The 72089-nt window shown below is 35.5% G+C and overlaps 2 protein-coding genes across 2 annotated transcripts in view; one reads left to right on the top strand and one right to left on the bottom strand.

Annotated features, from left to right (window-relative positions):
• The window catches only part of si:ch211-11n16.2 (zinc finger FYVE domain-containing protein 1), a 15573-nt gene extending 5699 nt beyond the window's left edge, over positions 1-9874 (top strand). The window contains exons 3-11 of the mRNA XM_051130132.1: positions 267-484; positions 2511-2617; positions 3021-3129; positions 5025-5122; positions 5205-5322; positions 5404-5574; positions 5678-5867; positions 9080-9178; positions 9298-9874. Of these exons, the coding sequence (XP_050986089.1) occupies positions 267-484; positions 2511-2617; positions 3021-3129; positions 5025-5122; positions 5205-5322; positions 5404-5574; positions 5678-5867; positions 9080-9178; positions 9298-9530 (1343 nt within the window). The 3' untranslated portion in view covers positions 9531-9874. The remainder of the gene's footprint in view (positions 1-266; positions 485-2510; positions 2618-3020; positions 3130-5024; positions 5123-5204; positions 5323-5403; positions 5575-5677; positions 5868-9079; positions 9179-9297) is intronic.
• Positions 9875-21582: 11708 nt separating this feature from the next.
• numbl (NUMB like endocytic adaptor protein) lies at positions 21583-51472 on the bottom strand. The gene is given in 10 exon segments (XM_051129547.1): positions 21583-21921; positions 21923-22557; positions 24199-24375; positions 25018-25284; positions 25369-25573; positions 27131-27271; positions 31022-31096; positions 35287-35361; positions 38164-38314; positions 51066-51472. Coding segments are annotated over 10 exon segments (1938 nt in total). The 5' UTR covers positions 51107-51472; the 3' UTR covers positions 21583-21750.
• Positions 51473-72089: the final 20617 nt, after the last annotated feature.

Consider the following 72089-nt stretch of genomic DNA (forward strand, 5'->3'; position numbering starts at 1 on the left):
AGGTGTGGAGTGTAACAAAGATCACAATCCTGCTGTATGATAATTATACCCTTGGGTAAACCCTAGGTTTTCAGCATGCTGTAAATCATGCTACATGAAAAGTGTTGTATAGAGCACATAAAACTCTAAAGGCCTGTAAAAATTCTTTCATCTTTTTTTTTTTTTTTTTTATATTCATTTATTAAACGATTGAATTTGATTGAACGATTAAATTCCATTTAAGTGTGTCAGGCTAGAGAAATATGGGTTTGGTTTACTTTATGCAGATGGTTCTGTCCTGGGGCAAGGAGACACGCTGTTGCAAAAGCGCTTCCATGACTTGGGCCAGAGCACAGACGCCTTCAGCTCTGTTCAGTATGTGGGCACCCAAACCATCACTCCCCCCACAGACTACTCACAGTTACTGCAGATAGTCAATCAGCAGGTGAACAACACCTCCCAGCGAGCCCCGCGACAGCCTGCCATTGTGTTCAGTGCATTGCAGGTAACAAACGTTTTGTTGTGTATCTGTGTGTAAAGTGACCCCGAAAAGAATTTAGACACTAAAATCTTTAATATTTGGTTTAATATTGTGTATCTAATGCAGCTACACTAAATTCACTAAATGTATTTAAAGGAATAGTTCAACCAAAAAATTATTGTGTCATTCCTAACCTGTTTGAGTTTATTTCTCTAAGTTTAGCTGAATGTTCACAATGCTCTTTTCCATACATTGAAAATGAAGGGTGACAAGGGACTGTCAAGTTCCAAAAAGCACCATAAAATGGTTCATTTGACTCTGTCCCTTTAAATATACATTACATACACAACCATTCAAAAGTTTGGGGTAGGTATGATTTATGTTTTTTACATTTAAATTAGTGCTGTCAAATGATTAATCGCGATTAATCGCATCCAAAATAAAAGTTTTTGTTTACATAATATATGTGTGTGCACTGTGTATATTTATTATGTATATAGAAATACACACACACGCATGTATGTTTTTAAGAAAAATATGTTAATATATAAATTTTTTGTTAAATGTTTTGTTAAACAAAAACTTTTATTTTGGATGCGATTAATCACGATTAATCGTTTGACAGCACTAGTTTAAATTATTACATATTACATACATTTATTCAGCAAGATTGCAATAAATTGATCAACTTTTAATAGTAACAAAATACTGGCTTTTAAGTTGTTAAAAAAGATTTCTATTTTAAATAAATGCTATATTACATTCAGTTAATGAAAAAAAAATTATTACAGTTTCAACAAAAATATTAACCAGCATAATTGTTTTCATAATTGTTTAGCACCAGGGTTATTATAGTTAATTAAAACTAAAACCATAAAAAAAATAAATAAATAAATAAATTACTCCCCACTGTGTGTGTGTATATATATAAGTCCTTAAACGTATTTTATTTCAGTACGTTGGCAAGACAGCAATCCTCATTTTGATTTGGTTCTTGATGCACTAAAATAATTAAAAAAGGTAAAAAGTGAAACTTTATTTAAATTTGAGATATCAAATCAAATCAAATCAACATATTAGAATGATTTCTGAAGGCTCATGTGACACTAAAGCCTGGTGTTTTTCCATCACAGGAATAATTTATATTTTAAAATATATTAAAACAGAAAAACATTATTTTAAATTGCAAATAATGTTTCACAATATTACTGTTTCTACCATATTTTTTAAATCAAATTATTACACTGCTACATGGAATACTCAATTCTTATTGGTCAGTCAGCACATATGTTATTCCCTGATAACACCTGATTAAAAACTAATAATACAGGCTCATCCACTTGCTGAGAACATTTTTTCTTTGTAGAAGCTTTGTGTTTGGTTGGATAATAAAATATTAAACTCAACTCAGTATTCTGTGTACAATTACTTAATTGTCATCCTAGTATCGTGCTGCTTTCTCTTGTTTCATACAAACGCAGTTGCTGCCATTTTGCAAAGACTATAATGGATTGTAAGATAACTAACAAACTGGTAAGATTTTAAAATAGTTTAATCTTAAATCAATGTCTTTTATCACCATTATTATTCCTGTGGTGAATTGTCGTTTAGTTTAAACTTACTAGCAACTGCTTTCTTCACAGAAGCTTTGTGTTCAAATATTTCAACTCAAATCAATATTTTGTGTCTAATTATTTAGTTTTGTGGCAAGTAGTCGTAATAAGCGGGATAATGTACATCCAGCCGGTTGTTATCGCAGAATAATTCCCTTCAGTCTCATACAATAGTTAGAGTACAATACATCTGTTCATAAGTCCATCTGGCTTTATTCTGTGTTAACAACTGTACATTGTCCTTTACTAAATGCAGCCCTGGTGAACGTAAGTGAGTTCTTTCAAAGACATCTTTCCAGTCCCAAACTTTTAAATGGTAGAGAACTTTGTGTGACTGATGTGTCCTAAACTACTTCTCTGGGTCAGTGCATGCATGTATATGTTCACCTTTGTCCACCGAGCATGAATCTGCACTTCACTGCTCTGCTCTCTCTCAGGCATTGAGTGACAGGTTTTGTGGCGAGATCTCAGATGACAAAATCAGCATATGCTCCTTCTTTCCTGATGAATATTTCACTTGCCCATCAGTCTGTCTCAGTTGCAAGTAAGTCCACATAGGCATTATGCTCCAAGCTGTAGATTGAATGGGTGTTTCCTTTTTTTTTTTTAATAGAGGCTGTGTTGAATGCACAGATTTATTGTGTTTGATGCATGATAAATCAAGACAATTGCTGCATTGTCACACATCAGACTGTAATTTCAGCACATCAACACTGAGCTACTTCATAATTTGATGATTTGCCATTATAAAGATCTAGAATCTGTATTCAGCATGCAAAGCTAATATATGGAAATGAGTTGCACATGAATGTAATTAGATCTTAAGTTGTTTGTTATTGTTTTATCTTGTGTATGTGTGTGTGCGTGACTTAATAGAGGAGTGCTCTTAAATAGCACTTATGAATTAGCAAATCATAACTAACCTCTCCAAAATCTCATGGCTTTAGTGTTCGGTGTAAGAACGGCATGAACCACCAGAAAGACGGGGTCCCACACATGGCTGATGGATTATGCCAGTATGCCCACCAATACAACAATAAAGTTCTCATTTGTAAGGTAAGAACTCACTGGCATGGCCAGTTGTCAAGGTCAAGATTAAATTGTTTTTATTTTTGTGTTTATTTCGTTTTCATTTTGCTTCATTTTAAATAGATTGTTTTGTTTTGTTTTTATATATTTTTTAGTTTTATTTTGTTTGTTTTAGATTTAGTTTTAGTGTTTTTATTTAATTTGCAGTTTTTACTGTTTTTTTAGGGTTTTCTTGTTTTATTTTTGTTTAGGTGTTTTGTTTTTTTATGTGTTTTATTTTTATTTAGTTTAGTTTGTTTTTGTTTTATTTATTTATTTATTTATTTTGTTTTTAACATTTAGGTTTTTGTTTAATTTTGTTTTGCATTTTATTTTTAGTTTTTATTTGATTTTGTTTATTTTTTCGTTTTATTTTTTTTCCATTTTAAATAGATTTTTTTTATTTATTTTGTTTTAGGTTTTGAGTTTATTTTAGTGAGTTGTTTGTTTTATTTTGTTTTTTTTTTATTTTGTGTTTTTAGTTTTACTTATTTTATTTTAGTTTTGTTTTGTTTTTGTATTTGTTTTATTTTGAATTACGTTTAGTTTGTTTTTTATTTCATTTTTGTTTTGTGTTTTTAACATTTAGTTTTGTTTTGCATTTTATTTAGTTTAGTTTTTTGTTTGATTTCATTTACTTTTTGTTTTATTTTCGTTTGAAATAGATTGTGTTTTTTAGTTTTATTTTGTTTGTTTTAGTTTTGGATTTTGTTTTATATTTTATTTTATTTTATTTTTTAGTGTTTTTTTTATTTTCTGTTTTTAGTTTTGCTTGTTTTATTTTTGTTTAAGGTTTTTATTTTTATGTTTGTTTTATTTTGTATTTTCATTTTTAGTTTGTTTTTTGTTTTGTTTTTAACATTCAGTTTTTTGTTTAGTTTAGTTTTTGAATTTTACTTCTAGTTTTTTGTTTGATTTCATTTACTTTTTGTTTTATTTTCATTTGAAATAGATTGTGTTTTTTAGTTTTATTTTGTTTGTTTTAGTTTTGGATTTTGTTTTATATTTTATTTTATTTTAGTTTTTAGTGTTTTTTTTATTTTCTGTTTTTAGTTTTGCTTGTTTTATTTTTGTTTAAGGTTTTTATTTTTATGTTTGTTTTATTTTGTATTTTCATTTTTAGTTTGTTTTTTGTTTTGTTTTTAACATTCAGTTTTTTGTTTAGTTTAGTTTTTGAATTTTACTTCTAGTTTTTAGTTTGATTTCAATTTGTGTTTGTTTCATTTTGTTTTCATTTCAAATAGATTGTTTTTATGTTAGTTCTTTGTTTTATTTTCTGTTTTTACTTTTATTTTGTATTTCTTTTTTTATTTTGTGTTTTTAGTTTTTGTTTTCTAGTTATTTTTGTATTTGTTTATTTTTTGTATTTTTCTTTTTGTTTACAAGTTTTATTTTTTGTGTTTTTAACATTTTAATTTTTGTTTTGTTCGATTTCATTTATTTTTGTTTTGTTTCATTTTTATTTTTTGTTTAGATGTTTAGACTTCTTGTTTTTAGTTTTGCTTTAGTTTTATTTTGTATTTGTTTTATTATTATTATTATTATTATTATTATTATTATTATTATTATTATTCCATTTATTAGTTTGTTTTCTTCAATTTACCTTTTGTTGAACTATTAATATTCACTTCAGTGGTGTCAACATGCAGTTTTATTTTTTTGTGTTTGTTTTTTCATGTAAAAAATAAAAATCACACTAAAATTAAAATTGATTTAGACTTTGCCTTTGGATATAATGGGATTCACCACTTATTTTCTGCTTTAATTGAGGTTTAGATTAATCAGTTTGCAAAAACTCCTATATAGATTAGATTTCTTAATTTAAAACAAAGGTATAATGAATGGGTAGAAAGGATGATAAGCCATTTCTGTTACCCTCACAGAGGTGCTATGAGAGCGGAAGAGAAGTGATCGTCATACCCAAAACATCTGCCTCCTCAGATAACCCATGGCTTGGTCTGGCCAAGTATGCGTGGTCAGGGTGAGTAAGATGGTTTTCATACTAAAATTAGCCTCTCAAGCTGGTCCTCGTCCATGCTCTGAACCCTGGTCTTGTTCTGCAGCTATGTTTTAGAGTGTGCCAGCTGTGGCATCATCTACCGGAGTAGACAGTTTTGGATGGGCAACCAGGATCCAGAGAGCAGTGTGGTGCGGCCAGAGGTCAAGCATGTTTGGCAGGGGGTGAGCTGTTTTTCTCTGTTCCCATCCATGTGCTGACTCCATTGATGCTCACAGCGGTTAATGTTGTTTTTATGCTTGTAGACCGATGCCTTCCAGACAGACCATCAGAATGCAGCCCAGCGGGTTTTGGATGGAATGAATTATATAATCCAGTCAGTGACAGAATACAGCTCAGGCCCAACTAAAGCCGTCGCTGCCTGGCTCACAGACCAGGTGGCTCCACCCTACTGGAAGCCCAACTCTGAAATCATTGTGAGTTGATATGCCCCGTAGAAATATGTGAAAGATGTAAAAATGCATGAATTTCATAGCATAATTGTTTTATTATGTAAAAACTTAAGGTTTGTCTTCTCAGGAATGTCATGGTTGTAAGAGAGCGTTTGAGGAGGCAGAAAGGAAACACCACTGTCGGGCATGTGGGGAGGGTTTCTGCCAGGCCTGCTCCACTCACAGCATGCCAGTGCCTGAGAGGGGCTGGGGCGGCACCCCCGTACGAGTGTGTGATGCCTGCTATCGGCAGGGAGGACCCCAGCACACTGGACAGGGTGAGAACATTGTTCTCTTTTGAAAATCAATGAAAGTGCTGTGAATCGCCCTGTGTTATTCTATGTGTTGACATAATTTCAGCTGAAACTAGGCAGGGGCGGGGCATATCGTGCAGACACACCTTTTTTAAATATCCAATAGTGTTTTGTTCATATAATAGTCTGGGCCAGCTTGGGTACATTTTATTACGGCCACAGTCTAATAAATTACCCCTTTAGATTCAATATGAAACTTTTACTAACCGGTGTTATCGCTTCTACTCGTTAGTGCTGTTTGTCTAACCAATTCTCCTCCTAATCTCAAATATATTGCTATAAAATATAGCATTTTGTGTAGAATTCAAATGGCTCTGATAAATTTTGTGGTCTGCGCCGACTCACACGTGATCCGATCTGTGCTGTCGTGTCTGTGTGCAGACTGTGTGACAACGCGAGACCAGACTTGTTTTGCTCCATTTGAAAGCATATTTACATTGTCTGAATCATTCCCTGTCCGCTATATAGTGCACTACGTGCCATTCACCGTACAGTAAATACTAACTTTGTAAACAATCAGTTAACCAGGGTTCCCACGGGTCCTTGAAATCCTTGAAAGTTTGTAAATCTGAAAAAAAAAAAAAAAAAGTTCAAGGCCCTTGAAAGTTTTTGAAAATAAGCATGCGTAGATACAAAATGCTTGAATTTATTTTGTTTTCTGGAAAAAAATTCCCTATTATTTCCTTCGGTCAACTAATGTGTTATTTCGCCAACATTTGGTGCCCTATGCATACTAGCTTGCTTTATTTACGTTAGTTAGGGGGACCATATGTCCTCTTTTCCCCGGACATGTCCTCTTTTTGGACCTAAACAACCAAAAAAAAATCCTGCATACTACAGAAATATGCAAAACGTATCAAAGTTTATTACAATGTGCAGGCGGCCCCCAGGACTGGAATTAAGAACCACTGATTTAGGTGACGGGACGCTTTGGATTCTAGAGCGCATTTGATTAGACAGAAAGTTTGATGAGAAGCTAAAGTGCAGGGTGATGTCATCAAAGTCGTCGATTCATAAATTAGACAATAATCATTTTAAATGATTATGTCTTCTAAATGCAAGTTTTGTCATTGTTTTGGAGCACACTTGTTTCTAGATAACCGTAAGACTAAGATATTCATCCTTTAAAGTTTTTGTTCTTTTTATTATTTTTTTTATTTTTGATTTCGTGACTGTTGACAGACGCTGTTGGTGTTTTTGGTGCACCATGCACCATGTATATTGTCGTCTTTCTCCATGCGATACGAGAATTGATATTTAGCCAAATATCGATATTTTTATTAATACAATAAGCAAATATTGATATTTTAATTAATACAATAAGGCACTCTAAATAGATTTCCCGGCTTCCAGTGTCTAAAAATTCATGTAAATTACGGCCATTTTGACCTTCTTTCCAAAGCGCTCTGAGCAACCATGAACTGCATTCTCTATAAAGATGAGGAATCGAAGGATAAAGGATAAACAGATTTCCAAAAAAGTGCCCCAGAACAGCTATCAGCGTGGACCGCACCGATCACGTTATTATTGCAGCGCGCATATTCAGACCGTAAGTAGCCTAACCTCTCAGCTCGGATCGCAGGTGGATGTCCCTCACTATATTATTGAGAGCGAGAGAGCAACGCAGGCGCATCTAGTTTTATGTGAACATGTTCTTCCTCTCTCTCCCTTCTCTCTCGGATGTTAGCGGATATTAAAAAGTGTGTGTTACACAGTGTGTGAGCAGTGGGTACCAGAAACATAAATCTGCACCTATGGCTTGGACGATGAAAACAAACAAAACTATATATATATATATATATATATATATATATATATATATGTGTGTGTGTGTGTGTGTGTGTGTGTGTGTGTATATGTGTGTGTATATATATATATATATATATATATATATATATATATATATATATATATATATATATATATATATATATATATATATATATATATATATATATATATATATATTGATAAGCAGTTAAATGTGTTGGTTTACACATAGTCCAAGAATAAAATGTTTTTTACGTTAAATTTGTTTTACAGAACTTTTGTTCTGTTTTCTAACAGTTTGGACTTAAAGAGTGAAAACTTGCACTTAACCTTCTCACAGGCGTTTTGTTTTTCAGTTATTCAATTATAGAATTGTCTAGCAAAATATTGATTTTCGCAATAATCGCTGTACTGTGATATTATCGTATCGTGAGGTACGGTGCGAATCCCACCCCTAGTCTTCACTGTCACATAATCCATCAGAAATCATTTTAATATGCTGATTTGGTGCAGATGGTACAGTTGTTCTTTTAACCGTCCTGTTGTGTTTAGAAACTGGGTGCTTCTGTCCAACATTGGTTTCCATGTAATTTGCCAAAAATCTGCACACTGAAAAAATACTTGAGATTTATGTAAAAACAGAAAACGTTTATTGTAGCTTGTCAGAAACTAAAAATGTAAAATATGTAAGAAATTTTAATCCCTTTCTATTTTATTGTGTTATTTGTACTGTGTTCAAAATGGTAAATCTGACCCAGATATTGTTCAAAATTAGCTGCACAAACACAATACATATATATATAGCTTTTTTGTCATGACTGCCAGTTGTAACTGTTTACACATCGAGGTGCAAATAACTATGATTATAAATAGTACCTTGCATTATTTGTGCTTGCGCAATATAGTATTTATTGCTATTTTTACTTCCTTTGCCTTTTTGTTATGTGTGGATCTCAAACCCTTGTAATAAACCCTTGTAGTAATTGAGATCCAAAATACTAACAACCAAAAATGACCTTTGACATATATATATATATATATAATTTTATTTATTTTTTTTTTTTTTTTTTACTTATAAAACCTATGAATTTTCCTTGGATTATTTAGAAGACTAGTCTTAAAGTATTCATGTCTATGTGATTTGATACTCTTATGGTACAAATTGTGCTATTGTCCAAGTTTTTGTTTACATTTCCCACATATTTTCAGCCAATTCTGGTTGTGCTCACTTGTCTGTGTAATGCATTGAGTATTGAGAGAATGAGAATATTTGGCCTTGTAAAAGAATGTGCACTATTCTCCAGGGTTACTGGGTTCAGTTGTGTTTTCCAACACAGTTTTAATGGTCTCTCTGTGTTATGTTGACTGGTTTACTGAGCTGAGATAATATATTTTCTCCCCTGCAGTGGCCATTACAGAACCCCGGACACTAGTCGCCCGCAGAGTGACGGAAGTAGCTCAGTCCACTCTGGATATGGTCTCCAACGCAGTGGACTACCCCCTCTGTGAGTGTTACTAATACAGTGTCTGAGTTTACACTAGAGAATTCTATCATTTATGCAGAGCACTTCATTTTTTGTCTTTTTTTTTTTTTTTTTTTCCCTTTACGAAACCTTGTCCTCAGGTTTCGTAAAGGGAGTTGCGAGACCAGACTATTGGATCCCGGACCACGAGATCACCCAGTGCCACAGCTGTTCTAAATCCTTCACCCCCAGCATGTCCAAACACCATTGCCGGGCATGCGGTCAGGGAGTGTGCGGGAACTGCTCGACGAAGACCAGGCCAGTGCCCTCTCGTGGCTGGGACCACCCTGTGCGAGTGTGTGACGCCTGCGCTGACAGCAGGGATTCCCTGTGAATTGCTGTGCCTCTGTAGTGCCGATCTACATATATGCAGGCTGGTGCTCAGATACAGGCTATAGGCAGTTTTCAAGCCTCAGATGGTGTAATTGAGGCTGGGGGGAATATAAAAACCACTGCAGATGCATAGACAAACACTCAGGCTCTTCAAAGCGTTAGCTGCAAAATTAGAGAGTGATGGTATCTGGGTTATACTTCATCTCAAAATCAAAAGAAAAAAAACTAACTGATATGTTGCATAATGAAAATTAATTTGTAGAACTTTTAAGATTCATTATGTAATAATGACACATGCAATAGACACATTTTATTTACAGTCTAATTACTCTAATACAATAAGTTTTCTTTTGTGTATATATATATATATATATACATATATACATATAGACTAGACTACCAGTCAGGTTTTTGAACACTAAGATTTTTTTTTTTTTTTTTGCAAGCCTGCATTTATTTGATCCAAAATACAGCAAAACAGTAGAAATTTTGAAATATATTTACTATTCAAAATAACTGTTTTCTATTTGAATATATTTTAAAATGTAATTTATTCCCGTGATTTCAACGCTGAATTTTTAGCATCATTACTTCAGTTGCATGATCTTTCAGAAATCATTCTAATATTCTGATTTGCTGCCCAAAAAACATTTATTGTTGTTATTATTATGTTAAAAAACAGCCGAGTAGAATTTATTCAGATTTCTTTGATGAATAGAAAGTTCAGAAGAACAGTATTTATCTGAAATAGAAATCTTTTGTAACACTGTAAATGTTATCATCACTTTTGATCAATTTAAAGCATCTTTGCTAAATAAAAGAATTAATTTATATAAAATTAAAAAAAAAATTAAAGTAAAAAAAAAATACTGAATTATACTGAAATTATACTGAATTATACTGAAGCTTTTAAATGTGTATAATGTTACAAAAGCTTTTTATTTCAGATAAATGCTGATCTTTGGCTCTTTCTATTCATCAAAGAATCCTGAAAAAAATGTACTTGGCTGTTTTAAATATTGATAATAATAATAAATGTTTCTCAAACAGCAAATCAGCATATTAGAATGATTTCTGAAGGATCATGTGGCGCTGAAGACTCGAGTAATGATGCTGAAAATTTAGCTTTGATCACAGCAATAAATTACATTTTAAAATGTATTCAAATAGAAAGCAGTTATCTTAAATAGTAAAAATATTTCACAGTATTACTGCTTTTGCTGTATTTTGAATCAAATAAAAGCAGGCTTGGTGAGCAGAAGAGAATTCTTAAAAAAAAAAATTTTGAGTTTGATTTTTTTTAAATCTAAATTACAATAAATAAATAAAATAGGTTTATTATCTTTTTTTTTTTTTTCTTTTGACTTTGGGATGAACAAACAATCCGGAGTGTTTCCATTTTTTGTGAGATTTGCTGCAGAAATTAAAAGAGGAAAATAGAAAAAACTAATTGTAATAGATTTCTGTTGATTCTAGCTATTGACTATAGTGCTGGCACTGAAAACGAATTGCCTTCTAAAAGTGCATTTCTGTAAATATTTTGTTGATTAAACATCTTAATATTTCTATCCCAAAGATAAGATATAACCTCCATAACAGACTATAAGTCAGAGAGCAAGAGCAGTAAATCTTAACATATCTAATACACTGTAAATGATCTTTTGAGATAAATAGGAGATGTGACAGAACAGATATTAAAAAGAACATTTGAATATTAGATAGCAGCATTACTTTTTATTGGTACAGTTTTATATTTTATTCCAGGAACAGAGCAACAGATGTAGACAAGTTAAGCCTAGAACTCACATTCCAGTTCAAGCATCTCTCATATCTCATTGTATTTTTTATCAATATTCTTTACAACACTTTGTTTTGTTGTTGTTTTCTGAAATAACATCTGCACTTTATCTGATATTTACTATCTTGGTCAACTTTCTTTAGTTGAGAGCCATATAGTCTATTACTTAAGATGTAAACTGTACATGTATAATGAAAATAGAATTATTCTACAGCATTTGCAGTGCCTAATGCATCTCAACCACTATCTAGCATACAACAGGATGATTTCACAGTGTGGGAGTTTGACATTTAATACTCAATGCAGATGACTGAATGTTGAGCCGTCACAGCAGGATCACTCCTAACATGTGTACAGCTCATAAAATGGCTTATATAAGGCACTTTATTCATATTTGATTGGAGAGAATCCATGTGGATTTTCTTAAAAGGATAATTTATCAAAAAAATGAAAAATCTGTCATTTTACATAGCAACTGTCAACTGTTTGGTTACCAACATTCACATGAGGATGGGTAAATGATGACAGAGTTTTCGTTTTTAAGTGAACTGTCCCTTTTTTTTTTACAATTCTGCTTTTACTCTTTATATTTTTTTATCTGGAATAGAACATTGTAGTCTTCTATGAAGGGATTTAACCAAAGCAATGGTTTTAATTGCATATAACTGAACTTGCATTTGACAATCCTGCGATCTTTGTTTTGATTGGTCGGTACTGTTTTTCAGGCTTCTAACCGGAACATTAAAGTTATTTCGAAGCAACCTGCTTTCTTGATTCACAAGATAAGACATCTATGGAAACTAATGGGTTCTAGCTTTGTAAGCGAACAAACGCGAGGTCATTTAGAGGTAAAGGTCTAGATTTCCTGCTCAGGGGCCTTAAATAGATGAAACTGACTCAAAATCTGATTTAAATCATGGAGGTTGTACTCACATTTCCTGCATTTATAACATTAGTGTCTGGCAAAACAGCCGGCTGCATCGCATCTACAGGAAACTGTCTAGAGGGCTTTACTGATTGTAATGTCAGCACTCGTGTGAGTGTCATTAAGAACATCACACACACTGTAAAACAGGGCTGCTAATGGGGTCAGGTGACTGTTGGGACCGTGGTATTACCCTGTAACTGGCATGGTTCTCTTATGTCAGTTTTTCAGTTGCTGATACTGGTATCTAGAGAGTATAGCTGCTAAAATGGCAGTATATTGTACACCAAAAGATTCAAAAGATTGGAATCATTAAGATTTCTTTGTTTTTGAGTTACTTATGATCACCAAGGCTACACAAAGGAAATACTTAAATGCAATATTTAGTTTTTTATTTTGTGATGCAAAGCTGAATTTTCAGCATCATTACTCCAGTGTTTAGTGTCACATGATCCTTCAGATAGATTCTAATATGCTGATTTGCTCGACATTAATACATTTTGAGAACAGTTGTGTTGCTTAAATTTGTTTTTTTGGATTTTGTTTTTCAGGATTCTTTGAGTAATATAAAATATAAACTATTAATATAATTAATATATCTTGTAACTTTATAAATGTAATTAATGTCAATTAGCTTTTAATTAATATTTTTTATTTTTCTTATTATTTTTAGGTTTGATCATTTCGTTACCTGCTTCGTTGTGGTTAATAATTACTATTATTATTATTATTTTTCTGTGTAGCTTTTAAAGTCTTTTTATTTCGTTTTTGTAAATTTAAGTAATTAAAACTTAAATAAATAATAAATATTAATATAATAAATATTAATATATATTATAGTAGTATATAAATAATACTAAAATAAGATAACATCTTGGTCCTAATAAATAAATACATACATACATACATACATAATTTTAGATTAAATAACAAATTTAACTAAACTAAAACTTGAAACAAACTGTTAAAAATGTTAATGTTAAATAAATTAAATATGTTTAACTACTAAAATTACAAAACCATAGTGGAAATAAAAATAAATTAAAGTTAAACAGAAATAATAATATAACAACAACAAAGCAGATAACAAAATGATCAAAACTCAAACTAAAATGAAGATTTAAAATGAAAACTATAAATCAAAAAGCAAATTTAATATTTTAATAAATTCTGCAATAGTATATAAATAATATTAAAATAACATCATGGTACTGATTAAAAAAAAAGTAATGTAAATAAAATGTAAATATTAGATGAAATAAAAATTAAATGTAACTAAAAGTAAGATAAGTTTAAGTACTAAAATACCTAAAAATGGAAATAAAAATAAATTAAAGCTTAACAGAAATAATAAGAAGAAGAAGAACAGAGAAGATAACAAAATTATCAAAACTCAAACTAAAATAAAGATGAGAAATGTAAAAATAAAAGTGAATTTGACAATACATTTTATAATACTATATAAAGTGTGCTAAAATAGCATCATGGTCATGATAAAATTCATTCAGTTGCACTACCACACTGTAACCAGCAGGTGGAGGCAACATCACTCTCAGCAAGAGACCCATTGAGTCACCTATTTATTTAGGATTTCACTCATTGTAGGATCTTACATAGTGGACATTTTATTATTTTTGTATTATTGATCTATAGTTTATATATAAAACAAACAGAAAGGTCTGCCAGATTAACAAAAACTGAACATGACAGACTTCAGTCATTTAGCACACTGCCAAAAAAAAACTGCAGAATCCAGCTCTGGTTCACTTAAGGATAAAAGGATGAAAATAGCCCTATGTTACCTGACTCCACTGTTTAATCCAAGAATCTTTTATAATTGATATTGTTCTTGTACTGAAAGAGAAAGCTTAGTGCGCCAGACAAACATCTGACATAAATACTTCAGCATTTAATCACTTCGTGAAAGAATTTAATCTTAAGCTTCATATTGTTGCACAAGAAATGATGTAATTCACTGCTAACACATTTCACACCTCACATCTTCACCATGACAGGAAATGCTTACATTTTAGTAAAGTTCAACTAATAGTAGTATAGACTTAGTCTTTAATGGTTTCACAAAAGCCCCCAAATCTGACACACTACTATTCATACATACTTTTTTTTTTTTTTTGTTAAAAATGATCTGAAATCAATTTTTAGCATGTACATAAATAGCCAGTGTTCACTGGCTATCTACTTATCTATTATATTCCAGTTTTAAATGTGCACACATGGGATTACACAAGACTTGTATTTCAAAGAGACCCAGTTCTAAGGAATTTGCTTTTTGGTTTGGTTAAATGGCAATTAGAGATTATACTGTACAGAAACTAAAATTGTAACGCTAATACATACCAAAGAGTATTTTCATGACATGTCATAGGTCAGCCATATTGGCGGCACTGAACCGAACGAAACACATATTTTGCTGATTATTGCTGCTGCAAATGGTTAATTGTTGTCATGTTTTGGGCTGTACTAATCGCTTAGACTGAGAAAAAACATTTGGAGTGCTATAGACTGCCAAAAGTTATAACAAATCAAGGAGAAGAGTGCAAAAAACTGTCTGAGGAACAAAAGGCATTTGTGGTTAGCCAAACTGAACCAGGATTTCCAGGGCAAGAATCTTGACAACATTCTTGTTTGTTCTTATCATTTCCATTCAGGTAAGTGAAATACAGTATTAGGCTAAAATCTTAATTAATACTGCTCATACATATTATTACAACCTATTAACTTAAGTTTGTCAAAATATTGCGCCCTTTTCTGCTTACTAAGTCCTTCTCTATATCACAGCACAAATTAGCAGAACAACGTATTCAGTAGCACATTAATCATGCAATCCATGCAATCCATGCTTTTGTTTACGTGCGGGTATCACCAATATGGCCATGCATCTGATTAACTGATTAAATCGTGACGCAAGTTCAAACACAGTCACGCAATGCTAATGTTGTTAACATTAACAATTTGGGAACAAAGTATAACAAAAAAAAATTACACGGTTTGATGTTATATGATCTAAAACAATCATTTGATTTAATCACCAGTGGTATCGCAATTTATTGTAATGCTTTTTTTCCTCAGTTGGTCAGAACAAAAGTGGCAGACATGTTACTTGTTCAGATGACAATATCCGGTTAAAATCTGTGAAAAATCATAGAATCTGTGATTCCTGAGTACAGTACCCCCGAGGTTACGACAGCTACCAGAGATGTTCCCCTTCAAGCTTTCTCGACCACCGTAGTGGACTGAAAGTTGGTCAGACTGCAGAAAGCTGGCCAAACGGTCAATGTAAATCCTCAAAGCCCTGATGGGGCACACCAAAATCGTTGTGCTGCTCACCTGAGATAGCAGGTCCTTCCTGATGGGGATCGGCCAAGGTGGTGCCACCAGCAACTCTTTCAACCTCTGAAAAACCGCTCAATGATTGACTCCACGGCATCGCCAAAGAGGCCGCATGAAGTGATCGGTGTATACAAGAACACCTTGCGGTCTGCGTCCCTGAGGTCAGCTAAGTTTAGCCATAGGTGCCTCTGCTGGACTACCATGAATCCCGTGGCTTGTCCAATTGTCTGGGTGGCAGATCATTCATGGTGTCCTGCGTGATGGCCTTGCCCTCCAGGGACTGCAGGAGCTTGGCCTGGAAGACTTGAAGCACCGCCAAGGCGTGCAGGCCGGTTAGTAAGCCTTGCTGGCCAGATGGGCTGTCATTCTGCATGGCTTGGAAGGCAGGCTGATATCCGAGCCCAGGGTTTTAGCCAAAGCACGGCACAGGTGCGCGGTGACAGTCTCCTCGAAAGTCTCCTCGACAGGAGGCATGCGCGCATACCCGTGGGTTTCCGTCCCGTCCACATGAGAAAACACATCCTGTGTAGGTGAGTGAATGCACACCGGTTGGGGCGCAGACCATGTCTTGACAAGCTGTTCGTGGACATTGGGAAAGAACAGCACTGATGTTCTCGAGTCCGCCTTGCGTGACTGGACTTAAAGTACCAGGAGTCAAGATTGCTCTTGGCAGGCTCTTCTGGAGGATTCCAGGAGAGCTCCAGCTCCTGAGCAGCCTAATTCATGACCCTAATGAGCTCTTCTTGGATCGATCCTGCTCTGACTCTGCCCAGTCCTCCTTCTCAGAGGCTGAAATGGACATCGTGTCCTCCTCGCAGTCCTGGCTGAAGGAAACACGTTGGACGAAGGGCAGTGGAAACACTCATTGGAGAAGGTGACTGGGGACCGTTGAGAATGGTGGCTTTATGCCAAATCATTGCTCTCACCATTGGGTGGGGAAGGGGGCTCACTGGCAGCAGTGGGCCTCACCCCGAAGAGAGGCCATGTGGCCACATTCCGGCCTCAGCATGCACGTCAACAGGTCCGCACAGTGCTCACAGTCAGACTCCTCCAGAGGCACCTCAGTGTGGGTCAGGTCCAGGCTAGTCTTGCGTAGCCAGACCTTCGGACTGATGGCAGAAGGTCTGGGAAGTTTGGCTGCTTTGAATGGCCAAGTCCCACCCAAGAAGCCATATGATTGACAGGTACAGCAACCAATCATGTTTCGTTTTGTGCCATGTCATGTTTAGGGGTGTGGAAATGAGGGGCACCACAATAACAGAGCGGTGTGTAAAACTCTCAGGCATATTTTAAAGATTCTATACTGTGAAACTTTTAAATTTTCTCATACTTTTGAAAATCCAGCATTTAATTGATCCTGATAAGCGCTTGATGTCACAGTTTTAAACACGTCAGCTTTCTGCTTTTGGCGCCCCGTAATTTTTGTTTCCATGTGGATTGTTAAAGAACACGACACACACGTCTACCGGAAATCCTGTATAATTTAACCAATCCGATGACAACTTCGAAACTCCTGAAGTGTTTCTAGTGTGGAAAAGTGTGTCTTATGCATCAGACATTTAGCCAATGTTCCATGGCCGTGATGCCTGAGGCTGAGACTCACATTCAGTAGTCATGCACAGGTACGGCAGTAGGATGTCATCTTCTAACAGCAATCAGTCGTGAAGAAGACTGATGCAATTGTCGCACGCGACTGCATTTAATAATGCCTCTCGAGCTCATCAGTATTTGCATACGATTTGAAAACTTTGCGACAATTGGCCAGTCAATTGGACTGGTGGGAGCCAAAAGGACTCCCTAAAAAAAGTTTGGAAGGAGACCAATTCCCATATGCAGAGCCCTGCAATGTCGAGAGAAAGCTCAAAGGTGAACATTATATTCATCTGTGCTTAGAAGCCGTGCTGGTGCACAACCCACGTAAAGAAGATTATTCTGCAAATAACTGCAATTGCAGGTTTCAACCCAAAGTTGGCAACAAAGAGGCTAAACTTACAGACTGCAGCTTTAAGACTATGAAGCTGAATTTCCAGCATTCATGACTCCAGTCTTCAGTGACGCATGATTATTCTAATATGCTCATTTGCTGCTCAAGATTACCTTCCTCTTGTGACAACTAGACCTGTTCTCCCCTAAATTCAAAATGGTCGACTGAAGAGATTTAGGCCTACTTTTTTTCCTTGTTTCCTCTGTGTTTTCATATGCCAATTTGGTCAACTGCTCTATGTAAGTCCGAATCATTACATATTTCACTGTAAGCTTGTTTATCAGTCTCTTAAAATGCATAACATCATTTGCATGGACAGATTAGTCCGCTGCAGGACACTGTTTATCTCGTCCAGCAGATGCACGTGCCGGGACCGTGAGCTCCAGCCGACAAAACGAACACCACATGCCAGTTCAGCGGAAAGCATTATTATAATTCCTTAATCCCCATTTCACACATTATTATTTCAGCTGGAACAGCACTGGCAGACAGACATTCTCAATTTGGGTTAAACTTAATTTGGGATATTGTTTTATTTGAACACACATATGGACTGCAAATAGCCTGCTTAGAGAACAAAGCGCCAAAAAATAAACAAAATCTGCGGTGGATGCAGCAATGCGGAATCTTTTTTACTCACCAGTGTCTTCTTTCATATTGGAAGCCTTTGTAAGTTCAATTTATATCTGGGGCCAGTGTTTTTCTGCTTAGTGTGGCTCTTTTTGGATGTTTATTAATGGCTGTTTTGCTTTCGTATCCATGGCAACTCATCCTGCACTGTCCCGTTTTCTCCCTTATCCGCACAGTCACTCTGTGGGCGCAGGACAATAAGAGGAGAGTCACTGCCGTGGAAACATTCTCCCATTTTCTCACGCTTCCCCGCGGAAGACATGGCGCCTTGCTTGGGTCCATTTAACAATTTTGATCCTCAGCTTCTGCTGAGATACAAAGAGGCACTAATAGGCAGTGCTGCCAGTCTTTGTGGTTGATGGTCTGTGACGATTTCATTTTCAAAAAGTCCATTCATAAATCTTTCCAACGGACTCTATTAGATTGTTGTGAACAAGAGGAACTATACAGTATAATGGAGCAGCACATAAGAGCAATCAAGTTTTTTTTCTTTCTTTCTTTTTTTTTTAATAGCCGCAGGCCATCTGAAGACATTACTAAATCTTATTTAAACAGTAAATAAAAATGATAGGAATGAACAAAATAAAGCCTGTTTTTAAAATACAGTAATAAGAGTACAACAGATTATCTAACTAGAATTCATATATAATTATTTTTTCTATATATTATTAAATATTAAACATTATTTAAATTTAATACAATAATTACATTTGTTGAAATTACATTCAACAATATTAGATATGTTTTGGGGCAAATCTCAAAATATATTCAGGTCACATTATTAATGCATGTGTGTGTGTCGATCTTCATCAAATCTTCATTACATACAGTTGAAAAGTTTGCATCCCCCTTCCAGAATCTGCAAAATGTTAATTATTTTCCCAAAATAAGAGGGATCATACAAAATGCATGGTATTGTTTATTTAGTACTGACCTGATTAAGATATTTCACATAATAGAAGTTTAGATATAGTCCACAAGAGAAAATATTAGCTGAATTTATAAAAATTTATAAAAAAATGACCCTGTTCAAAAGTTTACATCCTCTTGATTCTTAATACCTGAATGATCCACAGCTGTGTTTTTCTTTTTTTTTTGGTGATAGTTGTTCTTGAGTTCCTTGTTTGTCCTGAACAGTTAAACTGTCAGCTGTTCTTCAGCAAAATCCTTCAGGTTCCACAAATTCTTTGGTTTTTCAGCATTTTTGTGTACTTGAACCCTTTCCAACAATGACTGTATGATTTCGAAATCCATCTTTTCACATTTAGGACAACTGAGAGACTCATATGCAACTATTACAGAAGGTTCAAATGCTCACTGATGTTAAAGAAGGAAAAACTGGGGGTGAAAACTTTTGACCATAATGAAGATGTGTACATTTTTCTTATTTTGCCTAAATATCTTTTTTTTTTTTCATTTAGTACTGCCCTTCTGAAGTCACAGAAGATACGTATGTTTCCCAGAAGACAAAATTAGTTCAAAGTTTTCACCCCCCGTCTCTCAATGCATGGCATTTGTTAAAATAATTAACATTTTGCAGATTCTGAAAGGGGGATGTAAACTTTTGACCTCAACTGTATATATGAGGTTCAGCACAAAAAATAATACAAATTATTAAAATATATACATGAATCAAGCCACCAACAAAGGTACCATTGTTTATATTATATTATTTATTTATCTTTTATACAATGTAATTACAATAGAAATATGTAGGTTTAAATACAAAATTCTGTAAATAAAGATTAAAAATAAACTCCACTGGTTTGTTATCACTACACTAAAGTTTACAATCAACTTTATGAGGTAATTTAGTTCCCTGGTTTTGAAAAACCTAGATTTTGTCAAGGGGTGAGACTGTGGACAAAAAGAGCCAGGGCAATAGAGTATAACAAATTTGTCCGCTTGACGCCATACCACACATCGCTTGGCCAAATTACAAATACATTGTCTTTGGAAAAAGAACTATTTTTAGATTCATTGTGCCACGACAGACCCGCTTGACCTTGTAATAAACAATTGATAAGAAAACCGAGAGGTCAATTTAGAACACATGGCCTTTTGAAACAGGAGTTAAAAACATTGTGCCTGCCTTGAATGTCCACTGCTATTAAATCTCCACAGAAAGAGTGTTTGCGTTCACCTCACCGAGCACAGTGTGCAGTCTGACTTTGATCATCTAGCTTTGACACTTGCAGGCTTCACACACTCCATTCTTACATCTTATTCGTACACTTGGATGATGTTTTCAGAAGAAAACAAAAATACGACCTTTAAGCATTATTAAACCATAAATGTGCCTGAAGTTGGGAAAATACGAACCTCTTGAATGAGCAGGATCCGAATCTATTTTTACAATAACTGCATGAGATCATATTATGTAGAGTGTGTGCCATTATTCGCCTGCAATTACAGACAATTATTCCCTTTCTTAGACCAGAGCGAGTGAAACAGTGGTGATAAGAAACAAAAGCCAAGACTAATATGCATATTCAATGTTTTAACATACTGTAATATGGGATATTTTAAGCATGCATGAACGGGACCAAATGACTCCGTCCCTTTAAAAGTCCATGTAGTCGATGCTTGCAAAAACGAACACTATAATCTCCATCTTGAACCTTTTTCTAATATTTTCACACACACTTGCTCTTCACAACCACCCATTCTAATACATTTAGTCATTTTACCACCCTAGAATGATCATAGAGTTTCTGAAATACATTCTTAACAGTTGAGAAGGCCTATGAACCCACTGACGATAATGATAAAGTTGACCAAATTCATATTTGGCTAAACGGATTATAAAAATAAAACTATAAACCTCAGAAATGTCATTTCAAATCTCTAAAAGGTTAATTACCAGAGGTCAAGGTCACTACAGTGGCATTTCGGTCTAGTTTATCAGGTAATTGTATAATCAGGGCTGGAATGTGCCTGTTGGTGGAACTTTTGGTATCCACTTGGTTCAAAGTGGATGATTCATTTGGAATTAATGAAATTAAACGGCCACAGAAATGGGCAATAAATAAAGTAAACTGAACGCATGCTATTTACACCACAACGTAAACTCAGAGTTCTACAAGATAACGTAACTCAAATTATTTCATCTATCATTTGGTGAATCAGTTTTCAAGTAGCCAATTTATTCCACCTGTAATCCTTCACCCTGTTCAATATAAATAAATAAGGGAAAACTGAGAATCTGATTAAGAATAACCATTAAAACCAAATAAGAACAATAAATAATTTTCGACCATCCTCTAATTTCAGTATTTCCAAGCAAGGGTCATTACTGGTGAAAGTAATGTGCCGGGTTTCCCGTTTCAAGCTGTCTTGTAAGTGCCGAACATGTTGTGACTGTCTTTCTGTTTTCTCCAAATCTTGAGTCTGATTCTCGAAATGACGCAAAATGCAACCGAATGATCTCTTACATCAACCAATGCCCTCAAACAGACCAGGAGCATTAGAAAACCCTTTAAGAGACAAAAGGGAAAGGGAATAGGGTATGAAATAGTTCAGTCTCCCTACGATTATAGTTCGATCTCAAAAGTCTTTTGTAAGTCATTCGAAAAAGGGTTTTGCGCCTTCGGTTGCGATTTGGACTCCAGAGCAGCCCACTTTGCCTCAAAATGCTCTGCTTCCTGGGAACTGCATGTGGGATTCGGATTCAGACCCTCCATTGGCCAACCAGTACCGCTTTTTTACGGTACTTCCGTTTTGCGTGACACTCGTACTCGTGGTCGTTGATGGAAAGGAGTTGTGCGGATGCCCGTTGACGGTTGGAGGCGAGGCGAACGTGGTGGTTGGAAAGCCTCCGGACAGGGTGGGGAAAGCCGATTGTTGGCCCCCGCCAAGCGTACCCGTCTTCGGCCCCATCCCGACCCCCATCGCCGCTCCACCGCCCCCTGTTCCGGCCGCAGTGCAGAATACATTAGCCACCATCTGCGACGGTGTGATGCCCACCACGGGTACACTGGCATTGGGATAGGTCATGCTGTTGGCCAGACTGGGCATGTATGGCTGCATAGGTACAAAAGCCGGTTGAAGAGGCTGTTGGGCAAACATGCCTACAGGTGCGGGAGTGACGTCGAAGGCCATTGGGAACGGCTGCATGGAGGAAGGGAGGGAACCAGGTGCGATGGGCATGGTGGGCACGGGTGGAGGTTGCTGAGTGGGTGGTGGTGGTAGGGTTGGTGGAGTCTGCTGCTGGGCTTTCACCGCTTTAGCCACTTCCTCCAGCCAGCGTTCTGCTTCGGATGGGGTTCGCTTGTGGCCGCCTTGAGGAACTGGTGGAGGAGACTGGACAGCCGGTTCTGTTTGAACCCATGAACTTGTAGCTGGGGAACGAGAGGAGTAAGAATATTAAATTATGACTATCCTATTCACTATGTATACATTACCAGCTGAAAGAATAAAAAAGGTTTTCTTACTCAGTATCTGTGTCGTTTTCAGTACAAATACAGTTGAGGACAAAAGTTTACATACACCTTGCAGAATCTGCAAAATGTTATTTTTTATTGAGTACTGACCTGAATAAGATGTTTCACATAAAAGATGTTTATATACAGTCCACAAGAGAAAACAATAGTTAGAATTTATAGAATAATAGTGTATAATTTATAAAAAATTACCTTGTTCGAAAGTTTACATACACTTAATTATTAATGCTGTGTTGTTACCTGAATGATCCACAGCTGTTTTGTTTTGTTTTGTGACTGTTGGTCATGAGTCCCTTGTTTGTCCTGAACAGTTAAACTGTCTGCTGTTGTTCAGAAAAATCCTGCAGGTCCCACAAATTCTGTTTTTTTTTTCAGCATTTTTGAGTATTTGAATCCTTTCCAACTGTATGATTTTGAGATCCATCTTTTTACACTGAGGACAACTGAGATACTCATATGCAACTATTACAGAAGGTTCAAATGCTCACTGATGCTTCAGAAGGAAAAAACACAATGCATGAAGTGCTGGGGGGTGAAAACTTTTTGAACTGAACTTATTTTGTCCTCTGGTAAACATGTAAGTATCTACTGTATGGCAGTACTAAATGAAAAAATATAATGTTTAGGCAAAAAAAAAAAAAAAAAAAACTACAAATCTTCATTCTGTTCAAAAGTATTCACCCCCTGGCTCTTAATGCATTGTTTCCTTCTGAAGCATCAGTGAGCGTTTGAACCTTTTTTAATAGTCCCTCAGTTGTTCTCAGTGTGAAAAGATGGATCTCAAGGGTTCAAATGCACAAAAATGCTGGAAAACCAAAGAATTTCCAGGACCTGAAGGATTTTTCTGAAAAACAGCAGACAGTTTAACTGTTCAGAACAAACAAGGGACTCATGAACAACTAAAAAAAATAATAATAATAATAACAGCTGTGGATCATTCAGGCAACAACACAGTATTAAGAATCAAGTGTATGTAAACTTTTGAACAGGGTCATTTTTTTTTATAAATTCAACCATTACTTTCTCTTGTGGACTATTTATGTGTCACATTTTATGTGAAATATCTTCTTCAGATCAGTATTAAATAAAAATAACATGCATTTTGTATTATTATTAATCACTTAATTTTGACAGAAATTTATAAAACCTTTTTTAAGTCATTTTGCTTCTAAATTACACTGTATGTACTCTAATTTAAGAATGTTGGGTATTTGTACTGGAAAAGAAGACAATATGTTAATATGTATATATTTTCATGATATACTACCATTCAAAAGGTGGGGTAAGTAAGATTTAAAAAACATAAATAAAAATAAAAATATTTTTATTCAGCAAGAGTGCATTAAATTCGAAAGTTACAGCAAAAACTAAATTTATATTTTATATAAATGCTGTTCTTTTGAATTTTCTACTCAATAAATAAGCCTGAAAAAAGTTATCATGATTTCCACAAAGATAATAACCAGTTTTCAATGATAACAATAATAATTTGAGCACAATTCAGCATATAAGAGTGATTTCTGAAGGATCACGTGTTACCTTGCAGTGGAGCAGGTGGAGGGGGAATGGCAGGTGGAGCGTTGCAAACTGGTAAGCAGTTGCTGGTGGCTTTGGCACACAGATCCTCAGATGGTTTGGTGAAAGAGCTGTTGATTTGGCAGCACAGAGCATTTATACTGTCCGCCTCTCCTGCCACTGATAGATCCATCTCTGGAACTGACATAAAACAATAGAAAAAGTCAATCACCTATGTGGCTCATTTCGGTGGACCATGCAAGCAGTTCATGGGATTCTGGTTGCTAAAATAACCTACATATAAGGTAAGGACGCACTATACACTATTATTCAATAGTACCTTGCTTTAAATTGACATTAAACGATCGAAACTAAAAGATTTCTAATTCAAATAAATCCAAAATTTTCAAAAAAACATTTTATAAACTCTGTCAAGCATACAACCCATAATTCCTCTTTTAGAATCAAGTCTAAGGGGTCAAACTAGAGATGAGACAACAGTTCAATTTTCTGCAAAACATGTTATTTATAGAGCACTACACTAGAAAGGATCAATGGAAAGTACCTGTAAATGACATATCTACAAGTAAATGCAGGAGTTTATGGTCTGGAATACACGCTCAAATGATTTTATGATACAATCATAAAGTTTCAGTGGAAACAGAGTGCTTTTGTGCTGAATTGTTTGCAGGCTCAACATGAGATACTTTTGAAATATCCTCTGGCAGATCACGCACAGTACACATAAATGCCGGTCAGTACTATCAACTTGGGCAAACAGTACTGGGTCAACATTACAGTTCCATTGCACTTGCGCTGCTTGAGTACACAAAAACCACTAACCCGGGTTCTTGGTCTGGAAGTCCGTCTTCCGCTGCAGGGTTGATGGGAGATCATTCAAGCGTAGGGAGAGCTGCCGTTTGAAAGGTGAGTTCTTCTGGCTAAGTTGCGGGAAGCCGCGGAAAGAGCCCTGCCGCACCAGCTGCTCGATAGGAGCGTGGCGGCGCGGGATGGCGTGAGGCCCGCCTGGCTCCGCCCGCTCCCCCGGTGAAGCCGCGCCCTCTGGAGGAGAAGCATTTCCAGGCGGCATTGCAGAAATGCCACACGCTTCTATAGAGAGGTACATTCACTAATAAGAATCATTTTTTACAATGAAGGCCTTGGGTGTTTGAGAGTGGTTGTAATGAGACTGACCTTTCTTTTTGTCCTGCATTTGTTTCATGATGTCCTCCCGGTCACTTTGCTGTCCAGCAGAGGAGACGCGGAAAGAGCCTTCCCTCACAAATGATGTGCGGCTTGCGTCGAAGGAAGCCGTGACCCCGCACTCCTTCTCTCTGCGTTGCTTCCGCTCAAGGCAAGCGGCAAAGGCGCATCCGACCGCATGACTCAAACGTTCACCCTGACGTTGTGAAGGATGTTACATTAGCATCATGGCAACACTGTACACTCCAAAATGATTTTTAATTAGCTTTTGTTCCACTAAAACATTGTTTGGGGGAAAAGAAATTATAGAAATTAATACTTTTATTTAGAAAGGATGCTTTAAATGCAAAAGTCAAAAGTTTTTGAACAGTAAGATTTTTAATGTTTTTTAAAGAAGTCTCTTCTGCTCACTAAGCCTGCATTTATTTGATCCAAAGTGGGTTATAGCAAAAACAATTTTGATATATTTTTGCCATTTAAAATATCTGTTTTCTATTTGAATATATTTTAAAATGTAATTTAATTTTCAGCATCATTACTCCAGTCTTCAGTGTCACATGATCCTTCAGAAATCATTCTAATATGCTTATTTGCTATTTGAGAAACATTTATTATTATTATTATTATCAATATTTAAAATAGGCAAGTACATTTTTTCAGAATTCTTTGATGAATAGGAAGATCCAAAGATCAGCATTTATCTGAAATAAAAAGCTTTTGTAACATTATACATTATACCATTTAAAATTTTAAAGTCAGTAATTTTTTTTTTTTTTTTTTTTGGGGGGGGTTATAATAAAGAAATAATAAAAATTAATATTTTTATTTAGCAAGGATGCTTTATATTGATCAAAAGTGATGATAAAGACATTTATAATATTACAAAAGATTTCTATTTAAGATAAATGCTGTGGTTTTAAACCTGAAAAAAAAATCTACTTAGCTGTTTTCAACATAATAATAATAATAATAATAATAAATGTTTTTCTCTGAGAAGCAAATCAGAATATTAGAATGATTTCTGAAGGATCACGCGACTGGAGTAATAATGCTAAAAATTCAGCTTTGAAACCACAGAAATAAATTACACTTTAAAATATATTCAAATAGAAAATAGCTATTTTAACTAGTAAAAATATTTTTAAAAAATTACTGTTTGCCATACTTTGGATCAAATAAATGCAGGCTTGGTGAGCAAAAAAGAATTCTTTAAAAAAAAAAAAAAAAAAAAAAAAACAGTAAAAATCGTACTGTTCAAAAACTTTTGACTGGTAGTGTATGTAGAATTTAACAATATTAAAGACTTAGGCAGATAGATAGATAGATAGATAGATAGAATAGAATTCAAGAAATGAAAACAAGAATTCCAGTTTTACTTTTTAAATAAATGTATCATGTTTTAGGGATGTTTTGATATTTTTACCTGAAAATAAAAGAGAAAAATACTGACTGGGGAAAATTATATTTTTCACAGTAGCATAACTAGGTTAGTCTGTGTTTGCACACACTGTTTTGCTACTGTTGTTATGGGACAGACGAAAACATCATATGTTTTTGTCTAGACTAGTTTTGGGATCCTAATCAAAATTCCATTTCATTCTAGTCCTTAATGTGTTTTTCTCTGTGCCCCAAGTGCAGATAACAGCCTCTAAGCGGTTATTCCGGTTGAGATAACACTGCCATAATCCCTGTCTTAATCCCACTTTGCGGGGAATAGAGGCTGAAGAATTAATCCCCGCTGGGTTCTCCTCACCGAGTCCTTCAAGGCCATGAAGCAGTGGCACATCCAGCGGCGAGTCGTTCCATCACGGCAGATGTAGGAGAATGCCTTATCGTAATTACGGTCAGGCGCGCAGAAGGACACCTTCTCAATGGTCTGGTCAACAATGAGGTCCTACAGAGAAAATAAAAAAGTGCAGACCGGTCATTGTTTGTGGCATCTTTAAGGGATAGTTCACCCAAAAATGAAAATTACCCCATGATTTACTCATGATCAAGCCATCCTAGGTGTACATTACTTTCTTCTTTCAAACAAATACAATTTGAGTTATATTAAAAAATGTCCTGGCTCTTCCAAGCTTTATAATGGAAGTGAATGGCTGTTGAGATTTTGAAGTTCAGTAAAGTGCATCCATCCATCATAAAAGTACTCCACACAGCTCCAGAGTGTTAATAAAGGCCTTCTGAAGTAAATCGATGCATTTGTGTAAGAAAAAAATCCATGTATTAAACTTTATAAACCGCAATCGTGTTCACGAAAGAATGGCACTCCAGCAGTACTTCCAGAATACTTTTTATGATGGATGGATGCACTTTATTGGACTTCAAAATCTCAACAGCCATTCACTTCCATTATAAAGCCTGGAGGAGCCAGGACATTTTTAATATAATGCAGATTGTATTCATCTGAAAGAAAAAAGTCATATACACCAAGGATGGTTTGAGGGTGAGTAAATCCTGGGTTAATTTTCATTTTTGGGTGAACTATCCCTTTAAACTACATAAAAAGTTCAGAACATGAAACCAGCTTGAATACAAATATTATATTACATCCCAAAAGCTAGAAAGCCATGTTTTAAATTAGATCCTTTCTTATTTATTCCTATTTGTCCATTGCCCAACCACATTGTACCGTTTTGTCCTTTTGATTCTTCTAAAATGACTAAAGCTTTTTGTGTAGCCTGGACCTCCCACTGTAACAGTGGCTAGTGTTTCCTTGTTAGGGGGCCAGAGTAAATACATAATGCATGAACTGAACACTGTAGAAGTAGTAGGTGAGGGGTGAAGCAGAGGAAGACTGGGTCGAGGTGAGGGGTTCATTTATTGTTCGCCAATTACTGACCGAAGGGGCCCGGTTTGAGCTCTAAAAGCTTCGTCATGGATGATTGTGTTCTTGTTGGGGCAGACAGGGGGATTTACAGTAGACGGGAAGAACTTTATGGCTCCATGACTGCTGGCTCATCTCAGTTGTCAGGAATAAGACAGTCTGGCCTTGTAATCAATAACACTTTCAGGACTCGACAATAAGCACTGCCTGATAGCCCAGGACAAGTGTGAAAGATGCTCGGGACATTCAAGAAAATCAAGAAATTTAAACGTTTAAAAATGTAAACATTTAAAAATGTAAACATTTAAACGATTCAAGCACAAGAAGACATGAAAATTTAGTGCTTGGTCAGTATAAAAAAATAACCTGATCTCATGACACAAATGTACCTGTGGGAACTTTTTCGCAAGATGTGAAATACGTACCGCCATGTACGTTTTGTGACATATTCGATGTGAAATGTGCACTGGGTGGCACTAAAAAAAAAAAAACTACCGAGCAAGCTTGTTATGTCCGGAAAGAGCACAGAAACGATTACAAGTGCTCACCGCTTTACCACCTCTAGTGTTCATTTCTGTTGGAAACTGCACTGATATGTACTTATTGGTACGAATTTTGCATCGTGTGAAAAAATTCCCACAGGTACGTTTTCATCATGAAATCAGGTAGAAAAATAAGCACACCGTATATAAGTTCTCTTTCGCATCTTATTGTGCTGGAACACAAAATACGCACAAAACTGTCAAAACATTGCAAGCATCCTCATAAACACAGCTGGTTATGTTTTAAATGAACATAAACATTTAGATAGAAATTGGATGTGTATCTGTGCATTAGGTCTTAAAGTGACAGCAGCCTAATATACCTGCTGCTGCCTCTGTCATTAATATTAATCAAACAATCACTGTTTCCAGCTCAAATATGAGTCGTCTTAGTGTAAGTTGTCTTGTCTGAATCAGGAGATAAATATGCACAGATCAAGCACCATTTGCAGTTGTAAACAAATATGTTGGTATGAGAGGACAACAGAGGATGGACCTTTTCACTGGAGGAAACATTATTATAGATCATGGACTCAAATTTTGGCCAGAAGTGATGAGCCCCGTTGTATTTACGCCCCTCGGACCGGGCTTCGGGCCAATTTTTTACATCATAGCTCAGATGCGGGCTGGGCATCGGGCTTGTTTTAGACTTCTCCTTATTTTTATATTTTATACATCCACTACTCATAGTGAATGTCAAGAACGTTTCGGACGGTGTTTAGTGTCCTGTCAGCTGCAGCAGCGATTGCGCGTTTAGCGCAGCTGGAAGGTTTCCGTGCTCAAGTGCATGTAATAGGCTTGCAGCAAAGCACCGGCAAATGTAATTACCATGAATGTGTCGGGGGGAAATAGTAAGGCTGTATTTTAATAATTTATTAATAAACTAGTGTTTTATGAGTAAGTATCGCAAAGACGAAGTTGATTATCCTGATTCCCCATCTCCTCATTGGACACACTTAAAAGAGAAAATTTTTTGTTTTCAATTTGAATTATATCATTTCAAAGCAGTAATTTAAAGCTTTCTATAGATATATTTATCAAGTCAGCGAGGCAAGTAGGCTATTTGCTTTCAGTCAGTTTTGGTTTATCAGAAGCGCTCCTGCTCAAAAGCGAAACTGCAGAAAGTGCATCCTGTGTTTTTCTTTCTTTATTTTATAAAAGCACAACGTTTTGCTGATATTATGAGTGCACACAAATAAAAATAGACACTTTACAGTTCCGAACAATGTATTACTCTTACCTTTATGAGCAAAAATGACGGCGTATTTTGAAAGGTTTCAAATGCAAGTGATCTCGCTGGCGCCTCCATTTCCTGTAAATCGCGCTTCAGTTTCTACTCTCCGCACAAACAATATGCATCTAAATAACTAACATTGAGCTGTTACATATCTATATATTTATTTTTTGGCAAGCCGTGTTGATTTGAGAAGACTAAATTGATCAAACATATAGACTATGATCAACTGATTTCTGAAAAGCGGTCGGACAATAGTCAGGCTAGGGCCCAGATTTTAGGCCTGTGCAGGGCTCTAAAGTAAGTATCTAACAAACTGTGGCAGGGTTTTTGGAAATTTTGGCAGTGCCACGAAACATTTGAACCACTGGTCCAACTGGGTCAGTAGAAAAAAAATCCTTAGTGTTGACCTGCCTTCTACTATTTTTAATATATTGACGAGTGAAGTTTAAAACGACAGAGAGAGAAGGAGGTGCAGGACACACAGGTGGTGTGTGACAGCGGCAGGAAGGATTACGTGGTACTGCTGACTCATATGCATACGGGAGGATTACCAGAAGGGCATAGTGAGTGAACGACTGCGTCTGAAGCCCTTACGAGAAACAAAAAAAGAAAGCTTTGTGGCCTTCCGCCTTTTACTGTGTGAGCTGAAAAGGAGGAATGAGGATAATTGAACTCATTATGTGAGGCCTTTGACCTTTTCTGGTTAACTTTCCGGGTTTTGTGTGGGGGAAGGATGTTACATTAATCCCTGAACTTTGAAAAGAAAAAGCCAACCGTGAGAGACACGGGAACCCTTGGCCTTAAAAGTCATCTCGTGTCCAAGTGATGTCTCATGAAGCCAGATGGTCATGTGATGGGTCTTCTGGAGAACTGCCAGCTTCCTCCTACTGCATGTTTTGTGTTTCCTACAGATCTACTCTTTTTGCTTACGGACTGGGTTAATTAATGGCTTGGGAGCTTTTCAGGGCTTCAAAGACTTTTTTTAAATGCTTGATTAATGACTTTCAATGGACAAACAAAATGCCTATACACACTTACCTTGGTTTTGTCGTCCACTACTCTCAGGCCATCGGCAGACACCCAAAGTACAGCCTTGACAGTTTTTTTCCCACTCTGAGAAGTAATATCGAAATGAAATCAGCCTTTTGACACAACAGGATATTAGCACTACTGCAAAGGTTTTGATTTGCTCTGCATCAAGCATGCTAGCACAAGAATTTTCGCACTTTTTGACATTTCCATGACAGGTTTAGCTTTTCTCAGCTCAGTTTGTACTACAGCGTATTAGAGAGCTGTTCAACATTATGCTGACCTATGGTGCAATGCAGTAAGCAAAAAACAACCCATCAAAATTGGCATTATTATTATTAGTGCATTTGCCCTTACATAAATACATTTTTTTTTTGTAACAGTCAAATAGGTATTACATTATTAAAAGAACAAAAAAAAAAACTCTTTCAAATGATGGTATTTTTAACTTTCTAATCAACAAAATGATCAAAAATTATTAATTAGAATGATTTTTGATTGATTATGTGTCAGTGAAGACTGAAGTAATGGCTGCTGAAAATTTAGCTTTGCATCACAAGAATAAATTACATTGTATATGTAATTGACAGAATATTTAAATAAAAAACATTAATTTTACATTTACATAATATTTAATAACATTACTAGTTCTATTTTAATCAAATAAATGCTACTTTAGTGACCATGAGAAAATTCTTTAAAAAAAAAATAAATAAAAAAAAATTATACTGACCCAAACTTTTGAACAGTACGGCATTATTATTATTATTATTATTATTATTAACTACTATTACTACACTTTCCCTTACATAAATATTATTTACTAAATTTGACATTGATTGTATTTATATTATACTTAATTTTTTATGTAGTTTTTAAACACAGTCAAATGTAAAATAAAAAATAAATTAAAAAAAAAGGTAATTGTGACTTTTTATCTCACAATTCTGCCTATTTTCTCGCAATCGAGGGTTTACATCTTACAATTCTGACTTTTTTTGGGATAAATAAACTTGCAAATCTGACTTTTTTCTTTATTAAATCAGAATTCTGAGACACAAACACAATAGTGACTTATAACATCAGAATTGCGAGATATAAACTCACAATTGCAGGGAAAAGATTCAAAATTGCAAGATACAAACTCCCAATTGCGAGATATAAAGTCTGAATTGTGAGATACAAACTTGCAATTGTGGGAAAATTTAAGAATTGTGAGATACAAACACAACTGTGAGTTATAAAATCAGAATTGTGAGATATAAACTCGCAATTGGTGGAAAAAAAAGTCAAAAATGTGAGATATAAACTACCATTTGCAAGTTATAAAGTCAGAACTGCGAGATACAAACACGCAGTTGTGGGAAAAATTCAGAATTGCGAGATACAAACACAATTGCAGGTTATAAAGTCAAAATTGTGAGATGGAAACTCGTAATTCTGACTTTATTTCTTGAAACTGTGAGTTAATATCACACAATTCAGAGAAAAAAAAATCAGAATTGTGATATATTTAGGACAGGCTCAGTGGGCTGCAAAGCAGCTCTCTAGGTTTTAGATCAGGGTTTAAATCTTTTAGTGAATCTGTTTTGAGTGCAAGTCTGTCTGAGAGAGTGAAGGTTAGTACACCATGAAGCGCATTTAATCTGTGAAAAACTGTAGGAATAAGTAAAAGTGAAGGATGCAACTAAATCAAGAAAAATTGAGGGAATTCAGCTGACGTTACAAGCATCCCAAAAGTCACTGTCCAAATTTGCTAAGACAGCAGAACACAGAAGAAATTACACTGGCTGAAGAAGAGACTGGAAGAATAAGGAACATGCACAAGCTCAGAGCAGAATGAGATAAAGGCTTTGGGGGTTTGGGGAAGAAGAGAAAATAAATGAAGTGACTGTGTAGACAGACACAGCGGGAACTGCCAACATGGGGATGAAAGAGCAGACCGTATATGAACAGATGGAGGGGCCCCAAAGACAAGGGCCACACACACAGACAGCACTAGTGGGTGAAAAGTTTCTGCATTAGAAAAATCATTACATATTACAGTTATGCTCTGACAATTCAGTAATGAGATTTGCAGGTTCAGGATATGACTATTGACAGAGCAGCAATACTGAAGACAGCAGCCATCGACAGAGCAGCTACGCTCCATAAAGTTCGATTTTTAAAATAAATGAGACTTTGTAGACTCCCAGTACATTAAACTCTAAGTCCTCACAGGTCCTAAAAGAGCTTATGGTCTCCTGCGATGTGGAAAGCAGGACATGCCGGTTCTACAAGTGGATGTGAATTGGCCTGTGTGGCTGGGGTCAAAATTAAGCCCAGGTTTTATGTCTTTATGTATGTTTTTTTTTAACTATTTTTATTAATTTACTTTTTTCTACTGGTTATGCTTGATTAAATTTGACTTACACAAAGACTAAATACAAATGTATACTATGCAGAAATTTTCCACACTTGTTAATCAATATTAATCTTCCAGTCTTTTGTTAGAAAAAAATAATATACAGTTTCAATCAAAATTATTCAGCCCCCCAGAGTCTGAAGTACTTCACAAATGTGTTTTTCTGAAGATCCAGGACTTTATAAAAATTGCATCTATAACAGATTACTGGCATATTAAAAGTGATAATGACAATATATAATGTAATATTTTTAAGTTCAAGGATTTTTTTTTAAATAACACAGCTATGTCGTAAGTATTCAACCCCTATTCCACATCGCTGTTTTTTAGTCACTTTTTTTGTATGGTGGAGAACAAGATTGTCTTAAAACACAATTAAACCTTTATTAGAAAACAGAATTAGCTTGAGCTGTTACACATACATAGAAAACAGACTAGACTAGAAAATATGGCAAAGTCAAAAGAGCTCTCACAAAAGCTACAGAGAAGAAATAATTGTATTACTTTAGAAAGTCTAAGGCTGTATAAAGATTTCAAGACATTAAAAGTTCCTAGAGACACAGCTGGTAGCCCTGCTCCTTAGTTTAAATGTCTTGAGCACAATATCATTAAAAGTTTGATCAGAGCAACTTACAAAAATCTGCAGACCCGACAAAAGGTGGAAAAACATTTCAATGCAGTGTATAAAAAGAACAGTAAATAAGTATGGCCTTCATGTTGGGGCATCTTGCCGAATACCACTCTTGACCAAGAAGAACAAAAAAGGCCAACTTAAACATGCTAAAATTCATTTGGATAGACCTGTTGAGTTCTGGAGGAACGTTTTATGGAATGATGTGACCAAACTGGAAATTTTGGACCAATGAATCAACGGTATGTCTGGTGCAGAAGAACATCATCTCCATCATCAAACATGGAGGTGGGCAAGTGTTATGGGGGTGTTTTACTGTTGCAGGAAGTAGAAATCATGACTATATGAACAACATTATGGATTCTTTGAAATATCACGCCATTTTATTAAGAATTGTGATGCCTTTGGTGCAAAAACTGCATATGCTGGTAGGTATGTTTTGATGCTGGGATGCTGGTTAGGTATGTTGTGGTGCTGGTTTAAGATGGTCCTTTGCTGGTTTATGCTGGTCCTTTGCTGGTTTATGCTGGTCATGTTGCTGGTTTATGCTGGTCATGTTGCTGGTCAAGGACCAGCATCAACCAGCAAAGGACCATCTTAAACCAGCACCACAACAAACCTAACCAGCATCCCAGCATCAAAACATGCCTACCAGCATATGCTGGTTTTTTCACCAGGGTGGACTTTCCTGCAGGACAATCATCCCAAATTATACATCCAAATCTACTTATGCTTGATTCAGGGATCAGTCATAGAATATTCTTGAGTGGCCTGTTTAGTCTCCATATTTAATTCTCATTAAAAATATCTGGTTGACTTTGAAAAAAAGCAGTGGCAAAGTGAAAACCAAAGATTATCACTGATCTGAAAGATTTTTCAGGTGAGTAATGGGCCGAGATTGCAAGAGAAAAGTTACAGAAGGTTCTAAGCACTTCCAAGCAGCGTTTATTGGTGTTTTGTTTTTTTTGAAGAATAAAAGATTCTGCACCAAATTTGACTTTTGGGGGTTTAGACGTTTAGAGCCAGTTCAATTTTTTTTTCATTATGCATCAACTTGCGTTCTTAGAATTACTCAAATGTGTACTGATACTTTCTCTACTATGATGCCTGATGAAATTTTCTACGTGCTGGTTAACTGTACAAACATATGTACAAAGAGTTTATTTGGCTGCCAATTTGCTTTTTTTAAAGCAAGCGTATGTTTTATTGCGTGGGGATGGAAAGCACTACAGTACTCACCACTTTCAGTTTTTTCACTGCTTCTTCGCACACATGCATCCCTCTGGACTCCTCTACCTCCACCAAACCGAGGTACTGCAGAAAGAAAAAAAAAAAGAAAGAGAGAAAAAGGGAGGAAAACAGAGAGAGAGGTCAAAACTGATGAAATCCACATTTTCTATATTTCATCCACTACACCTACCACACCATTATTTCCCCGAACGAAGGGTTGTGAAAAAAAATAAACCACCGCTCTGTAATTTTTTGCTGAGGTTATGTGAGAAAAACAGACAGGAACACAAATTTACTCAACCTCTTCAGGGAAAGCTAGTCTTGTCCAAACAGTGCTAGTGTAGATTTCAACAAGGAACCCGCTGAAAACACAGCAGAGGATATATTCTGTGGGACATTTTGTCCAGCCAAAACCAATCAAAATGTCCTCACACAGACACAATTAATAGTCATCAAGCCAGGGTTATGTGATTATGGTGGCCATGAGGACAGAGGCCATTACAGGATTACATCTTAGTCTCAAAGAGACTCCTGATGCCGCAGGCTGGAGAGTAAAATTAGGCTGAATTTAATTATGCAAGATCCACTGCAATACATCCTCCACTTTACTTAATGATACAGACCCTCTTTAGTCTTGAAAGAGTCTCTTTTTATTTCAAAACAACACTGTCAAACCATTTCAGTCAAATGAATTATCATATGCTGATTAATTAATTCCATTAAGCGCATGTATCAATATTTTGTGAGAAATGCCATTTTGTGAGAAATATATAAAGTTAATTTAATTATTTGACTTTAATATTAATATCAGCCACATTCTGGGAGATTATTAATTCTGTTATATCTTGTGGTAAGTTTGGGGTCAGTGATATATAGGTTTTTAAAAGAAATCCATACTTTTATTTGGCAAGGATGCACTGAATTGATCAAAAGCAAGAGTAAAGATTTTACATTGTTAGAAAAGATTAAAAATAAATTCAATTCTGTTTAGAACTTTCATTAACACACAGTTTTCACAAAAGTATTAGTAGAACAACTGTTTTCAACACTGATAGTAATAATAAATCTTCCCTGAGCCACAAATCAGCGTATTAGAATAATTTCTTAAGGATCATGTGACAGTGGAGTAATGACGCTGAAAATTTAGCTTTGATCACAGAAATAAATCATAAAGCATTCAGATGGAAAACAGGCTTTTTAAATTGTAATAATATTTACAACATTACTTTTTTACTGTATTTCTGCTCAACTAAAAGCAGTCTTGTGAGCACAAGAGAATTTCAAAAACATTAAACAATCTTCTCAACCCTGAACTTTTGAACATTAGCATACACAACACTCCTTAACATCCTATTCCAGCCATCAGCTTGGTGTTGTTATTGTGTGGGGGTTTGATAAGTCACCCTTTAAGTGCAAATCTGTGTTTGCTCGAAGCTCTATAGCTTTTGGCACTCAGCCAGACACTGTGAGGGTGTTACTGACTTTCAAACCTTTCGAAAGTCAATCTACATCTGGATATTCCCATTATACCCATTTTCTTTTTCAATTTTGCAGTAGTATTGCTTTTAAACAACAGTCCCTTAGTGATTTTTTCCATTTAAAAACTCAAACAATTATACAAGTGTTAATTCTTAGAACAGCGTTCAATTCCAGTCAAAAGTTTTTGAACAGTAAGATTTTTACGTTTTTTAAAGAAGTCTCTTCTGCTCACCAATCCTGCATTTTTTTATTTAAAGTACAGCAATAACAGAACAATTTTAAAATATTTTTACTATTTCAAATAACTGTTTTCTATTTGAATATATTTTAAAATGAAATTTATTCCTGTGATTTCAAAGCTGAATTTTTAGCATCATTGCACCAGTTGCAAGATCCTTCAGAAATCATTCTAATATTCTGATTTGCTGCTCAAAAACATTTATTACTATTATTATTATTATGTGGAAAACAAATTTTTCAGGTTTCAATGATGAATAGAAAGTTCAGAAGAACAGCATTTATCTGAAAATCCTTTGTAACATTATAAATGTCTTTATCATCACTTTTGATCACTTTAAAGCATCCTTGCTAAATAAAAGTATTCATTTCTAAAATTTCTTTCTTCCAAAAAATTATACTGACTCCAGGTTTTTGAATGGTATAGCGTATAATGTTACAAAAGCTTTTTATTTCAGATAAATGCTGATCTTTGGATCTTTATAGTCACCAAAGAATCCTAAAAAAATACTCTTTTAACTGTTTTAAATATTGATAATAATAATTAAAATGTTAATTGAACACCAAATCAGCATAGCAGAATGATTTCTGAAGACTGGAGTAACGATGCTGAAAACTTAGCTTTGATCACAGGAATAAATTACATTTTAAAATATATTCAAATAGAAAGCAGGTATTTTAAATAGTAAAAATATTTCACAATTTTACTGCTTTTACTGTATTTTGGATCACATAAATGCAGGCTTGGTGAGCAAAGAGAATTCTTTAAAAAGCTTTACTGTTTACTGTTAAAAACTTTTGACTGGTAGTGTATCTCTTATGGAACATCATAAACTACACTCTACAAACATTTATTTCACATTAGTTCAAAACAAAACAAAACAGACATCATTCACTTTCTTTATACACTTTCCTAGCCTTATTGTGCATGCTTCATCTGTGCTCATGTTCCAAAGAAAAGAAAATGTTTGTCTTTGTAATCTTTAATCAAAATGTCACATCCATTCGCCAATATTAGTTGCAATGTCTAAAGCAATTTCGCATGCTGAGAGCCTTGTGTGACCGCACTTTTCGATCATGTTCATCTTATCCTAAATTATTAAAGCGAGATGTCTGTTAACAACCCTCTGGATGAATTTGGAAGCCCTGCCATTTATCTTCTCAACTTACCCGGACAGGAAAGTTGCATTTGCCCTTTCGTACAGCCTCTTCGTCTGCCTGCCATTGGTGCGGCCGACTGGCCTCCGGCACGTAGGTGGGCTTCTTCCTGCGCAGGCTCTGACGCAGCTTATTCATCTCCACGCTCTCAAACTCTCTGTTGCTGAGAAGAAAGAAGACACGTACATATAATGAACAAAACAGTCCTTTTTTCACTTCAAGATCAAAAGAAACTTCCAACTTTGTCAAGTGAATGTTGACATATCATACAGAAGGCAATATTTTTCAGTCATGCTGGACAGGCAGGATGTAATCAGTCTGATTTGGGTTTCATAAATCGCTACTAACACCTAATTAAATGTACACTATTAATTTCATATTTTGGGTGCGCAAATAACCATGGAATATTGGATTAACTAGAAATTGCATATTGTGTTCACCTCTGTCTAAAAAAACAATTGCTTTGTTCCCAAGAGGCCTATTTATGCAACATAATTAGGTCATTCATTCTACCCTTAATTTGCATTGGTGATTTCAAATTCTAATGCACAACACCACAAAGCCAGGCTGCTCTGAAGAATGCAAATATCCCAAGCTGGTTAGTGCAGTTTAAACATTCAAATCATAAAAATTCCACTGAGGAAAATATACAGTAGTGCATATAGTAAGACAATAAAAATGACACTTAATAAGATGAAATGAACATTGTGTCATAGCTTACTCGCCCTTAAGTCATTCCAAACCCATAAGCATTTATTCTCGAGTGAAACACAACAAAAGATATTTTGAAAAATGTCCTAGCTGCTCTTACAAAAAGGTAAATGTGCAGACTGGAAAAACAAACAAACAAACAAAAACAGCAGTTCATATAGTTCATATAATATAGGTTTTTTTTGTTAATATTTTGAATTAACTTCAAAATTTTTAATTTGATTTTAATTTCTGTCCTTTTATTTATTTCAGTTAGTTGCAATTTTTAAGTTTTTCTTAATTTAATAGTTGTATACACTACTTACTTGAAAGAAAGAAAGAAAGAAAGAAAGAGAAAAAGAGAAAAAGAAAAAAGGAAGAAATAAATAAAGAAAGAAAATCATGAAGAAAGATAGAAAGACAATCATAAAGAAAGTTTGAAAGAAAGTTTTAAAGAAAGAAAGAAAATCATGAATCTTGAAGAAAGAAAAAGAAAATCAGAAAGACAAAGAAAGAAAGAAAGAAAATCATAAAGAAAGAAAGAAAAAGAAAGAAAATCATAAGGAAAGAAAGAAAATAATAAAGAAAGAAAAAGAAAATCAGAAAGAAAGAAAGACAGAAAGAAAATCAGAAAGAAAATAAGAAAGGCAGAAAGAAAATCAGAAAGAAAATAAGAAAGACAGAAAGAAAATAATAATAAAGAAAGAAAAAGAAAATCAGAAAGAAAGAAAATCAGAAAGTTTGAAAGAAAGAAAGAAAATAATAAAGTAAGAAAAAGAAAATCAGAAAGAAAGAAAATCAGAAATTTTGAAAGAATGAAAGAAAATAATAAAGAAAAAGAAAGAAAGGAAGAAAATTATAAAGAAAGAAAAAGAAAATCAAGAAAGACAGAAAGAAAATCAGAAAGAAAATTAGAAAGAAAGAAAGAAAGAAAATAATAATAAAGAAAAAGAAAAACAGAAATAAACAAAATCAGAAAGTTTGAAAGAAAGAAAATAATAAAGAAAAAGAAAATCAGAAATTTTGTAAAAAAAAAAGTAAAGAATAAAAGAAAGAAAATATAAAGAAAGAAAAAGAAAACCAAGAAAGACAGAAAGAAAATCAGAAAGACAATTAGAAAGAAAGATAGAAAGAAAATTAAAAAAGGAAGAAAGAAAGAAAGATTCGGAATGACATTGCCCTAAAAAACTTTTTTTTTTGTGGAAAAAAAAAATCATCTCACTTTTACTTATCATGTTACTTTTACTTATTATTAATGAAAAATGAAAAAAGAGAATTTCAGCATTATCATTACCATCTTTTGACACAGTTTGGCATATCTTCTCGTTGAAAAGTTGTAAATTTCTCACAAACTGTTGCACTGCGTTCTTCATTATGAACCACAAGCCACACAACCATTTTACTTTTATAGCTTCACGTCAGTCGCCAAAAGCGCACGTTTCCCAAAGCCCTGAAGCTTTACGGGTAACAGGTGCCAGACATGGAGCACCGGAAGTACCACTATGAACGTCTGGCCCATAGCCCAAATGTATACACCCAAAACATACCCGCATATTCAAAAGACCACATGCTGCTATATATGAGTGTGTGTTTTTTAATAGCCGTGGCGTCTAGTTCTCTCAGGAGGCTTTACTCAGCTCTGGCACGCGCCTGTTACTGAGCTTGACATATCGTGTAGGGGTCAGGCGGGAAACGCAGGAATCGCTCAGCAAACTAACACCTGGGTATGAGGCTGGAATGAGCAGCTGAGTAAACCACATGCCATTTGTAATGAGGCAATGGGACGTTACGGTAATATCAGAGGTTCTGAATGTTTGGGAGGTCTTTGATCAAGATGACCAAGACGTCAGTGCTTTTGCAGGAAGAGGAAAGGGAGGGGCTTCTGAAATTCTGTTCTACTTTCAGGGTTGATCTAATGGCTGAAAGGCTGCCAAAGCTACAGAACAGCAAAGAGGGAGGAGAAAACGTTCGGAGACAGAGAACAGGCCAAAAGCCAGAGAGAGAGAGAAAGAGAAGAGACTTTATAAGGAGAAGAAAGAGAGAGCTTGAGATGTAGAAGAAGGGGAGGGAGACAAGACTAAACCCCCCTATTGAGGTCACAGTTCTAATGTGTGTCGCTCACACTGTGGTGCCAGTCACAAATATCCTGACTGATGCTGCACCATCGACCGTCAATGCTAGGAATGTCGAAACGACATATTTTTCAAAACCAATGAGCTGCCTGGACAACTAGTTGACTAATTGGTCTTAAAGGGGACACTGGATGCAAAATTGACTTTTATATGGTGTTTGCATATGTGTGTCTTAGCAGTGTGTGGACACAACCACCCCACAATTATTAAAATCCATTCACTTCTTTTTTTTCTATCCCCAAAAACGAATCTATCTCAGTATTCAAGCCATTTTAATTTTCTGAGCAGTATGATGTCATAGTGCTCAGGTCCCGCCCACAACCGCTGACGGACATATATGTCTCAAAATATATGCATCCATTTTAGCGATTCTCATTTGCTACTTAAATCTAACATTTTAAAAGACATCAAATATTAGATCAAGTAAGCACAGAATCGACTTTGCACTGCAGCCCGCGATCAGGTCAAGAATCAGCCAAATTTGCATGTGCATCTTGAAAACCAAATGTGTTAGAAAGTGCTACGTCCCGTTTTTTTGTGCCATCTAGTGGTTTAGAGATAAATAATATCAAAGGTGCCTTTTACCCCGGGGGGCCTTTAGGTCCGTTGTACCCTATATATGAAGAGTTCATTTGCAAAAATGGATAACAGATAAAAAAAAAAAAAAAAACAAAAAAAAAAAATCATGTTTTTTCATTGTGCATTCCAATTAATCTCAATCAAACTGCAGTTGGGTTATTTTGATTGAGTAAAAATAACAACAAAAAATACAGCTAACTAACACAATAAAAAACATGATTTTTGAAAAATTTAAACAACAAGTTATCTGTTTTTGCAAATAAAATATACATATATATATATATATATACACACACACTGTAAAAAATAAATAAGGCAACTTGATGCAGTAAGCCAAAATAAGTTTGTTTGTTCATGCAATGCTGATTGTCTATTTTGCTAATAAAAAGACAAACAGCAACTGAAACAACAATTACTGTCGCTGAGGTAAATTCTTTTTTTGTGTGTCAATTTTTTGTTTATATACAAATGACAAACAGTAAACTGTTATAGAAACCTTAATGGACAGCTTAGTCAAATATGTAGACAACATTGTCATTGTCTTAGATATCCAGCAAACAGATATAAGTGGTTGAACATACTCTAGGCCTCAAAACTAGACACACAAACCTCAAAAACGGTTGTGATCAACAAATGTTAAAAAGACGAGCTCTTTGCATCACAGTGCAATATAACTAACAATAATAAAACAGCATTTTTTAGTATTTGACACTCAAAATGTTTCGTAAACTGGACAACATACATTTGCATTTATATATGCACAGCACAGCAAGGAAAAAAATAGGTAAGAGGAAAAAAAAAGGTACACTGTAAAATTTCAGTAGAATTTGTTTGGCCTACTAATATCAATACATAAGGCAAAAAAAACTATTTGTTCTTGAGAGGTTCTTATGAGACTTGCCAGGAAAATTTCCAAAACATGCATGTGAAAGTCACACAACAGCCATAAGAGCCACCCAAGCCATTCCATGGAAATGATTTCAACACCAAATGAAAACCAGCTGGAGCAACATGGGTAGAGTGAGCCAAGACTAAATCAAAACAACACATTCAAGACTTCACACACAACTTTTGGCAGATCACTTCTATTTATATATCTGTGTGACGGCCCAACCATACACCACATCAGTATATAACGTCATTATTTTTGCTTTCTTTGTGCACAAAAAATTCTCATCGCTTCATAAAATTAATGTTGAACCACTGATGTCACATGGATTATTTTAACAATGTTCTTACTAACTTTCTTGTTGTTGAACGTGTCAGTTGCGTTGCTTTCTATGCTGGGTCAGAAAGCTCTCAGATGTCATTAAAAATATCTTAATTTGTGTTATGAAGATGAACCAAATATCTTATGGGTTTGGAGCAAAATGAGGGTGAGTGACTACTTTTATGCTATTATTAGGATGCATTTGTGTGCTTTTTGAAACTTGAAAGAGAATGCGAATAATGAATTCTCATTTCTGGGTGAACTATTCCTTTAAGGTAATGGGTTTAAAGAGAAAGAAACAGTGCAGTGAAGGGGCTAAAAACTCACTTTGGACGCTTCACTGAGCACAAGGCCTATAGCGACACCAGTAAATAACAAATCAAAAATGGCCCCCAGAGCAAAATGCACAAATTCTACAAAAGCCCATCTTATTCTCTTCTGCGCCATCTCTGTCTGACTGTAGTGAAACTGATGAGGTAAAGCCTGCAGTATGACTTGAACTACAGTAGAGGAGCAGATATAGCCTTTGTCTCATTATTGCTAAAATCAATGCTCTCAGTGCAAGGAATCGAACAGCGGCAGCTGCCCGCACTCATTTCAGAGACACCGTGGGTGGACAGTGTAATGGAGGCTTTTTGGATGCTTTGAAAAAGGGAGTAATTGTAGCGTGACACTCCAGTCTTTTACGGTAGGCTGTGCGCAAGCCCGGTAACTGGCAGTGAGAGGACAGGCAGGGAAATAGTCACTAATGATTTATTTCAGCAGGGATTAACAAAATAGTTGAGCAAAAACTGAAAATTCTGTTATTATTTATTCAGTCCTCATTATTTACTCGCCTTCTTGTCCTTTCAGATTTGTAACATAAAAGAAATTCTGAAGAATATTCATGCTGCTCAATGAAAATGAATGCGATCAAGTTTCATAAAGGACAATTTTATGATGTTTTTTTTTTTTTTTTTTTTTTTTTTTTTTTTTTGCTAATCACAATATGCATTCATTGTATGGAAAACAGAAGCCTAGATATTCCTCAGAATATTGTATTTTGTATTCAGCAGAAGAAAAAAGCAATACTAAATTCTATACTATTTTGTCTAAATAAAATAACAATAATACACACACAAAAAAAAAACAATAATTTTAATGCTACAAATAAATTATTAGTGTTTTCAAAGTTAAAAGACAGCTGAAGCAATATAAATGTAAAATTACTAGAAATAAGAATGAACAATTAAATATCTAACACCAATCAATAAATTAACAAAAAAATACAATTTTGCATCTCAAAATTCAATGTTTACTACAATTTAAATATTTTTTAATTTTTTTTAAATTAATACGTATACTCCGCAAGGAGTTTTGATCAATTAAACTGATCATAACTGCAGTAAAGACTTATTTCAAATAAATTTTCTATTCAAAGAAACTTAAATAAAATAAAATTTACAATATGCATTCATTGTATGGAAAACAGAAGCTTAGATATTCCTCTAAATATTGTATTTTGATTTTAGCAGAAGAAAAAAGCAATACTAAATTCTATACTATTTTGTCTAAATAAAATAACAATAAAACACTAAAATAAACTATAATTTTAAATGCTACAAATAAATTATTAGTGTTTTCAAAGTTAAAAGACAGCTGAGGTAATATAATGTAAAATTACTAGAAATAAGAGCGAATAATTAAATATCTAATACCAACCAATAAATTAACAAAAAAATAAAATAAAATAAATAATAATAATAATAATAATACAATATGCATCTCTAAATTCAGTGGTTACTACAGTTTAAATAAAGTTTTACATTTTTTAAATTAATACTTATACTCTACAAGGAGTTTTGATCAATTAAATTGATCATAACTGCAGTAAAGACTTATTTCAAATAAATTTTCTATTCATCAAAAAACCAAAATAAAATAAAATAAAAAAAATACAGTTTCTACAAAAATATTAAGCAGCATAGCTGGTTTAAACATGATAATACAAAATGTTTTGTATTAAAGCACCAAATCAGTATTTTCTCTAATGATTTCTGAAGAATCATGTGACACTGGAGACTGGAGCTCTGGCTGCTGAAAATTCAGCTTTGCATCACAGGAATAAATTACATTTTAAAAGTATATTCAAATAAAAAACATTTATTTTAAATTACAATAACATTTCACAGTATTACTATTTTTACTGTATTTTAGTCAAATAAATGCTGCCTTGAAAGTTACTGTGTCCTATTTCACCAAATAGTTAATCAAAATAAATATCCAGTCTGGTCATACACACATTTGTGGAGGACAGATACAGATCCACCCGCCCATGACCCAGATTCAGTACCTCACAGACCCCGTTTGCAAACATCATCTGACCCAGGGAGCAAAGGCGACTTGTTTCTCCGGGCCATCTGCCGCAGCATGTCTAAAGAAGCTGCGCCATATCACACCTGTTCAGATTGAGGTTACACTCACACACATAAACACGACACCCGCACACACCCACATACGTCAAATACAGACGTGAATAATCGTGTTTGCAGTTGACATAGGAAAAGGGGTCAGGCCAAATGTTTACCCTAAGAGAAACCAGCCTTTGCTAATATCGTCAATACCGAAAGACAGTGACACAGTGACCATTTCACACTCACAGCCAGTGTGAATATGTGGGTCATTCTGGTTCATAGTACACACTATCGATTCAATAGTCGTAGGTGTTTTCGATCAGAATTCACTGACATAAACTGCAGAATGTTTTCAGTAGGCAAACCAAACTAATGTCCTAGTAAAGCAATCCTCCTATAAAATATATTTCAGTGCGCATGTTGCTTTAAAGAGTTAGACTGCCGAGGGATCTAATGCAGTGAGACAGCTGAATCAGAGACTGCCATCAGCAGGATGAGGCTTCAGTGCTCGACTGACACTCTGCCTAACCAACAAGGGCTTCTGTGGCTTTTCCCAAACCAATTTTTCTTTCAACCTGCCACAAGCTCAACTTCAGAGGCATAATTATCTGGCAAAGATATTTCTAAAGGATACTTCCCTTGGTGTGGTGTATATTTTAGGGATAGCTTGCTTATTAGCAATACGTGGTTAAGAAAAGACATTTCTGAAGTAGAAACAGATCATTTCTTCCATATTGCAACATTTGTACAATGAGTGTAATGATTAAAAAAAAACTGCAGGGCGTGGACCAATGGTTTTTGACTGAATTTTAATATGTGGTCATTGCAGATGACAGCGACAGAGTTGGAGTAAAGCCCAAAACATACTTTAGTTTTTATGTGTATAATATGTTATGCTTTCAGTGTGTGTAGTGTGCATTCAGGTTGAATTTGTACATTTTATTTGTGTATTTATTTTGTTAAGGGCTTAACATTATGACCTAAATTAAAAATCTTGAATAACTTAACTTTTTACCTCAATTACAATTAATGAATGATTATTTTTAACGATTCGTTTCTTCTTCTTCTTCCCCTCATAGTTATAGATGTGAATCATGAATCCTGATCGCTTTTGCATGAGATCTTCCTCTCAGTGATCTTGTCTTCTCTCAGACGCATTGCTCATAAATGGTTTTTTTTTTTAAAAAAGCACAGCCCAGAATGTCTACTCCAAGTTTATATGCCAACCAGCGACTGTAATACTTGCAATGCTTGCTCCGCCTCCGTGTTCTTCTGATTGGTCCACTGTCTTGGAACTGATATTGATGAGTGGCGCTGCGCATAAAAGTTAAAATTCTGTCGACGTCTTAAAAGCACCACTCACGTGCGAGACTCTACAAAAAACGCAAACGTAATGGTCATCCACATCCGTTTTTAATGGGACAGTATTAACAGGATTACAAAAAACAAAATAACGACATGGGAAAATTATGTCAGGTAGAGGTTCTGAATTTTGGTTTCGATTGTTTTTTGATTAAACAGTCCTGTTTTATTTATTTTTTGCACTAAACGGTTGGTCCACAAGGTCGTTGTCGAGTCGGAAGTGAACTGAAGAGATGGAACAACAATAATCATCCATCGTTAAACCACTGGAGATGCAACTACAGTAAACGGACACTTTGATGAGCGCTTGTGGTTAAGGATTTTTGCAAGTATAAAAGTTTTTCACTTATAACATCTGGAGAAAAACTGCACAGACAATGAACAAAGATGAAACTTACTATTGTCCATGTATGTGCACACTATCAAATTAAGTACACTTAAGGGTATGCATTCATCTATACTTCAGGGTTCGCAACAAAACTGAACTAAAAATAATAATTTAGAAGTAATAGGCTACTTTCTGCTCTGTTTTGACCCCCCTCACTGGAACGCTCAGTTTAGCCGTAGTGGAGCACAGACTCGGAAGTAAACGCCCACTGCTATGATTGGCTAATAGTTGTTCATGTATGACAGCCTACATCCTTCATAGATGAATGTTGCTGTGATATGAAAAACGCATAAATATGCAGTACATATCAAACAATCAACCTGATCTCATGATGAAAATGTACCTGTGTGAACTTTTTCGCAAGACGTGAAATACATAACACCATTTACGTTTTGTGACATATTCGATGTGAAATGTAAGTAGCACTTTTTTAGTAATAGTTTGTTTTTTTCCCCAGAACAGTTGAACATACATATGATATGTTCACGTTAACTTTGGTGCTATAACTTCTTGACGTTTTAAAATAACGTACCATCTGCACTACACCTAAACCTACCCGACAGTATAAACAAAAGCGAATGTGACGTAAAATTGTAATCACAAGCACATCGCTTTAGCTTGTTTTTAGATCTCTCAACTTTAAGCACTTTCATCATAAAGTTTTTCACAGGATTTGTACCCAAGGATTCCACATCCTAAGTCCACTTCCATGCCGGCTGAGCTACCGAGCAAGTGTGACATCCGGAAAGTGAAACATAGGGAGCTGTAATCATAACTGCACGAAAACGATAACAATTACTCACTGTTTTACCACCTCTAGTGTTCATTTCTATAGGAAACTAATGATACGTACTTATTGGTACGTATTTTGCGTCTTGCGAAGAAAAGATCCCACATTTTCGTCATGAGATCAGGTAGCAAACAATCTGTAATAACAGACAAAGCAATAGTGAGCACATAATAAAAACAGTTACTTGCACTGGTGCATTGTGACATTACTGTCAGATCTAATATAATTGGCACAGCATTGTCTTTTAGTTTCAATCTTTCTGAAAATCCTGCGTCGAATTGTGCCTTGTTTGAAAGCAAATACGTATTAAAATGAAGTGAACAAACGACCAAATTCTTACTGACACGGTCTGGAACTTCTTTAAAAATAAAGTTTGTCCACTCTTTTCTAATGATGGGATCAGAAGGAAGCCATTGCAAAGACTGTTTTTCTACAACTTGGCACTGCACAGCATCTTCTTGTCTTCAGAACCATCTTTATCATTTGGTTTCTACTTAAACATGTGCTTGCCTGTCGTTCTTTTACATTACATGTGCAAATTGGTGGGGCAGGGCTAAACAGGCAGTGATGTAGATGCAGGTGTTGATCTTCTGCGGAGGTGGTGTTTAGCCACACTATTACATCATAAAGTGGCACATTCCACAACCTGTCATTCTGACAGACTGGCTTCAATAAAAGCTGTTTCTAGGATGTTTTTATAGTACAATGGAATTTTGATTTCTCAGTTCATGACACCTTTTTTAATTCATCCCAGGGTCATGAAAATCTGTGCGTCTATATACTTTTCTGCAACACTGTAATTGCTGCGTTTTTATTGCGCTGCTTGAGGTACGTATTGCAGCTGTTCAGAATTCAAAAATCCGAGGAGTGTCGCTAAAGGTCAATGCTCTATTGTGTTGGAAAGATCCCCTACACCACACCAAACCCAACCCTAAACCTAAACGATAGTGTTAGCAAATGCAAAAGCGATATAATAAAAACGCAATTGTTGATGCAGCCATGATATTTTAACTTTGTTGTGCAGATTTTCACAGGGTTCGTACCAGAGCTCTTTATCACTTCATCACAGTACAACGGCGTATGGCGTGAGGTACCGTGCAAACTGAATTCGAAAAATCATGCATATGAAGCTGTATATGTGATGACAACATTTAAAAGTATCAATTTTCAAATCGCACAGGATGTTAAAATTGTCAAAACATAATATTCTGCAAGTAACTGTGTAGAAATTAGGCTTTATTAATCTAAACTCTGTACCTGTAAATCATACTTTGTGTGAAAAGGAATAAAAGTTGTCTGAGTTTTACTTCCTCTAGTGTTCATTTTGATTTGTCCATATAGGAATGTTTTTTTCAGCTTCACAGAAATGCATATATAGGCACGTATTTGCGAGTCTATGCTGTTAAAATTTGCAGTGTGTGATTTGCAGAAATTGTAAAAAGAACATTTCCCAAGGATTCAGCCATCTGTCAGCCAAAAAGTCATAGCTTAACATCAGAAGCCAGAAGTTGGCATGCCAGATCATTCAAACAGAGCCACAGTGTTTGCATGTTACTGGAAACAGACCAGTGAATGGCGCACTTAGTTGTCACATTATGTTGCAACAAGAAAAATATTTTACAATCCACATAAATGGCACACAAAAGGTTTTATTGAATGTGCAGACAGGACAGTACCGCAAGGAAAGAATGGTGAAGGTCTTTCAGCTCACGAGTCTTGAATTATTGATTTTGTTTATTTTGGGTGAAGGGCAGGACATTGAAAAAATAGCCCTGAGGGTCCTTTTTCAACAAAATGGCAACCAAGTACAGTTTCCCAGAGATAATCCAACAAACAGCTAGCAGATTGACATCCAGGAGATTCAACGATTTAAGTCTATACTGTACTGACATGAGGGCTGAAAAAATTGTAACTTATTGATTTTCCATATTAAATAACAATTACAGACTGGCATGGAGCATCAGTTATCAGCTCTAGCTGATTCATCACGACTTGGACTAGTGATGAGTCACAATGGTTGACTCATCAGTTAATACATTTTTTTCCCCCCGAACAAAACACTCATGGATGTCGCTCTCTGTGATTTGGCAACTGGTATGTTTTCCTGGATCAACTACATTGTTGGACCCAAAACAACATCCCTATCAACCAATCAGACTGTAGGGTTAGGATTAGGGCGGAGGTTGGGAGCAAAACAACATGCTTATCAACCTATTATTTCCTTACAATTTAAGGTCAGTTAATGAGTTAAGGTTAGGAATCCAGTTACAACTACGCTTGTTGACATGAACAGTGTTCCAGGACCAACAACAGATGCTGATCCAGGAACATGCCCTACTTGGCAAAGTCATGAATGTGCTGCATCAAGTAGGATGTTCCTGGATCATCATCTTCTGTCGGTCCTAGAGGAACATCAAAGTCAAACAAAAATTGGCGTTTTTCTAATAAATATATCAATAAATCAAGATAATAAGAGAATATATCTTGAATTGTATTTATTTTCCTTACCCAATTCTTAGGTTTTCTTAGAATGTTCTTTAATAGATGTTAATAAAATGTTAATAAATAGACCTAGACATAAACAATTCAAGATATATTTTCTATAAACATACCTTATTTACTTTTGCTTCTGCATTTATTTTTTCTAGAGTAATTACATCCTGTTTTAAGGATGTTATTTGTATTGGAACGTTTTTGGAAGTGAGATCATTTTGACACAAATGTTGCTCAGAGAAATTTAAGATATATTCTCTAAAAAACAAGTCTTATTGTAATACACTTTCATTTATTTTTTTCGTTTTATGAGCTTAGGGGGAAAACGTGTTTTTTTAGTAAAAAAAAAAAACAAACCTCCTCATACACAATGTAAGTGACCTATTTCTCTTTCTGCATATCATGTGTGTAACTGTGGCCCTTTAAGGCCACTAGTAGAAGAAACTGATAGGTAGAGACATGAGAGTCCTCTCAGTCCACTGCGCTATAATGATGCCCTTCCAGGAGAGGAGGAACATCAGACATAATCAGACATTAATTTGTTTTCTGATCATCATAACCAGCGTACATTGCATTTGATAACCGCAGACAGCAACAACAAATAAATCTAATAATAGAAAGACAGATAAGTATCAGCTAATCTGTTCATTTGGTATATCAATTTATCTATTAATCTGAGCCATATGGAGGCTCATGCAGCTACTTCCTGTAAGAGTATTAGCCAAACACGAGCCTTAAGAATAAGCTTGGTTACTAATCTGAGGCATGCACTGGTTTTAGGGCCCATGTGTTTTTTTATAAAACAAATACAAAGCAAAACATCCACAACCCTTTCCCACTGAGCCTCATCCTTCATTTTTAAATAGAAAAAACTCACCTCCCATCTTCTGTCTCATCCATATCACTGCTGAAACTCATTTTAGAGAGATGTCAGAAGACCAAAGCCAGGTAAAGTATCAAAATCGAAGCACCCGAGGATGTTTCACTGTCAAAACTGACGTTCGATGAAAAGCTTGAGGCAAAACGCTGTTGAATATTCAGTTTTGGGATCCAAAAGGAGGAGGAGGCAACCACACCTCCTCTTCAGAGATTAACTTGGAGGAGGCGACAATAACACATGTGCTCAGTCTCATCACCATATGTGTCCTCGCCCACGGAAACATGCGCTGACGCACGGAGACATGCGAATTTGGCTGGATGTGCTGAGCTGCAGCCTCTGAGGAACAAATCAACTTTTTGTCTTTCCACAACATAGACGGCGAGGGGAGGATGGAGAGCGAAAGACAGAGAGACAGGGAGGGGAGGGGAGAGAGAAACAGAGGAGGAGCGCGGGCGGAGGTGATTAGACTGGAGATGGTGATGACACACTTTCAGTCGCCCATCTGCAGTGCCAGTTGTCTGTGTTGTTGTGTTTGTACTTGCTATGTTCTTCCAGCTCTGCTCGTCAAATATACTTATGAAATGGCTAATGCAAATTAGACATGGTTTTGCTATTCTGACATGTCAGTTGCTGCGAACAGAGCACAGGATGTGCACAGTCACAGCACACTTCCTATAAGCCTATTAATACTATAGTTATGAAGAATGACCTCAGTGTGCTAGATATTGCTTAAGATTCTACTTACATAACAAAACGTCTTCCACATTTTAAAGACATGCTGCCTTTTCTATGCATTTTTCATTTTTCATCCGTTTTGTTTGTTATATATGCTATTATACTTTTCAAAAGACATTTCTTTAAAAGATTAGTTCACTCCTGAATGAAAATTTCCTGATAATTTACTCAACCCCGTGTCATCCAAGATGTTCATGTCTGTCTTTCTTCAGTCGAAAAGAAATTAAGATTTTGAGGAAAACATTCCAGGATTTTTCTCCATATAGTGGACTTATATAGGGGATCACCGGGTTGATCTGTGTGCTTTGTTTTAAAAAGGAAGGGAAGGATGAAAATTTTCATCTGATGTTGGTTTACCTTTTTTTTTTGTAAATGGTGTTTGACTTTCTTTGCACGTTTGCTTTGTAAACACTGGGTCGGTACTTCCACCCACGTCACATGTGACCTTTCCAACATGGTTGCGTAATGTGTAAAGTCATGGATGCAGAGCTAATGCAAGATGAGCATTTGTGGTTAAAAAGTATTTAAATTTGTATTTCTTTTTAGAAAATGACCGATCGTTTTGCTAGATAAAAACCATTATTCTTTAGTTGGGAATGTGTAGAGCCTTTTGAAGCTGCACTAAAACTTCAATTTGGACCAACCCGTTGATCCCCATTGAAGTCCCCTGTATGAAGACAAAAATAGGAGTAAATATGCTGGAGGGAATAGGAGAAAGTATACTGTATTTCCAAAGTATTTGCCCTTCATTTATTTGAACTAGTGCTAAAAGGTTAAAGAGACAAAGAATTACAAAACTCCAAAATCAAAAATGTCCAAAATAACTTGAACACACATCTTTAAGACTTACAAACTTGTCTGGAGGAATTTCATAGGAGGACTTAAAGGAGTAGTTCACTTCCAAGAATGATGGAACGATGCTAGCTGAGGAAGAAGGGTCTTATCTAGTGAAACGATCAGTTATTTAAAAAAAAAAAAAAAACAATATATATATATATATATATATACATACACACAATTTATATACTTTTTATCTGCAAGCGCTCTTCTTGGTCTAGCTCTGCGTGAACTGAGTGTATTCCTGTTTATGACATTAGGGTACATCGAAAAGTTCCCATCTCATTTTCTCCTCCAACTTCAAAATCGTCCCACATCGCTGCAGAAGTATCGACCCAGTGTTTACAAAGTGAACATGCAAAGAAGATCAAACGTCCTTTACAAAAATACTGTAAAACAGTGATGTAGGACGGTTTTGAAGTTGGAGGAGAAAATGCGATGGGAGTTTTTCAACATAACCTAACTGTCATAAACAGGAATACACTCAGTTCTTTCAGCTTCAGCTGTCTTGTGCTGACTGTATAATATCTTCACTTATCTTTCAAATCATGTCTCTTTTCTAGGCAGGGACAGGGAAGTCTTTTGGCCGGGCCGACTGGTGGAGCTTCCCTCTGGTGCTGAATTGATCACGCTCTGTTGATTGAACTTGTCCTAAATTCTCATGACCCAAATGAGAGTCCACCAGCAGGGCTGGATCAATGTATTCACATGGACATTTAACCCGACTAATCATGTCCAGCATTTTGTATAGTTGTTTTACCCAGAGGCAATAAACAGAGAGGTCTTCAGCTCGAAAGAAAAGCTTGAATATAAAGCCTTGCAAAAACATGTAGGCCCTAAACAATTCTTAATTACAAATCTTCCACAATTCTGTCACACTTTAACACTTCATATCTACTCCAAATAGAACATCTTTGGGTTAGGAAACTCCACAATTTAATTTAAAATGACACATTAGTAAATACTGCTATTTGATAGCATAGATGTACATATGAAGAGTTCAGATGCAAAACCAGCTAAAAGCCATCTCGGTCAAAAATGAGATAATGATAGTGAATGAATGCTCTCGACACATATTATACGTCCATCAAATACTTTTTCTTCAAACTCGCTAAAATACCAGCCTCAGCCCAATCAGAAGTACCGGTATTTACATAGAAACCTATACATCTGAGCCTGATAAAAATGCATTTTTTAAAGAAAGACGTCAGATGGATTTAGCTGGTTTTGCATCTGAATATCTCGAATATGAATTACATGCCACGGCCTCCCAATCAGGCAAACCTGCTTTCAGTTGCCAGTCAGTTAAATAGGAGTCGGTCAATGTGTCCTCTCTAGAGGGTCAGTGAAAGTGGGGTCAGATTTATGTAGTTCAACTGTATGAGCCACATACCAGAGAGTGATAGAGTCACAATGATTCAGTGGCACATTGCCCTCTACCTGCACTGAGTGGCAATATGACAAAGGCCTGCATTTCTCTACTGAGCTGACAGAGGACAAATGACGCAAGTTGAACTGTCAGTACAGCTTCATATGTACTACTACACAGAGGATCCACATTAACCAATCATTCAGTTAGGATAAATTAATTATAATTAGTTAATTTTATGAAATATTTATTAAATATATTAAAGTTGTTCCGATCACAACAAACTCACGCAGAAACGTGCGCAATGTTGTTCGGAGACGTGTAACAAATAGTAACATTATGTGTTCTAAAATCGGCTGAAAATATCAAGCATGTTCGATATCCTCCAACTGGGTGCAATCAGAGTCTGAAGCGAAAGAATTGGAGTCTGTGACCATCATAAACTATTTTCTATGGAACATGTGAACTCAAATCTGCAGACTGGCTCTGATTTTCAGCAACTAGTGTCAACTTCCCCAAACTGTAAATCAGTGGAAATCGGGGCAAAAATTGTGTAGTTACAAACCCATAAGACTTTCAATCATCTTTAAAAACACTCTACTGGAAGCCAAAAACTTTGGCATTTAAAAAAGTTCAAAAAACATTGTGAAAGATATTAAGCGTTTAATCAAAGTCTTGCAGAAACAGGGTATATCAAATATGGAAAATCTCAACAGTATTGATGTGCAAATAAAAATTTCCTTGGTTCTTCCAGTGTCCTTGCAAATACATTTGAGCCTTACATTTATCATATTTGAAGTGCACTACGCATGTGATCTGATCACTGTTTATATGTGAATAAAAGTCTAAATTGAATTGATTCATCATATAAAGTGATTGTTCCTCTTCGAAAACTTGAAAACTTCAATTAAAATGCTCAATTCATAAAGTTTCTACCATCTCTTCATGAACTTTTTGGTGGAATGGGCTTTTCAATGAACCCACGGAAGTCTCTCAGGTTTCATTAAAAATATCTTCAGGGGTTAGTTCACCCAAAAATTAAAATTCTGTCATTAATTACTCACCCTCAGGTTATTCAAAGCCGGTAAGACCTTCGTTCATCTTCGGAACACAAATTAAGACATTTTTAATGAAATCCAAGAGCTTTCTGACCCTGCAAGGACAGCAACACAACTACCACATTCAAGGCCCAGAAAGGTAGTAAGAACATTGATAAAATAGTCCATGTCACATTATTGGTTCAAACTTAATTTTAGAAAGCTACAAGAATAGTTTCTGCGTATTTCATGTGTTCCATGTGCGTATTTCAAGCCAGCGTTCTGACGTATCAGAAGTATCCCTGTAGCTTCAATACATTACGGTTGAACCACAGGCGTCATATGGACTATTTGATCAATGTCCTTACTACCTTTCTGGGCTTTGAATGTGATAATAATGTTGTGGTCTATGCAGGGTCAGAAATCTCTCCGATTTCATCAAAAATATCTTAATTTGTGTTCCGAAATGAAGTTCCTGCGGGTTTGAAATGACATGAGGGTGAGTAATTAATGTCAGATTGTTTTATTTTTTGGGTGAAGTAAATCTTTTAGCGTTTTGAAGATGAGCAAAAGTTTTATGAGTTTGGAACAACACCAGGGTGAGTAACTGATGCCTGAATTTTCATTTTTTGGATGAATGGGTGCATTTAAACAACTGTGTTTCCAATAATCCCAACAGAGGGCCGGGCCACGACTTTCCTCAGCTGCCCTGCATTCAGTCCCATCACCATCGAGGGGAGCCCCAGGCTCATGCGAACACACTGGTCCTGTCTGCTTGTTCTCAAAGCCTGAAGGCATAAAGAGCAGCCCATCTGACGCAGAAGCACTGATATCAGGGAGGCGAGAGCCTCCAGCTTGGCCTGAAGAGCAATGTCACTTCCTTGTTTGTTCTCTCTCACTTCACTGCATTCAATTACTAAATCTTGGTCTCAAACAACTCATTATCCCTAATGCAGTTTCTCCCTGCCCTCTCCTCTTTTCTCCCTGCCTATTTTCCTCCCTCGTTCTTATTTTCGCTCCGGGCGTGATTGCGGTCCCTGTTGGATCAGACAAGAAACCAAGAGTGTAATCACACCCAGAGGTCCGTCACGCTAAGAATCCTCACTGTTCGTCATACCTCACTCCAATCGACATCAACACCCCCCAATCACCACCTCCTTCGGCTGCCTGGCAACCAGCTCCCATGGCAACCACTCCTACAAGGGGTGTATGGGGTGAGTTCCAATGCCTGATGGAAGGAAGAGGCTATGGGAGAAAAGAAGCACGGAAATGAAGCGCTATTGCAAACACGTTTTGAATAATTGTTGACTTGACACTACTTCCTGGCAAATGGTGGGGAAAATTCAAAGTTTAAGTACTCATAAGTGTGAGGAGAAAGTTTAACATACCTAATGCTAATATTTATACAAAGAATCTCTTTGCCAAATGGGAGACTGGGACTGTTTTTGAAGAATCTGGTTTTCATTGGCTTAGAGAAGGGTATCCAATGCCTGATATAATACCCATATGAAGATGATAGTAAATGAAGCCTACACAAAATAGTGAAAACTCCCTCAAAATTGGGTGTGTTTTTCATTATTTCTTCTGGATTCTAAACAAGAGTGGAGTAGTTTAAAATCAATATAAATTACCATTTGCAAGCCAATTTGCTTCCATAATGTGACATATCCCCAGGTGAAACGAGATATTCAACAAAGAAAAAAAAAAAAAAAAGTATGGCACAACTTTATTCATCAGTGAATAACTGGGCTGTAAGAAGTGGCCAGTACAAATAGAATGGAGCCAATTCAAGCTTGCTAAAACAATGCTTACAGAGAAAATTCTGTCATTAATTACTTACCCTTATGTCCTTACAAATCCGTAAGACCTTTGTTTATCTTCAGAACATAAATTAAGATATTTTTGATAAAATCCAAGCGCTTTCTGACCCTAGACAGACAGCAACGCAAATACCATGTTCAAGGCAGAGAAAGGTAGTAAGTACATTGTTTAAAAAAGCCCACACTGTAAAAAACAATGTTGAGTCAACTTAAAATAATCTGTTACCCAGCTGTCTTAAAATTTTAAGTTAAGTCAACTCCATAAAGTTTAGTCAACTTGAAATGTTAAGTTGTACAAAGTGACAATGTAGACATTTGTGTTAATTCAACTTAAAATTTTAAAGGAGAACTCTACTTCCAGAACAAAAATTTACAGATAATGTACTCATCCCCTTGTCATCCAAGATGTTTGTGTCTTTCTTTCTTCAGTCGTAAAGAAATGATGTTTTTTGAGGAAAACATTTCAGGATTTTTCTCCATATAATGGACTGCTATGGTGCCTCCAAAATGCAGTTTAAATGCGGCTTCAAACGATCCCAGCGGAGGAAGAAGGGTTTTATATAGCGAACCGATTGGTTATTTTTATTAAAAAAATACAATGTAAATACTTTTCCATCTCAAACGCTTGTCTTGTCTTGCTCTGCCTGAACTCTGTGTATTCTGACTGAAGACAGTTAGGGTATTTTCTCCCTCAACTTCAAAAAACGATTTCAAAATCATCTTACATCGCTGCAGAAGTACTGACCATGCAAAGTGAGCATGCAAAGAAGATCAAACACCCTTAACAAAAAAGGTAAAACAGTGATATTGGATGATTCTGAAGTTGAGGGAGAACATGAGATAGGAGTTTTTTTGACATACCCTAACTGTCATGAACCGTAAAAAAACAGAGTTCAGGCAGAGTAAGACAAGACAAGCATTCAACATTAAAAAGTATATAAATTGTATTATTTTTATAAAATTAACTGATCGTTTTGCTAGATAAGACTCTTCTTCCTTGAATGGGATCATTTACAACCGCATTTGGGATCGTTTGAAGCTGCATTTAAACTGCATTTTGGAAGATCAAAATCAGGGCACCATAGAAGTCCACTATATGGAGAAAAATCCTGAAATGTCTTCCCTAAAAAAAACAATTTCTTAACGACTGAAGAAAGACAGACATGAACATCTTGGATGACAAGGGCGTGAGTACATTATCTGGAAGTGGACTTCTCCTTTAAAGCAGCTGGATAACAAGCCCAGCTTTTAAGTTTAAGTCAACTCAAATATCTAAGTTGTCACTTAGTACAACTTAACATTTCAAGATAACTAAACTTATTTGAGTTGACTGAACTTAAAATTTTAAGGCAGCAGGGTAACAAATTATTTTAAGTTGACTCAACAAATTGTTTTTTTGTTTTTATCCTCATTTTATGAATCTACAAGAATACTTGTAGCTTCAAGCAAAAATGTGTTCAAACAAAAATAACGACTTCATTTAACCATTTAATCTCTTCCACGTCAGTCTCTGCTGCGTTCACGAGAGTACCATGACATATGCGTCGACTGACATGTAAGAAAAGAAATTGTTGAATAAAGTCATTATTTTTGTTTTCTTTGCATACAAAAAGTATTCTCGTAGCTTAATAAAATTATGCTTGAACTACTGATGTCACATGGACTAGGCCTTGAACGTGTCAGTTGCGTTGCTGTCTATGCAGGGTCAGAAAGCTCTCAGATTTCATCAAAAAAAACCTTAATTTGTGTTCTGAAGATAAAGGGAGGTCTTAGGGGTTTGTAACAACAGGATTAATGATAGAATTGACATTTTTGGGTGAACTATTCCTTTAAGTAAAGGATGGAAGCAAAATCTAGCACTTCTGATAAATGTCCAAGCAGGCATTATTATCAGCCAATAATCTCAAAATGGCTAAATACCATCCAATTAATCTTTCTGTCTAATGTATTGCTCTGTCAACAGTTGAGAGTTAAATGTCAACAGTGCTCACAACATGCTAACACTTTGTTTTTATTTCATTCTCCCCCCACAAAGGCTACATTTCCCTGAAAATTTTAATTAAATGCCGCTGGGTGTACAGTTCACAGTACGCTCAAGACCGAAAATAAATAGACCACAGTGGGAAAGCAAGAAAAAGGCCAGTGACTGACAAATGTCAGCATGACAGGACCTCCAACCATATCCGGAGTCCATTTATTGAATAAACACAGAAAGTGTTTGTATAGATTAATAGCCACAATTATCAGGCTGCAGACGAATGGTGCGATGACTCAAACACGTTATACGGAGGTTTCCGTCACTCTGGTAAGAGTGAGTCAGGAATAGTTAGAGGAAAGGAGGACAGGCCCACAGATGGCCCACAGCAGGGCTGGGACATGCCACATGGCTCCTCCTTGACAGCTAGTGGCATCCAACACAGGGAGCAGAAGTGGACAACTTTGTTATGCTAATGGGGTGGGACAGCTGCCTGGGGTCATGGGGCGAACTTAGAACATCACTGCACGAGTGGAACGGAAAAAAACCTTGATGAACCTATCAACACTGAAGACCATGGTTCCTATCAGTGCCTTAAACAGCGGCTGGTAAATGGTTGTAGTGAAGATCATATAATTTGTGACCCTAGACCATAAAACCAGTCATAAGTAGCATGGGTATATTTGTAGCAATAGCCAACAATACACTGTACGGGTTAAAATGATCCATTTTTATTTTATGCCAAAAATCACTAGGACATTAAGCAAAGATCATGTTAGTAAATATGCATTGCTAAGAACTTCATTTGGACAACTTTGAAGGCGATTTTCTCAATATTTACATTTTTTGCACCCTCAGATTGCAGTTTTTTAAATCCAAATTTACATTCCAATATTGTTCTATCCTAACAAACCATACATCAATGGAAAGCTTATTTATTCAGCTTTCGGATGTATAAATCGATTCAATTTACCTTTATGACTGGTTTTGTGGTCCAGGGGCACATTTTAGGAATGCACAATGTATAGAAAGCATTTTGGTTATTAGCCAATATTTCAGACTTAATTCATTTATTGGTATTGGGCAATATTGAATATTTAAAAATGTATGCTAATTTCCCCTATTTTTATATTTAGATAACATAATGCTCACTTAAAGTTAATCATTATAAACACAATAAACAATAATTTAATAATGTTGTGAAATGTAATGTGTGTCAAATTTAAAAAAGAATTTCTATTATTTATACTGTAATACTCTTAATGTTGTGACACCTTTAGCAAATTAATTATTTTGATTTTATTATTTATAACTATAAATATAAACAGTATAGAATTTTTAATCTTGGCCACTTATAAGTTATATTTTGTTATATGTTTAATTTTAATTTTATTTTTTAAACAAAGTTAATCATGAAAAACACAGTGACACTGTTAAATGCAGTCTCAAAATGAATTTCCATTATAACATTGTAAGGCCAAATGTAAGGCTAAATGTATTTTTAGCATTCAAAATAATAAATTTTAGTTGTATTATTTTTAGATTTTTTAGATAAGTTGTTTAGATAAATATAGTGATGGATTTTGGCCATATATTGCTTAACTCTTCAAGTAAATTTTATTTTAAACAAATGTTTAATCAAACTTAATCTTAAAAAAAAAAACACACTCAAATATCAAAATGACTTACCACTTTTCTGACACATTTTAGTTTTATTATTTTATATATTTAGATAAATAGTTTTTAATCTTGTCCATTTATTGGTTATCGTCCTTAACATTAAAAAATGGCATATTAGCATGGGCTATAATTTTGTTTCCCTACCTATATTTGATGACAGCCATGTCACTTTTTAGGTAACTTTTTTCTTTTGTTTTCAAGGACTATTTGAAATTCGTCATGAATGACGTCTACATGCTGCAGTTCCATTTTTGAGTGACAGCAGTGGTGTATGTGCACTTGTTGTGATACACAACCAAGGGGAGTAAAAAAAAGTGTTCTTTTTTAAGGAACATCAAAAATGCAAGCCAGTCACTTTGCATTTAGCATCTACTGCTGTTGTCTGCAATGAGGAATAGAAACCATTATGCTATTAGGCCATGCTCAATAAAACATCTCAAAATAAACCGCCTAAATCGAAAATATTCCAAAAATACCATTGAAAACCTTCTGCGGCCTTCAATACACCACAATAAAAGGTAACAGATGGCTGTTATTCGTGGACTAGATTGATTGTGCTTTAGTAGTGGTTAGCTATAGTGTGCACTGGATGACCTTCACTAGGCAGTTACAATGTATTGATTCAAACTAAAAGACAAGAATAGCCCAGCGGACAGAATGAAGTTAGCGTCCCATGCTAGAATTAAACGACTGTTATCTCCACCTCCCCACCAGTCAGCGAAAGTCATTTAAGCCGTGGAAGCGCACCTTACCGTGAGTGTTTTGTCTGGTTGTTAGGAAACAAAATCTTGGGAGAGAAAAGGAGGCCTCAGACTTAACAAAAACTCATTCAACATGCTTCCTGAAAACTTTCCCCACTTGACATAAACGAATGAATGGAGTTGCTGGAAAAAAAAATACTATGGAAGTTAATGTCTAGCATCAAATGTTTGGTAACCCACATCCTTAAAAATATCTTGTTCTGTGTTCAGCAGAACAAAGAAATTTATACAGGTTTGGAACAATAGTGAGTAAATGAAATAAGGTTAGGAAGAGGGTAAAGTTTGTGTACAATTTACAAAAATACCAATACTAGAATATATGTATTTCAATATCAGAAGTACAGTATCTATAGAAGAGACATATGGGTTACATTTTACTTTAAGGTGATGTTGTTACAATGTAATTAAACAAATAAGTACTGAGTAATAACAGTTAACTGCATACCTGTACTATAAGTTTTCGGTTTAAAGTTAGTTGCTTGTAATTTGCTGTTATTAATTATTAATGCTGTTATTAAATGTTGTTTGTAATTATTATAACTACATCACCTTAAAATAAAGTGTTACCCACATATGTAAGATTTTATATGCGACATACAGTTGAAGTCAAAAGTTTACATACACCTTAAAGAATCTGCAAAATGTTCATTATTTTATAATAAGAGGGATAAAGCAAAATGAATGTTATTTTTTTTTACACTTAGGACAACTGAGGGACTCATATGCAACTATTACAGAAGGTTCAAACGCTCACTGATGCTCCAGAACCACAAAAAAAAAACAAAAAACAATGCATTAAGAGCTGGGGGGTGAAAACTTTTGGAATTTAAAGATCAAGGTCAGTTTAACTTATTTTGTTGTCTGGGGAACATGTAAGTATCTTCTGCAGCTTCTGAAGTGCAGTACTAATTGAAAAAAATATTATATTTATGCAAAATAAGAAAAGTGTACACATCCTCAATCCATTCAAAAGTTTACACCCCCAGCTCTTAATGCATTGTTTTTCCTTCTTAAGCATAAGTGAGCATTTTAACCTTCTGTAATAGTTGCATATGAATCCCTCAGTTGTCCTCAGTGTGAAAAGATGGAACTCAAAATCATACAGTCATTGCTGGAAAGGGTTCAAATACACAAAAATGCTGAAAAACCAAAGAATTTGTAGGACCTGAAGGACTTTTCTGAAGAACAATGGGCAGAGTAACTGTTCAAGACAAACAAGGGACTCATGAACAACTATCACTAAACAAAAAAACACAACTGTGGATCATTCAGGTAACAACAAAGTATTAAGAATCAAGTGTATGTAAACTTTTGAACAGGGTTATTTTTATAAATTCAACAATTATTTTCTCTTGTAGACTATATGTAAACATCTTTTATGTGAAAAATCTTATTCGGGTTGGTAGTAAAGAAAAAAAAAACATGCATTTTTTATGATCCCTCTTATTTTGGTAAAACAATTTACATTTTGCAGATTCTGCACGGGGTGTGTAAACTTTTGACTTCAACTGTATGCAAGTTCTTCAAATATGAAAGTAACATATTCAGGCTGGATTCTTCTAGGTCTAAATTTTTTAAATCTTTACCTAGAAGAGACAGACCAAGAAAACTGGAGAAGATATAGAAGGTGTGGCCCAACAAAGACAAGGATCTGAAGAGGCCGGACGGGTGGGCATACAGGGATTAAAAGCACGGATCACAGATGGCCACCGCGTCTCATCTTTCAGTGGGCCCCAGCAAATAATTAGCAGAGGTATGCTGTGCGGCTTTTGTCAGCACGTGCGTCTGTCAAACACGAGCGTGTGTCAGGAACAATGGCGGGACGACAAAGGGACACGGGCCGGCATCCCCGCCACCACCACAATCGCTGTGAATTGCAAGGCACGCGCAACTTGGAACAATAGGGAACGGGACGGGTACTGGGTGGCATCAAGCCGACACAAGGCCCACCCTCAAGGTATCTGGCCAAAAAGCTTCAGCATCAGCATTCTGTCGGACCCCGTTCGACAATTGTGCTGCAAACAGTTTTGCGAAAGCGCCTGTGCCTATGAGCTGTGAATGCATATGGAAGCGGGGTTAATTCAGTGGAAGGGAGGTCACGCCAAAAGAAAGGAACATAAAAAGATCCTAACAGCTGGGACAGATCTACAGGGATACAATGGAGTCGGAGTGGGGGAGGGGGAGTGGCAGAAGAGAAATGGGACAGGGAAAAAAAAAAAGATGGGTAGACGGGCCACCTTTCTAGAAGCCTGACAGGGGTCCTTTGTTACGGCAGCTGGTTGTAGGGAGGTCAGACCAGCTGTGCTTCCACTGACCCCCTCCCCCCCGTCCCGCTCCGCTCCCTGACCAAACACAGCCAGCTGTATAGGGGAGGAGTTAAGGGGTTTTAGCAAGTTTGGGGGAGGGTGTCCACGCAGTGTCCAAATCTTAGGACCCTACATGACTCACATCTAAGCAAACTGAGGTTTCTCACTGTGGAATGGATCCAGTGCATTTGGCTCTGGACCCCAAAGCATTCAGACGCTAAAGTAACGGTAGATAGTGAGTGACAAGCCCAATATATCATTTTGAGGTATTGAGTACTGATGTTTCACTGGCCAAATAACAAAGGTGGTCATTTCACCTAGTATTTCAAGACTTGTCAATGAATAGTGTACTTTTTTTTTTCTTTTGAGTATTATATGTACATTTATTATTTAAAATTCAGTGTGTATTTAATTTCCTATCATTAAATTGTGAAATATATAAAAATATAATAAATGAATGAATACTCATGAAGACACATTAAAGGGATAGTTCACCCAAAAATGAAAATTACTTCATGATTTACTCACCCTCAAGCCATCATAGGTGTATGTGACTTTCTTCTTTCAGACGAATACAATCTGAGTTTTATTAAAAAATGTCCTGGTTGTTCCAAGCTTAATAATGGCAATGAACAGGGTTTTAGATAGGTAAGTTGGATGGATGAAGTCCAATATAAGTGCATAAATCCATCATAAAAAGTACTCCACACAGCTTAATAAAGGCCTTCTGAAGTGATGGATTTTTGCAAGAAAAATATCCATATTTAAAACTTTCATTTCCTTTATGAGAGAGTGGTGTTCCAGCAGATGATGTACAACTTAGGCGAATGTGGTGACGAACACAAAAATGCAGAGGAGAGAGCAAAACAAAACACTGGTCACAAATTAAAAGTACAAAACAAGGATTTGTAAAGAGAAATGTTGGAGGATTTTGATATATATTCCAAGAGGAGACTGGTTTTCCTTTGCTTTAAACAAAACTTGGTTCTTACGAGACTAGCATATTCTCACCAGAGCTGACGCTGGAACACCACTCTTTCGAGAACACACATACAACAGGAAGCTGAGATTACAGTTTATAAAGTTTGAAATATGAATATTTTTCTTACAAAAATGCATCGATTTGCTTCAGAGGGCCATTATTAACCCCCCCAGAGCCATGTGGAACACTTTTTAATGATGGATGTATGTGCTTTTATCGAACTTCATCCAACTTTATCTTAAATCCCATTCACTGCCATTATAAAGCTTGGAAGAGCCATGACATTTTTTTAATATAACTCTGATTGTATTCGTCTGAAAAAGAAAGTCATATACACCTAGGATGGCTTAAGGGTTAGTAAATTATGGGGTAATTTTCATTTTAGGGTGAACTATACCTTTAAATTAATAAAAAGTGACAGTAAGGACATTTATTTTGTTACAAAAAAAATTTGTCAAATAAATGTCAAATAAATTACATTTAATATTGTTATTCAATGCCATATCAAAAAAAAAAAAAAAAAAAAAGTATTATCGCACAATGCATCAATATCAATCTGCCACTGAGAAAACCCTTATTATTAAACCCTTATATAGTCAAACTGACTCTTACCTAACAGGGCTCTACAGTCCAGGGCATTTGCGACTGAAAACTACCGCATGGGATTATGAAAAAATATTTAGGAGCACCAGTGCAACTGGTCCGATCAGCATATCTGTGTTTGTGCTGAGGGGAGCTTCAAAGGTTTCTACGTGTTTTTGCAATGTTGAGTAATGTATGACAGACATATCTCACAAATCCTTTCATAAAGTGTGCAGAGAGTGTAAATAAGAGATTCATTGTGCAGAGTAGAGAGCTTTGTTGATTATAATGGAAGTTTGTGAGATTGCGATGAACTAACATGAGTGACAGCTTTTAATGATTTTTAAAGTTTTTAAGGAGTTTGTAAATAAGATATTGATTTATTACAACAGTTAAATAAACAAGAAGTTAATATTACATGAATTACGTTGTTATGTGAATTACATTACATGACTATAACACTATTGCTTGATTTTGCTCTGTTTCATCATCAAAAATAGTTTGAAACAAGTCACAACTGAGCCGTTGCGGATCTCAATTCAAACACAGTGGTGTTTCGTTTATGAACGAATGTTCGTTTTTAAACGAATCTAGCGAGTCAATGATTCAATTTGCCATTAATAAAGACAGTCACTTGCTTTATTCCTGAATGAATCAGCTGTTCGAACGAATCAAATGAATGATTCAGCAATTAAATCAGTGATTTGCCACCTACTGGCAGTTTTAGTTTCATTTTTAAAGTATCCTTTCAGTTATTTAAATTATTTAATATTTCTATATTCAAATTTTTATTTTTAAAACATTAATATCAACATGAATTTATTAATTTGATTAATTTCACTTTTGTGTTCTTCTGTGCCACTTCCACAGTACAAATTAATTTTGTTAATACTGATTTCATTTGATTGGCAACTTATTCTTATTCTATGTGTTCTTATTCTGTTGTTTTAATTAGACATTTTTAAAAGCTTATAAAATATATATCTATTTTTTGATTTGACATAAAAGATGACATACTTTTAATAAAGCTAGAAAATTGCACACAAGTGCTCCTAAAAAGAAAAGTAAGTGTAGAAGCCTGCCCAATCTGAATTTCAAATAAATAAATAAATAAATGAAAAACTCCAAAAGTTCACAAGACATTTGATTTATGGTGGTCTACGATGTGTAAAATACTCTTACGCTATGCACTGCCCCCCTTTAAGACCATCTGCCTTAAATCCATAATCCATGTCACTGTATTACCTAGAAATGTTTCTTTTTATTTTAGCATTAAAAGCTGTTAAAACATTTACAAAGTGAAACTATTGATCCCAGTATCTATGTACCAGTAGTCTGCTCGTAAACTCATGGCTCTACCCGTTGCTTGCAAAGGCTGTGCATTTTCAGGAAAGGCTTGGCTCTATTGATGGAGACATCTCACTTAACCATTTAAGAGTTCGCAGAGGTCTTCTTATGGTCTGTAAGAACTCCATAATGGAAGCTAAAGTGGCCATACACATAGCAGGAAGACACTGTAGAAGTCCTGCAAAACTGCAATGAACCATATTCACTATATTATTCAAAAACAGTTCCAGTAGAGCTCTTATTACACTACATCATGTTTCCAGACTTTCTGCAATGACAGCCTGCGGGCACCATTTCACAATGGATATATTTGCAAAAGTAAAGTCTGCACTGTGGATTGCTAATGAGTACTTGAGCTTGAGGTACACTATGATATGAACAAACTGAAAAGACCCTATTAGGAATATATATATATATATATATATATATATATATAGACCTTGAATTTGAGGTCTGCCTCTTTGAAAACGTCTTGAGTCAACTGAAACGGTACTCAAGACTCTTCATTTGCAGGCTGGTACTAAAAAGGAAGTTCAAAATGCACAAAGCAAAAATCTCACTGGAGACTTCCATTTCATCAAAAAGAAAATTTGATTCCCTGAAAACCTCCAATGGTAAATGACTTTGAACTGAAAGAATTCTGTTAATGATCTAACTAAAACATATTAGTCACAAACTTAAACTACAACACTGGCAAACAAATAAGCAAACACATTCACAAAAGCATTAAACTAGAGCTCTGACTAAATGTTGGGGATGATTTTAAGATAATTTGTGCGGCCAACCAAGACATAAATATCCGCAATGGGCATTTCATGTGATTTTGTAGTATACTTGAACACATAAAAGAACATTTTAGTCAAAAAGTAAACTAACAAGTCTCATTAGCATTACACTCATTTAGCTCATCAACATCAAGAGATTAAAATTGGAATCCAGAACTATATGAAAAATATATGACCAAAGAAAGTTAAGACTACATAATAACAATAAAAAATGTAATTTGCCCCTGCTACACAGGAGAAAAGCAAACTGCTAACATACAGGCTAATGAATGCTAAAAATAATACAAAGGCCACATAAGTGTATTGTTCATATCTCATAAACAAAAAACATGAAAGCTCTGGTAAAAGTCAACATCTTGCAGGGATACACAGTCTAGCGCTTAACATATTCTCTCTAACTTATAAACAGATCCTATTTAAAATCATTCCCACTCATCTCGGCTAGATTCACCATTATCCTCACTGAACAACTGGCTCAGCGTTCTGTCGGTCATCTGCCTTTTCCAAACACACAGGTGAGGTGTGTTTCATTGTACAGCATGCAAAGCAAAGTTTGTACATTTTGAATACCCTGCAGAAGAAGAAGAAGAAAAAACAGCTAAAATCAGCCTAGGCTGGTTGGCTGGTTTTACCCTTTTGAAAAAAAAAAAAAAAAAAACAGCATATGCTGGTTAGAAGCATGAATGCTGGTTTTAGCTGGTTAGTCAGCCTGACCAACTAAAGAAGTGGCCAAACCCATCTAAAACTAGCCTGCTGACCAACTATGACCAGCTAAGACCAGGCTGGATGACCAGCTAAAACCAGCCAAACTTTTTTTTCAGCAGGGAAAGCATAAGTTTGTATCCAGGTTGGGGTGAAATCATATCAATCATAAAATGGAGTGATGGATATTAGGGCTGCAAAACTGCAAAATCATCAAATTTCAAAGGCTGCGAATGTGATTTTTATATACATTTTCTTAAATACTTGCTTCTGTTTATTTTACAAATAGCAATCTTATAACATATTTAACATATTACATTTAACATATTTATCTAGTGGTAGTATAGTAGTGGTATTATTATTAACTAAATGGTGAAAAAGGGAATGTTCAAAAAAATTCTTTGTGAAACTGAATCCGTTTATTTTCTAGCCTCACTCAAACTGATGAAAAAGTAAAAGTGATTGAGACCACTACACCAAGATAGCGAGCAAGTGCTGCAATAATAGATGAGATGGGCTGCGCACAAGCACTATTGATCGAGGGCAGGAGGCTAAAAAGAAAACGGGATAGACAGATGTGATTTAGCATACTGTGGAAGAAAAGAAGAAATCCAACATTCTCCGGGTAGTGCTAGTGTTTCATGATATTAGCATCCATCTTGTTTATTGCGTAACATAGTATTTTACACTTTTTTTCATGTTTTGTAATGTAGATGTTCTATATAATTTTTGGACCGTTGGATCTTCGCAACTTCGCAGTCGCACTGCACAACATCCAGCTTTGACAACAAAATTCTTCCCCTGAGAAGTTTACATGAACTCTGTTTACATAAATTCAAACTTTCCATAAACTCCTTCCTGACACTTTAGCCAATGGTTTGCGGTAATGGTATTGGTGACACACGATAAAAGGATATTAAAATTAGTCAAAAAGAGAACAGACGCAACAAATACAACTTCACCTCAACATGTGTGATTCGATCTCAAGTGGTTAGACGAGACAGATCTCAATTCACTACTATGACCATTTGAATCAAACAACATCAAAGGAAGACTCTCTAATTTTGATGCCAATGTGATGCTACATATTGATAAAGTGCAAAACATCATTACAAGAAGCATCCATAGACTGCCGTTCTCTCTCATTATCATAATCGTGCTAAAATACACTGTGAAAAGCCAAAATGTCTGTGTAGTTATTTGTTTCCTCGAACTCTTCCTCCTCCACCTCATTCCAGCGGGATCCTTGGTTATAGATGAGAGGATCTACAACATCTGTTCAACAGCTGAAGGCATCTGACAGATGTTTGGAGAGGGGAGTATTGGAAACGGGGGAATGTCAGGATAGGCAAAGAAGCAAAAGCTTCCACGCCCTCCATCATTTGTCTATGTTAGCATTAGGCATGAGTCACAGCGATTACATCGAAGGCCTGGAGCTGCACAAACCGTAGCCACCTTTACCCGAGTCACAGACATGCGATACTTTTAACCTTTCAGATGAGTATTTGTGGAAAGTCCAAAGAGAAATCAAAATGTCTTGGCAATCGAGGCGCATGCCGACTTTTGCTGTGATCTCGGTTGCTTAAAACGATATTAAAATGTTTTCGTATTCCAGCTCAATGCACAGAGATACAAACAGTATAAGAATTTAATGACTACGCCATTTGTAGATTTCCACAGTGTAAACACTGTGACTCTGGAGCGCTTTTTACACTGCTCTGACAAAAGCAACATTGACTCAACCAGTGGTGCAAGTTTGGCGAGTTTTATCAGTTTGCCCAAACAATGGAGGACAGGGAATGCATTTGATGGAAAAGAATCCGTCCCCCTTAAACCCCCTTAAAATAATCCATAGAGGCTGAAGGATTTTATAAGGGGGCTTTAACAAGATAAATTACTAGTTAAACAGTTATAACTAGTTAACCTGCTAGCTTGAAGGAATGGTTTAGACCAGGGGTGTCAAACTCAGTTCCTGGAGGGCCGCAGCCCTCCAGAGTTTTGTTCCAACCTTGCTCCAACACACATACTCAAACATACTATGCAGTTTTCAATTAAGCCTGAAGGACTTGATTAGTTGGATCAGGTGTGTTTAATTAGGGCTGCTTGTAAACTCTTTGACACCTCTGGTTTAGACTGTTTAGTCTCTCATTCTGATGGCACCCATTCACTGCATAGGATCTATTGGCGAACAAATGATGTAATGCTAAATTACCGCCATGTACGTTTGGCGCCATGTAATTACCGTCATGTACGTTTTGTGACATATCCTATGTGAAATGTCCACTGAGTGGCACTGAGTGTTCATTTTATTTCCCAGAAAAGATGAATGTACATTTGATACGTTTTATGTGATGTTGGTTTTGCACGCATCATCGAAAATTGAAATGTCTGTTGAGTGGTGCTGTAACTCTACTCTGACGTTTTATAATTAAATAATGTACCTTCTGCACTACACATAAATCTACCCGTTAGTATGAACAAAAGTGAATGTGATGTAAAAATGCAATCTCAAGCATGTTGTTTGTATCATGGGTTATGTTTTTTTACAGGATTCGTACCCAAGGATTCCACATCCCAAGTCCAATTCCATGCCAGCTGAGCTACCGAGCAAGCCTGTTACATCCGGAAAGCAAAACATATGGAGCTGTAATCATAACTGTGTTTGATAACAATTACAAGTGCTCTAATGTTCATTTCTGTTGGAAACTGCAGTGATTATGGTACTAAGTTCCCACAGGTACATTTTCATCATGAGATCAGGTTGGCCAAAACCATATTTATTGTTTGAACACTGCAAAAAATGTACAGAATTTGAAATGTGAGACTTTGTTTCCTATGAAATGTAACAAACCACAAAATTTATTGAGATTTATTGAATGGGAGGCACACTACAATTTCACGTTCAGTAACTGAAAATAGGTTAGACTAATCGAGTCTTGGGGTTTAAGAATCAATTCTGTTTCATAAAAATGAGAATTTATTAAAATCGAGGATCACCTGGAATTTTTTTACCCAGCCCTAATTAGTCCTAATGCAATAATGACACAAAATTATATCTCAACATTGTCTGGAGTTTTATTGATAAGGCGATATTTTGCTTAACATGTGATTGTTCTGGTATTTTATTCAATTGTGATATGTGAAATTATTTAGGGGGAAAGGGGTGAAAATATACTTTAAATATAAAATCACCAGTAGGTGGTAGCAAATTACTGCATGAGTGAGTCATTGAGTCATTCATTCAACTGATTCTTTCAAATGGCTGATTGATTCAGTAACGAAACACCATTGTGTGTTGCTCTGAGATACAAAACAGTTCTGCTGTGGCTTTGTTTGAATCTAATTTTGTTTACAAAAATAGAGCAAAAACAGGAACTTGTGTCTAAAATGTAAGTCAACTTACAGTTTTATAAAATCAATATCACATTGCAATCATACTGATATTTGGAGAAATTAACTGTACTCTTTGTGGGATATTAACTATATTAGATGATATAAATATAAAAGACATATAAAAGTCATAGGGGGGAATATTTGCCCTCTTATCTTGAATTTTGGGGTAATTCTAAAGCATGAACTCTACACGCGCATGCGCAGTAGTCTAGATATACACATAGTGTATGCGTGCGCTTACACCAGATGTGTTTTTGTTTGGTTTTTGTGATATACTCAGTGATGTCCAATCATATATCATTTAAACAACAATATATATTGCATACCTCTAGCCCTAATTTATATTATATGGCAGAGTAAGCAATATCATGAGCGAGGGTACTTGTTTTCTGGATATCACCACGATTACATGTTCAATAAACAAAAAAGGTAATACTGTTTCAAACAAAGCCATTGTGAGTCTCCAAAGCAAACAAAAGTGGTGTTTTGTTACTAAATGTTTTTAAACCAACTGGGTGAGTCAATGATTCTATGACGCACTCATAAAGACAGATTTTGATTAAACATTACAAACACCTATAAATGCCCATTCAGTCCACTGCTGACACTGCCAGTTAGCATAGCACTGTATCCACTAGATATTTTTTTTTTTTTTCATTTTTTCACTTTGCACAACAACTAAGCAAAATAAAACTCTTGAAATAAACATA

Source organism: Labeo rohita, chromosome 15, assembly GCF_022985175.1.
Source record: "Labeo rohita strain BAU-BD-2019 chromosome 15, IGBB_LRoh.1.0, whole genome shotgun sequence".
Classification (NCBI taxonomy): Eukaryota; Metazoa; Chordata; class Actinopteri; order Cypriniformes; family Cyprinidae; genus Labeo; species Labeo rohita.